This window comes from Sciurus carolinensis, chromosome 14 (assembly GCF_902686445.1).
Source record: "Sciurus carolinensis chromosome 14, mSciCar1.2, whole genome shotgun sequence".
NCBI classification, from domain to species: Eukaryota; Metazoa; Chordata; class Mammalia; order Rodentia; family Sciuridae; genus Sciurus; species Sciurus carolinensis.
Genome location: NC_062226.1, coordinates 65,293,510 through 65,347,991, shown reverse-complemented (window position 1 = coordinate 65,347,991; position 54,482 = coordinate 65,293,510). Strand labels below are relative to the sequence as shown.

The following is a 54,482-nucleotide window of genomic DNA, read 5'->3' as shown; positions in this document are numbered from 1 at the left end:
TAAATGAAGAGGGGTCATATTATACTATGGGCTCCAGAGCACTTTAAAAAAAGAAATAAGAAAACATTTTTAAAAATTCAGAGACCCAAAGGAGGATTTTTGGATCTGGGAACTCCTCACTCTGTTGAAGAGGCTCTATCAACCCAATCATTCTAAAAAGAACCCATCTGTACCAAGGACAAGTTCCTGTCCTAAACATGTTCCTGTTTTGGCCAAATTCCCTAGTTCTGAAGTTGAAAGTAAGCATAGGCTCTTTCTTCTATAAAATACTTTGTCATAATTTGAGACACCCAGACCCAGTATGGAGGATGGAAGGGTCCCAGAGAACAGAGGATAGAACAGAGGATGGCAGCTCTTATCATTGTTGGCAGGATTCCCAGGGCAAGCAAGCAAGGACAGGGAATTTCCCCCAAGACCAGTGTTGTGGTTTGGACCTGAAATGTCCCACAAAGGCTCTTGTTGTTGAAGGTTTGGCCTCCCATGAAACAATATTTGAAGGTGGGGCTTTGGGAAAATGATTCAATCATGAAGTCACTAACTTCGTCAATGGATTGATTCACTGATGAGTTCTAGCTAAATGGGTTATTAAGAGGTAGGGCCCAGTTGAAAGAAGTAGATCACTAGGGGAATGACTTTGAAGGGTTCATCTAGTCCCAGACCCCTTTACTCTTTCTCTCTCCCTGCTTTTCTGATTCCATGAGTTAAACAGATCTGCTCCACCACACCCTCTCCGCCATGATGATCTACCTCACATAGCAATGGAGCCAACTGACCATGGACTGAAATTTCTGAACCATGAGCCAAAATAAAGCTTTCCACTTTTAAGTTGTTTGTCTCAAGTATTCTTCCACTACAGCAGAAAACTAACACAATCTGAAAGTTCTCAAGTAGTTCTGGGTTGGAACCCCCAATCAGGGAAGGGGAGTAGTCCCACCTGGAGATACTAGCAGATTTGTTGATAACAGCATGAACTAGATGGAATGTCCTGCTCCCCAGAATGCCCATCAGACGATGAGAGGGCCCCTTTTAATGGAACTCATTGAGTGGTTTCATGGCTATATTGAGAAAAACCTGGCATGCAACTCAAATACATAATACATCAAGTTTCTCAAATTTTTCACTTAAAACCTACCATCTCTTTTATGTATATATATCATTCATACTCATTTTTAAAAACCTCTTTTATAATACAGGCCTTATAAGGTCTCATTGTATAGCAGCTTTTGCTTATGCCCATGTTCCCATAGGAGATTATCCCAGGATCCTCTGCAATCTCATAAAACATGTTTGTAAATTATGGTCCAGGATTTGACAGATCTTCGACTGTGAAAGTCAAGAAATAAATTATAAACCGAAGTAAGATAGGTGGAAATTCTTTTTTTATTATGTTGAATTACACAGATCCTCATATAGCAATCCAAACCCCAATACATGACAAAATTTTCATGCTGTTACATTATCCAAAAACAAAATATCTGAATGGCATCCCTGGCCCTAAGATGACTCCTCAAAACTTAAATAATTCCTTGAGAAGTAAAAAGTTAAAATAAAAATAATTTAAATAATATAATTAATAGATCAGAGAGTGAGGAAAAAGGTATACTTTAGTTAAAAAAAAAAAAAAACTTTATATAAATGGACCTTTTCTGAGAATCATAGCTTAATCTTAATGTAACACAGTGTTTTTTAAAATTTTGATGTCTACTTAAAGGTAACATCAAAATAATAAATTGACGATTGTAGTTCCAGAGGTATCAAGAACATTTATAAGTACACGTAATTTAAACGTATTTTATCTGCTTTTAAAGGTGGAATGCTTGTTATATGCCTTTAATTAACTGGAACTCTGGGATGAGATAAATGAGTTTTGTTTTTGTTTTGAGAGTTCATTTTTCTACTTTTGTTTTCCTAATTTACCTAACAAACCAATTCTTGTGGTCATAATGAGAAAAGAAAACCTAGTTCTCACTGTATCTTGTAAAAACTAAAAGGATTTTAGTATATTGTCTTTGTTCATTTGAAATACTATAACAAAATACCAAATACTGGGCAGCTTCTAAACATAAGAAATTTATTTCTCACAGTTTTGGAGGCCAGGAAGTTCAAGGTCAAGGCACTAGTACATTTGGAAACTGGTAAGGGCCCTCTTCCTGGTCTGTAGATGGCACCACTTCACTTCAACCTCACATGTAGTGGAAGGGACAAATGAGCTTCCCTGGGCCTATTTTATAGGATACTAATCTCATTCACGAGATTCCACCCTCATGAACAAATTACTTTCCCAAAAGCCCCACCTCCTAATACTTCCAACTTGAGGGGTAGGATTTCAACATTTTGAGAAGACGTAAACATTTAGACCATACCAAGTATGAAAGAAGAAGATGCTAAGGTTATAATATGAAGGAAAGACAAAGATTTCCATTTTCAGGCCCCCTCTTCTCTGGATCTGTACCCATGAAAACAAATGTGCTTCTAGTACCCCTTCCTCCCATCCGCTTCCTCTTCCTGCTTCCTCAAACTACGTAAGCATTTCATGAAGGCACCCTACTAATTAATTTAAAGTCTGGTTTGGGCAGTCCTTTCTGTGGAACCTATTTACTTAAAGTAGTTCTTTGAGAATAATGCTTGAGAAAGGTTTTGTTCTTCATCTAAATTTATTAAGAATTGCTAGGGCTTAAAAAAAAGGGGGGGAGGGTTGGGAATGGAACAGTTAAACTATTAAACTATAATCCAAAGACACTGCCTCCCTTAGAAATTAATCATAGAAATTCAACCACTAAAACAAGATCTGAATTTTTCCAGATATAATTCTCTTTCCGTACATTTTAAGGGTATTTCATATGAATCCAACCTAACATTAAAAACAAAAGCAGATTTACCAAAAGGAGAAAATCAGGTTGAAAGTCTTTCTGTAGGATTTAGCAGGTTATTCCTCCAAATAGCAACTTACTCTGGCTCATATAAAATTTAAGTAGAGAGAGAGAGGAAGGAAGGGAGGGAGAGAAAGAGGGGAGAAGGGAGGGGGAGATCAGCTTTTCATGAACATATCCACTGACAAAAATAAAAAGCAGCCAAAAAGGCATCTTGACATTTTTGTCAAAATTCTGAGAAGTGCTTTTCAAATGGAAAAGCACCTGCCACCCAATTATTCTTATTTTCAATTTCATGCTCAAAACAAACAAACAAAATACAAATGTTCCAGGTGACAAGAAAATGTGAGCCCCAAACAGCAAACACTTTAATCAACAACTCTTACCTGGGAGCAAAAGACTGAATACAGGGTTTGATTTAAAGGGGATTAGACCCCGGTAAGTCAATTCAGACAATAAATATTGTTGTTCATTTCTCCAAGGATGTGTAGGTTGTCTTGATGAGAAAGCTCTTCATGATCCCTCCTCCAGCCTTCATTCATTTCCTCTGTGAAATATGAGACATCACACTCCATTACTCCACTCAACACCACAAAGGAGAAAAATATAACTTCATACTACTCTAATCTAGGCATTTAGCTCTTCTCGATCTCTGCCAATGAAAACAAATGAGATCATTTGTTCTCTGAGCCTCTTCCCCTAGACTGCCAGTGCAGAATAGGGCAGTGCACACCTGTGCGACTTTGAGCAAGTTATTTGACCTCTCTGTCAAATAATATTGTCAGGAAGACAATACTCAGAGTATCTACCTCCTGGTGTTGTGAGAGTTGGTACTAGTCATGTGTGCAGTAAATGATCAGAACAAACTGTTGAACTGTTAAACATACTCCAATTAACTGTATGCTACAGAGCAATTATTGTTGAGCACAGAGGAGGTTAAGTATGGAACTCCGGGTGTTCCAAACTTCCCATCCTCAAGAAACTCAGTCTGTTGCAGAGATTCTCAATTCCAAATGTGCAGCAGACTCTTCTAGAGATCTTATAAAAATACGGCATCACCTATATAGATTCAAATTAAATTGTTCTGGAGTGAATTAGTAAATTTTTCAAAGCACCTCAGTTGATTCCAAAGCTCATTGAAGACTGCTGACCCAGAAATTTGCTTCTGATTTGGGTGGGTGATCACTGCCTATGTGGTCTGTTGGTCTCTGATAAGACCAAGAGCTCCTAGAATAAAGGAAGCATCATTATCTATTGCCTCAGTTCCCACAAGCCACCAAATCCCTCAGAAACAGGTGACCAAGTCAGAGAGGAAGAGCCCTGAACAGTGGCACGGCTCAGCAGTGGAGGCTGGTTTGCTATCAGCTTGACTTCACAGCAGTGCTGAGGGCCCTATGAGAGGATGTTAAATGATCCCTGCCCAGTGGAGATAGGTGAGATTAGACGCCATACCAGCTACCTAATGAGCTATAACAGGATCCGAAACCAGCACTTCAATTTATTTATGTCCTTTATCTTTTCTTGATGTATTTCTTTTTTGTTATTCTTCAATTTTAGACCATGTTTAGGGATACAATTCTTCCCTGGGTCTGAGGAAATCCAGGCCTGAGTTCTTCTCCAACCATCTGGCTGGAGGTATTATAAGGAACCTCCCTCTCACTCTCCCTGAGGGCCAGTCACAGGTGGAACAAGGGATCACTGGTGGGTAGATGCTCACAGGGATGGAGAGCCCAGTGGGCCAGACCTAGTGCAGTTTGCTAAGTCTCCCCTTCCGCATAGAAGGCAGGGGGCCTGAGTGCCTAGGGACAAGGAGTTTCATAGATGGCCGTGTAAGCACTTCCTCAAAAATGGATTCTGAATGTACAGACATGAGCAGTTAATTCACACATTTGGTAAGGGCCATGGCATAGAGGTCATCATGCCCTCCCTAGCCAAGAGAACGAGGGATAACCTGAGGAATCTGGAGGGTTTGTAGGAGGTTTTTTTGTTGTCGTTGTAATATTCACCATTTTAGAGTGTGCAGGGGATGATTCATTTTATGTCAAAAGTACCAAGTCCCAGAACATCCACAATAAGGGAAAAAAAGATGTATTCCAATGCCTTCTACCCATTTCTTGCCTCCATTGTGGCCAGATAGTTTGGACTTACCATTCTGGGTTCAAGAATCTCTCTTTTTTTTTTTTTTTTTTTTATGGTTAAAAACCACTCGTTTTTTTGTTTCCCTGGGATTTTGAAAGCCATTAGAGGGAAAGCTGACTGACAATGAAAGAGCTGATATGGAGAAGGGATGGGACAGAAACTGGTGCTGCAATCAGGAGAGTAGTGTGCCATAGGTATCCTCTTCCCAGCCCTCAGGAGTGACTGTAACTATGCTGTTTTGTCTATTTGACCTTGCTTGTTTGGATCTTCCCTAGCTAGAGAAGTGCTGCTCATATAAATGCCCTGTTTGCTTAAGACTGGTCAGAGTCACCTGGGTTTCACAAGAACCTCCCTAACATGGCCCTCCAGGACCCCTGTCTCACTAGGAATGCATGGTCCAATAGTGGAGTTGGTGAAAGAATAGAATGGGGAGTTTCTAGAAAAAAATTTAGGAGCATATTAGAAACCACAGGAGGACGACTCCTGTTTTGTAGGGAATCCATTTCTAAGACAGAATTGATGGCTTTTTTCTTTTACCTCTTCTGAGTTCCCTCATATCAGTGTCCACATCAGCTTGTTCAGGCTTTAGGTAGCTTGATGCTACCCATGTTGAAATTCAATGCAATTTGGTATTTGGTAATTACATGGGCTATGTTCTGTGCAACAACCTAATAAATGCCTAGATGACTGTTTTCATGACCAGAGATTAAGTGGCCCAGAATCCTTTAATCTACCAAGCAGAACGTTCTAAAGTAGAAGCCTGCAGAATGCACACTGAGGTGTCCTCCACATTCTTTTGTGATGAAGATGAGGAGACCTGGTCAGCCCTGGGGCAAGGTTAATTGTGCCCTAAAGCAAAAATGATCCTTAAAGCAGACTTTCAGGAGCCTGACTATAGTGAAACCTAACAGGGCATCCCATACTCCTTTATTGTTTGAAAAGGTTCAGTTATTTTGATTTTGCTGGAGTGAGGAACATATAATATAACACAATAGGATCTTACTAGGAGATATCCAAGGGCAGTGTCTAAAAACCCTCGTTTGGTGTCAAAGGGCTCTTATTTATACACCTGTGGTCCCCAGAGTTCTCCTGTCAATGGTTACGAAGATGGGCTCCCACGTTCATATTGTCAGTTCCACCGTTCACTAGACATGAAACCTTGAGCAAGGTACCTAAAATCTCTCAGTGCCTCAGTGTTCCTCTATAAAATGGAACAAACAATAGTAGCCATCTCATATGGCTGTTGTGGGAAGTAAGAATCTATTTAATACATGTGAAGTGTTTGGACAAGTTCTTGGCATTTAGGAAGCATCTGATAAGGAAGAGCTAAGACTTTGGGCAGCAGGATGGCAGTACAGGAATTTCCCAGCTTCACACCCATCCACAGAAAGCAGCTTTCAATTATCTACAGGCAAAAATACCACCCTAAAAGGAAGAACTATTATTATTCTTGGCCTGAGTCAGAAAGGGAAAAATAAGAGAATAGCTGAGAAATGATGAACAGCCCACAAAGTGACCAACTACTTTGCCACATATCTGAATTGAAATATGAGATAGAGTTACCTTGGTATCTTGTTTGACATTCACTTATAAGAAAGTTTACTAAGCAGTCACCACAGTGATGCAGGAATAAAGGCAGAATGAGGGTGGCAAGGCAGGTTCTTACTGAGGACAGATAGCCAAGTATGTCTTAAAAGTTAAATGGGATTCCTGGTGTTGCATGAAATGCTAGATTTAAAGTGGCAAGCAACAGAGACACAGTCCTGGGTCTCGTGAAGGTTTAATTCTAGTAGAAGAGACTGATTGTAAATAATAATAATAAACTGTGTCACACTTAATGAAAGGAAAGTGCAGGGGGTTATAAAGGACGGAGTGTCATGGAAAGTCCTGAGACCTGAAGGACAAACAGAAGTTACCCAGGCAGAGTTGGGAATAATTCCACATGGAGAAAGCAACAGGTACAAAGGACCCTAGTTCAAGGAGCTCAAAGAAGTCCAAGGGTCCCTTAGATAAAGAGAGTGGGTAGGCAGGAGGCAAGAGAGCTGGGAGATATATGTACTATTATTCTTTACTGAGTTTTATTGGTTGAAGGAAGAACACAGCCTTTAGGTCTCCCCAAGGTCTTCTGTCCAAAACACTTTTTAGTCTTCATTGATAGCAGGAAACTTCAATTCTTTTAGCAAAAAGATGGTAAGTACTTAAGCTTCTTACTTACATGTGACAGCAGTTAAAAATATCCCTGTTCATACAGTGGGTACTTCTTTACAGAGTAGTCTAGTCCTTCAAGATCATCATTTACTTCAAAGGTGGAATCTTCCTATAACAAAACACATCCAGCAACTGTATTGCCATCATGTAATAGAGACCAGTAATACCCAATGTGTGGTTTTTGTGTGTATATCCCATACATGCCAGATATGTGGGGTTCGCTGTATGTATGTAGCTTTCCTCCCTCCTTCCTTCCTTTCCTTTCTTTCTTTCCTTTCCTCTCTCCCTCCTTCTTTTCTTTCTTCCTTTACTTCATTCTTTTCCTTCCCTCCCTTCCTTCCTTCCTTTCTCCTTCCCTCCCCCTTTCCCTCCTTCCTTCCTTCCTTCCCTTAAAAAGGTTGGGAATTAGAGTAAAACCAATGACTTCACAAAGATGAAGTAAAGTAATCCACTACTCTCATGGTTACAGTAATCAATATCCATCTGTAAGTGTCATACCATAAATTTAGTATATGTCAGTATTTAACAAGTCAAGGTGACAAATACAACATGGTTATACCCAGATATGGAGGATACTGTTAACCATTCATTTGCATTCTTTTGCATTAAGTTAAAGGTGACTTAGTTGTAAGTCTGTGGTACGCACAAGGTCCTGGATATATCTACCAATGGATCAGAAATGCTCTTAACATCCCCCATATGTCAAACAGTCAAAAATCACCTTATTAAATTTTAGAAAAACTTTCTTCTATATTGTAGCCTTATACAGACCACACACACAACTTTATTCTTCTCTGGTCTGGGTTCCCACGTGTAGGGAAGGAAATGTGCTGCAGACCAGTTAGAACGTCTTCTCTCAGTCCTTTAAAAGGACCCCATCACAGGACCTCCATTTGATGAAAGCTGTGCACTAAAGTAGCTGCCACTCATTCCTCAGATCTAAGCTCCTCCTTCTCTTCCTCCCAGACTCTTCACCACTCACATACCCCTACTGCATACTCTCAGGTCACCTGGTACTTTTCTTGGTGTCACAGTTTTACTTCTATCCCTGTAGTTACTTGATTAATGTGTGCTTCCCCCACTAGATTGCAAGTTCCAGTTCCCTTATTACCTTGTCATCAAAGATTTAGTTTTATCAGAACTCCTAACCTTATTTGCATGCTGCTGAGCTCTGTGGGATGTCAGAAGACTGCATACCCTTTCATGGATCTTCTTCCATGTGGACTGAGAACCAGGATGGAACCTGCTCAGCAGAGTAAACAGAGTGGAGTATTATACAGCTACTAAAAAGGACACTGTCTTAATAGTACATAACAACATGGGTTGATACTTAATCATAAGAAAAAACAGAAACATGCAAGATGGTATGCATCATATGATTTCAATGACTATTAAATTTATACATAAGAAAGCACTAGGGAACAGGAACAACCAAGATATTAAAAATGGTTGTATTTGAGTGTGGTGCTAGGAGCAATTAATTCTTTGCTTCTTTGGACTTCGCTGTGTTTTTCATATTTGGGATGGGGTAGGTACCAAATCCTAAATTCTATAGTCAAACTAAACTAAAAGTGTATATAGCAATTTGGTTCTCTAATGAAGAAATCCTACTTTTACATTTACATTTTCAGTTCCTCAATTTTTCACATAAAATTTAATCTCTTGTTTTCTACCACAAGGATTTTTATTTTATATCTCATTTACTTGAGGCTTCATGGACCCCAAACTTAACCACAGGCCTGATGGTGTCCTTCAGTTCTTCAAACATGGAACATTTTTGCCCTTCCCTAGGTTTTGCCAAAACTCTGCCTACAACACCACCACCTCCCAATTCCTATCCCTACTCTTATTAACTCTTAACTATAATTCTGGGTTTGGTTCTTTTGCTGACTTCCCAGAGAGTCCTGCCTGAGCTCTGAGCCCTTAGAGGAGGTCAGCTGCTCCATCCCAGGCACTTGGAGTTCCATTTCCCCACATCACACTCCTAGCACTTCCACCAGTGAACACTTGTTATTATCTGGTTCATGTCTGTCTACACTCCTAAGACTGAAATTGAAATGGGACTCTGGTTAACAGCTCATCCCAGAAAGAGCAGGTACTGGATACCACAGTAGGTATTTAAAGAACGTTGCTTGAGCAGTGAATTCATTCATTCATTCATTCATTCATTCATTCACTCACTCACTCATATTTGGGATGAGGTGGGTACCAAATTCTAAATTCTGTAGTCAAACTAAACTAAAAGTGTATGTAGCAATTTGGTAATGAAAAGGATAGATGCTCTTTCCTAAAAATGCCTAAAGAATTTTAGCAATTTAGATAAAAGCATTCTCTACTATTAATTTTGACAAACATTGGAAATGGCAGGAATACAATTGTTATAACCACTAAGCTAGTAACTCCTGCACAGTTGCCCCTCTGCATGTTCCAGGCCCATTCAGCTTCTGATTGCAAGTCTCTCTGTAACAAGCATATCCCATTGGTTTCCAGGGAGATAAGGCCAAGAGTAGGAAAGACTCTCCTCAAATCCACTATGAACCCACAAAAACAATTTGCAGCAAACAAAAGCATCCCCTAAAGCACTGCTGTGTTAAAGAAATAATCACATATATCAGTTTTAAACTTCTCCAGGAATGTTTAATGGGAAGGAATAGAAATAGTTTTGAAGCTATAAATAAAGTTAACATTTAAAAATAGCTACCGGCTAGACACTGTGTGTGTTTTTTCATAGGTCTCAAAGTACCAAAGTAATTTCCACATTTGCATACAATGTAAATGTATATGCTGCATGTTACATACAATCTATTCTACATTTGAGAATCTATTCTTTGAGAATGATGAGCCAGCAGACAGGCCCAGTGCTAGGTCTTTATTACAGCCTTGTCTGTGTAATTCACCTTCTCCTCATGTGGAAGGAAGTACGAGGATGTGTGTTGAAGGAGTGTGATACTATCCGTGTGGTAGAGATGAGAGTGGGGCTTGAGAGTGTTCCTCTAACCTTTGGGACTACTATTTTTACCCCGATAGTTAAAGGACTTTGCACTTCTTCCACTCAACCCTTGAGCTGAATCTCACTCCAAAACTTGGCTCCCAATCATCTCTATGAGGGATCTTACTGATTTCAGTATTAAGCTAGGAGAATCTCAAGACGTGTTGCTCATACACCCTTGTGATCTGGGCACAGAAACTGGTCCTGATGGTGCTGCTGTGAAAAGAACAACTGGTGAGGTGGGAACAAAGTGCTGGTAACCCCTTATGTTCCAGGAGTCTGCCTTTGTAATCACTCTAAAGTCGATGGGAAATGAGGTGTTCCTCAAGTATATGAAGGGTATATCCTCCAATCAAAACAGCTGCCTTAAAAATATTATATTTGGGGCCACTTCTCTGGAGTTAAGGTAACCACCTCTCTTGGATTACCCAGGACCCAGAGGTTTCCCAGGAAGCAGAACTTTGGGGCCTAAAATCAGGACAACCACAGGCAAACTGGATGGCCTTTCTGTGACCATGTCATTCTTTGTCATTGTGGATCACGGCCTGATTTACAAACTCATAGTCCAATTATCTGCTTGGAGTGACTTTGGACACACAGAATTTTCTGTCTCATTAGAGATAGCTAATAAAACTCTGGCCTGAAGACTCAGCTTCCTAAAGGCGACCTTGCAAAAGCTCCCCACTATCTTCCAAGCACGGCCCAGATTCCTTAGGTTGGCATCCATGGTCCCCTGCCCCTCAGATCCTTGAACACTGACATTCACTATCTGCCCCCCAAACCTGGAGGCCAACAGTGTCCTACCATCTTACCTCCCAGTCCCCACCTCCATTAACTGTATCATAACCAGTCTCCTTCCTCAGGGCCCACATGAAAATGCTCCTTCTTCCACAAAACATTCCAAAAGGGCCATTCTCCTCCTTTATACTCTAATAGCATTTGCCTGCTCTATTCACAAAGTTCTGCCTGTAGAAAACTCTTTGTACACCTTTTTTCTTTCTTTTTCATTCTGTGCTAGGTCGAAAGTTCTCAAGATCAGGAGAAATAAATAGTATGTTAAGTGTCTTCATTCCGGGCCGAGCAGATTGGTTAATGTCCTGTATTCCCTCTGAGACACTCTTTTAACCATAGAGATTCCACATTCTAACCACACACTCAATTCCAATTGCAACTGATATTGACTCAAAAATCATGAGGCAATTATGTCATCCAGAGTTGAGGATCTCTGACCTGCTCTATATAGACACTCATAAAAGTCTCATTGAATGAATTCATAAGTCATTTCACAAGCTGAAGGAGAAACAAGGCCTTCCCAGATCTCCTTTGAGAAGGAATTAATCTCCTCCTACTCTGTCTTTCCTCCGCATTTGAAATGTACTTCCATTAAGTACATACCACAATCCTTTTCATACTTAGTGGGATGGGGTTCTCTCTGCCTTCCCATCTAGTACATAAGCAACCAGGAAGCAGAGACATGTCATGGCTGGGTACATGGCAGTTAACAGTTGCCCAAAAATTGCATACTCAGTTCAGTCTCTCAGAAAAGCTTGCTGCACTGATTCTAAGGAGTTTGGAAGATATATATAAATAAACACATGGAGAAAAGCTGTGGGCTTTCCCCAATTCTGGCAGCAGAGAAGCCCTTGTTGGTTGAATGAAGATGGACCTTTGATCATCACATTCATCTTAAGGATGACAAAACTGAGGTCTAAAAGGTCGAGATTTGTGTAAGATCAAATAGCACTTATATAAAGACAAGCATCAGAGCCCAAGTCTCCCAATCACCACCAATTAAAGGTTCTTCCCACACTCCATTTCAAATCAATTCTCTACAAGTCTCTGATAACCTCCCATTTTGCCAATCTACTATATTTCATTCTGGTGGCAAGAGTATAAGTAAGAAGCCAGTGGAGGCCAAGCACAGAGTCATAAATGTGTCTCCTACTACCTATACCTATATAACAATGCTGGTTTTTAAAAATCTACATTGTATTATTTCCCAATAAAATCAATAATCAAGAATTCACCATACATTAATAAATATTATTAAAATAATTACCAGGTTTCCTTAAATGAGTTAATATTTTAATATAGTTATTCTATCATTTCTGAAAAACACTAAAAATGGATTACCACTTTTCTCAAACTTTATATAAATCCTGTTAAAATCTCAGGGCCAATTTACTATGAATTCCTTTGTGACCAATAGTATTATTTTGGTATGGGCATTTCTTTATTATTCTGTTCACTAGTAACACAGAGAAAGCAGATGGGCATATCTTTCCTACAAAATAGCTATCTTTCAAATATTATTTTCAGTTAAGGTGACCACCTGTGCTGGCTTGCCTAAGACTCAGTAGATTCCCAGAACATAAGACTTGCAGAGCTCAACCCAGGGCAGACCCAAGCAGAGTGTTTGCTTGGTCATCTTCCCATAGACTGCAGTTTGGCAAATAAAGGTTCTAGCTCTTTGCTCTCTGGTCTGTCTTCCAGACATATGCAAATGTATTTTGATTATCTGTGATAATAATGCAGACAAAGAAAGAAAGAAACTATATCTAGAAAAAGAAAATATACCTACATGCTAATATGCTTCTTTCGTAGGACTATGAGCAACATTTTTTTTTGTCCATTGTTTTCTAAACTTTCTATAACAAAGACACTTATACTGGTGAAATAAAGAGCTTTAATTTTAAAATTTACAATAGATAAAAATGTATAGATAAATAGTATCTATACCAATTAGTTGCCTATCCATTTCCTGATATACACTTTCCAGAGGCAAGAGAAAAGGCTCAATTCTGACTTTTGGGTAGATTTTAAAAGGAACAGTCATTTTTTTTTTCATATCAAGGTATCACCAGAAAGCAAACTAATGAAGTGACTGGGCTTTATTTACCACCAGACCACAGTGCTCACTTCAAGCAGAGATGAGTGCTTGCTGCTAACCTTTCTTGGAGAAGGGGCTGATCCAGAGGGCTGGGAGAGCTGGATTGCTGAGAGGTTGCAAATGGAGTTTCGTGGTGGAAATCGGCATCCCCTTGGTTCCTGGGCAAGGGCTTTCCAAACTTACTCGAATTTAAACTTGATGGTGATTCATTCCTTAAAATAATCCGTTCATCTGGCTCTTTGATAACCTGAGTGACAATAGTTGTGCGTTATTCTTTATTTTTTGTTTTGTTTGCTTAGAGCCAGGGGTGGGGTGGGACAAGGAAAAGAACTGGGAGTAAGATGATAAAATATTTGTCCCTGCAAATGAAAGAGGAACTGCAATGCAGAAGACTACAGACAAAATGCTCAGGAGTTAAGGTCAAGGAAAAATAAGCCAAAGCCTTTATGTTTGGCATATATTAATAGGCCAAAATAAATTAATGCTCTGACTTTGATTTCTGAGGTTGGGGGATTATTAGTCTGGAAAACATAATATATATTTACAAAATATTTAAATGCTATGGCATAAGAAGCAAAGTATATTCAATTTTCTTTGCATATATATATTCTCAAGTTGTACCATAGAAGTCTGAGCCTTCACTTTGACAAACCAATCAAACTTCAAGAATGAGAGATTTACCACCTCTATGTATAAAGGTATTCAATTACAAAAAAAGCAATGAAAATCACTACTGATAAAGTGGGTACTGGGCCCACTAGATACACCCTCCTAGGTAACTCATCCTACAAATGAAAAGAGGGGAGGAAACCAATAAGCCTCAAAACAAAGGGTACAGCGTAGCCTCAGCACCTCTTTGCATAAACCCTAGTTAAACTAAAGCATATCCACATGAGCAGCACTAACTAGAAATACATTTTCCACCACTGATTGCAGAAAACCCAGTAATTGACATAATATAGCTGGAAATAAATCATTTTACAAATGCTACTTCTAAAATTACCTTTACGTTTGCTGCAATGCTGTCAAGAGAAGAAGCTAGAAGAAAGAGGAACAGGTGTTTGAATGACTCATTATTACCATTAGCCCTAAAACTGCTGTTACATTTATTCCACAGCAGTATATAAATTTTAGACAATGAATGAGTTATTAACGAACTTAAATGCTCCCTTGTAAATTACACTATCACTTTTAAACCTCCCTTTAGTCACTGCAATTCTATCTTTTTCTGCCCTCTTGAGATCAACAGTGAGGTTATATTTTAATGACATCACATATGGGAAGGATAAGGGTAAAAGCAAACCTAAAGTGAAGCAGTAATTTCAACACCTCTAAGCAGTCTTAGGCAGAAAAAAACTATTTGCCTAGGTGCCCAGAACCTAAAAGAAAGTAATGTGGGTGTAAAATAAAATTCATATACTCTGCCTCTTCTGCCATTTTCTTTGTTTTTTATAGGATTATTTATGCAGGAGCTCTTGAGTATATTTGTCCAAGGTAGACACAAATGTTAAATTGAAACAATGAATACATAAAAGCTTAGAGAAATATAATGCAGCAACAATGGAAATCATTATCACAATTATGAGAAATATATAGAATACCAGAAATGCTAAGGATGATAGGAAGTGAAACAATAAATATACACAGAGAAAACTAAGATGAAGTTGAATTTTTCCAGGTTGGGAAAAAAAAGATTTTGAAATAAAATATTTATAAGATGATGCTAAGGCTTCCCTGTCTTTCCCCAGTGTGACTGGGGCTTAGGCAGTAAAAAGGACCTTTTCTGGATGGACAATGCCCCCCGACCATGCCACTGGTAGTAGGGAGGAAGACATTAAAAAATGGGTTTTTAAAGTCTGGAAGTTTCCTTCTGAGTACACAAATATGTGCATGTCCATCTTGTCCCAGGAGCTCTCCTCTGCCATCCTGAGCTGGGCAGGGCATCAGCAATGCTAAGGTCCCTTGTAGTGACAGCCACGAATCTATCCTAGGGCCTAGGAATGGCCTTGCCACTGGTTTTGGGCACTGCTTGCACAGGGGACTGGTTTTTGTTCCCTGGTTTCTCAAAGCACAGTCCATGGACCAGCAGCATCAGTATCACGTGGAGGCTTATTAGGAAAAAAAGGGTCTTGGACCCCAACTCAGCCCTACTGAATCAGAATATGAAGTTTTACAAGGTCCCCAGGTGATTTCAATGCACATTCAAATTTGAGAAGCACAGCTTTATTCTACCTTAGTCCTGGATGAGCTGACAAATGACCTAATCAAAGGCCTGGCTTGAAAGCTACAGGGGATTCCAAGAATCTGAGCCCAGAGGTCTGAACATCTTCTCTAAATGTAGGTATGTCAAAAATTGGTGTGTGACCGGTACATACTGTAACTTTTCTAGAACCTTAGTTCTCCACCGGCCAGGATGAAGAAAAGACAAAGGCTGAGAGCTATGTGATATATGAGTCTCATCCTACTCAAACCAGCATTAAGCCCAACTTATCCTCCCCAGGGAAGGACATTTGCTTCTGCTTGATTTCACTGTAATAGGGAAGACAGTGCTGTTTTTTACAGGCTATGTGGATGATTTTCAATTCACAGAACTTAAATTAAATGTCAGAGGTGATGAAGCACTTTCTGCTTCAAACCCTATACTCTGACCTTGGTCTGTTGCTATCAAACAGTCACCAAAATCTAAGAACACTGGCCTGAGTTGCCATAAAAGACTCTGCAACCTCCTAAGATTACAAACCTATAAGCCTATTACAGGGAACTTTATTGCCAGAAATGGGACAAGGCCAGTCCTACCAAGAGGCAAGGGAAAAGGGGCCACCACCATCCCTTCCTAACCAAATAATTTTGATTAAGTTCAGGAATAGTTGAATTTGCTGCCTTGACCTTCACTATTGAATGATTCACACATCACAGTCATAGGGTAAAGGATACCCAGGGAGGCCTTTACCCAGTAATTCTCAGTGTGTAGTCCAGAAACCTCCCCAGGGGTTCCAGAGACCTTTTAATCAATTTGCAAGGTCAAATTGTTTGCATAATAATACTAAGCCATGATTTGCTCTTTTCACTCTCATTTTCTCACAATCCTAACAAAGGCTACCATAACATGTCATAATATCACTGTTCTGATGGCAAATGGAATTTGTTAGTGTTTTATATTTCTTAAATGTCTTAGTTTTAATTTCTAACATGCTAAATATTGATAGACATTATCCACCTAAACAAAAGCTCTTTGGGATCATCAATAATATTCAAAAATGGAAAAGTTTCCTGAAATCTAAAGTTTTGAGACCCCTGCCTAACCTAACTGCTTCAGATAGAGTTGGCTCTCCTCCTCACTGATGTGGAATCTTGTAAATGCTATATCTCCTGATCACTATCAGTCTGCTCTTTCCCACTCAGAGAAATAGCAAACAAAATAGTCTTCTTGTTAGCTGTCAATGGTGCCTTTGCAAGGAGTTCACACCAGGACAGGCTGTTCTCTGCTTTTCCAGCCCTGCTAGGGAAAAACTGCAATACTTGGTGGGCAACAATACTCAGGACCGTCCCCTTCAATTGCAGGGGAACTGTCCAATTGATGGCTTGGAGCCTCAGATGCCTCAGCCCCATGGGAACATCCTCTGGGAACATCCCAGATGGAGAGTCCTTGACAATCAGGCCCACAGTATCCAGTGTAACTTGGGATTCCTCAAAATGAAAGAAGATAAGTAGAATATACTGGTTCTCATAAGAATATGTACATGTGTAACAAGAAACTTGAATACCTCTTCTCATTGTAAATGGAAAGTTTGAAAACTTAGATTTTCTTTTAGACTTTTGTGAATAATGCTCCGAAGTATTTTCACCAAAGGGCTTTGTGCTGTCCACCTGAAAATAAAAGAAAAAATAAGACTAGAATCTAGAGTAGTTTTTATCCCTCATCCTTACTACCTATAGTGCCTTTCTCCGCCTCAATCACTGATTATGTAGACCAGAGAAGAGAAGGTTGGAAAAAAAAAATCAGCCTCCAAATATGTTACATTATAACCAATAGGAGAAACTCTCCCTATCTTCACCACAGCTTCATTGAGTTTAGAATATGAAGATACTAACTAAATGTTAGCATAAGGAACTAATGTTGGACACAAATAACATTCTAGTAACTGGTAAGGATAGAGCACAGAGAAGGAAGCAAGCAAAGCTTTATTTCATGATATTTTAAAAGAAGATCAGTATGAACACTGATGACCCAGCAGGCAGGGGACTCCCTGAGAGCAAGGGATTTTCAGACTTCCACATTCCCTTCCAGTCTGAGTGTCTATATTCTTGAAAAAAGTGATAAATATGTTATTTTACTAGAGGTGACTGACCATATTTTCCTATCAAAAAACTGAGCAACATGATTTGAAAATACATCAAAATACTTGAAATACACAGTCTTCCAGAATATCTATAATACAAAGTTATTGGATTTTTAAAATTTTCTGTTATTTTCTTATTTCATAAGTCAGGTTATAATGCTACTTTTAATGTTACTTCAAGGAATATATCTACTTGATTCTACTGTCATGTACATCTAATTAGAACAAATTTAAAAAAATTAAAGAAAGTTAATAGAAAGAAATATATCCATTTGAATTTACCATCTTTTCAACACCAGATCCTCTAAAGTTAATGTTTCTATTTAAGTAAATATCACATCATCAGGAAATCCAGTTAAATAAAATAATTAGCATGTAAAATCACTTAGAAAAGAATGTGGCACATAGCAAAAGTGGTATAAGAATGTTATATACTAGAAATATCAAGCAAGTTTTTATTCTCTAAGAAACCTAACCATATTTATGGTTGTTTAGTCCATAATGGCATGGACTAAGGTTATAATTTACAAAAATTTATTGGGAATAGAATGAATCATACTGTCCAATAAACTTAAATCAACAATATTTTTATGGAGCCATGTTTAAAAGTTGATTGCTATATTTTTGCCAGAGAGCTTTACTTAAGCCACCAAAAAGAAAACAATTTTTCTGTATTTCTCTATCTTTGAATAGAGAGTATTTGTAAGTAGTTTATCTATTTGGTAGTTTCTAGCAATAAGTTCTTACTACTTAAAAACCAATGACTTTTCCATCATCTCAACAGAACCTTGACTTTCAGACTTACCATGCCACACTGTCTGTCAAATACAGAATCATCACAACTGGCGACTTTAATATCAACATACTATCAGTAGTTAATATTCTGGAGAATAAGTCACTAACTAGAACATGGAATGGTGTTTATGAAGAGTATAAAATAATATAGAAAATGCTTTCAAAACAATGCTCATGGTGGCTCACACCTGTAATCCCAGTAGCTCTGGAGGCTGAGACAGGAGGATCACAAGTTCAAAGTCAGCCTAAGCAACTTAGTGAGGCTCTCGGCAATTGAGCAAGACTCTGTCTTGAAATAAAAAATTAAAAAGGGGAACTGGGGATGTGGCTCAATGGTTAAGTGTTCCTGGGTTCAATCGCTGACACACACACACACACAAAAATGCTAACTGAAATATATATACAAATGAAGGTGTATATACACTAGATACACTAAAATTATAATTTTGATAAAGCCTATGAATACAAAAAAGGTGGAGAAAATGAACCAAATTAAATGAAATAATGACCTTACTATGTTAGTGAGCCTATGGTTTATTTATTTTCTTGAACTTTGTTATATTTTCCATTGCTTTTATGGTACAGCAGTGAAAAAAAAATATAAAGAAACTAAGAGAATTAAAGCAATTAAATTTACTTACTACTTCCTGCAGGATAAATCTAAAATGACTCTAATGGCTGTGAGTATGGCATATCCTTGCTTCTTCCTGAAAACATACTTTCCCTGCTCTTCAAAGTGTGACCAATCTCATTGAGAAAACCAAAGCAGTTTTCTTTTAAACTGATGAAACTTCAGTTTTGAATTGATATAGAGTACACACCATCCTGTGTTATACATCTTCAACTCCCAGCAGTTCAAGGACTCTTCCGAATAATAGCAAGCTATCATACAGCAATATGCTCTAGGAATAATTTTTAAAAATTAAAAATAGGGATGTTAACATTTGTCAAGCAAGTTCTCTGTATGAGATACCTTTAGAGAAGCTTTCTGGAAATGATTCTAGGAAAGAACATAATTTATTCACAGTTGTTACTTGATTTGAATTCCCTCTTTATTTAATATTACCCATTTGTTTTCAAGGTCCAACTTTCTTTTATTCACATTATCATTTACATCCTGACCATTCCAAAGTATTCCAAAAAATAATTTTAGGCTCACATGTCTAACCACGAATGGAGGCTTCCCTTCTCCAGAGAGTTTGAAGTTGTTTCCAAGGTTTGACTGAGCTGGTTTTTCTAGGAAGAAACGTCTAGTGGAATATGGAGAAGGCGTCCTGGGCTGCAGGCCTCTAGGCAGTCTGTCAGGACTGTTCTCCTTTGGCTTTATCTTTATATCATTTAAGGGGAACACTGGTCCACGTGATGTGGATAAAGGCATTCGTGTCTTATATTTTTCTTCCTGCAGTCAAAAAATATTTTTTTTCAAATAAAGGAAAATTCAATCCAAATATAACAGTATTTAACTGAACTTTGAACACGACTAGTGAAAAATGTAAAAAATTATATGTACATGGTATGATCCCAATCTTTTAAAATAAAAAATATGTGTATGTGTATTGAATATAATTTTTTTAAAAGTCAAGCTTATCTCAGAATGATAAGATTAACAGGTGATTTTTATTTTTATCTTGTCCTTTTTTTCTTACCTTATTTTCTAAAATAAATGTGATACTTTTGTTATTCATTTTAAAAGTTCATGTTTAGAAGACACACCTATATCAGGAAGTTAAACAAGTTAAAATGCTAGAATGGAAGAGAAAGACAGAAAAATTTCCATGAACACATCACAAATAAACTGGAGAGAATGGAGGACTAATAAAGAGAAATTAAAAAGCAATTAATATGCTTGGTAAGGTGGAGCACCTGTAATCCCAGTTACCAGGGAGGCTGAAGCAGAAGAATGGCAAGTTTAGGTCAAACTGGGCAATTTAGTGAAACCCTATCTCAAAATAAAATAAATAGGGCTGGGGATATAAATCAATGCCCCTGGGTTCAAACCCAAGTATAGGAGGGAAAAAAGTACCTAATGCCTTCCTTAAAATTAATTATTGCTCTCCCATTCTGTGAGAATTGATAGATATTTACATAGATTAGTTGTCCTTCTAATAGTGCCCCTTAATCTGCATTCATAATTTCAAGGTATTTTCCAGGACCACCATAAGATTAGAGATAAGCATTTTGTTTTCCCTATTAATTTTATTCTACCTTGTTCTAAAGTATTTGAAGGAGCTTTACAATTTATCTTCATTTCTTCTCCATCTGGTCCTAGAAAGAATTTTTAATGGCTATGAAACTGTGTGCATTAAGGTAAAAGAAAAAGTGAAAAAAATGAGGGTGAAGAGAAATTAAGAGTGAAGAAGAAAGTAGTGTGGAGGTGGTGAGCACAGATGTCCTGAGACCTTCATGCCTACCAAAGATGGACCATGGAAGCAACTCCGAAGTTCAGCCTCAGCAGAAGAAGGAAACAGAACTGTTCCCAAGATCAATAAAAATAACAGAACAATAAATGATCTACTTATGTCAAACTTGTGATTTTAATGTCTGAATTACCCAGTTCTACACCATACCAAATATGTGCCAAACATATCCACTCTAATGTGATAGGCTGAGTGAATGGTTTGAATATAGAAACCTAGCAAAAAACTTTACAGGTTTCTATTTGTTCAGTTGCATCTAAACTTGTAAAGTAACTCCAGAATAAATATCTTAAGTTTGTGGGAAAAGTGCTGTCCTTTCTACTGCTGTCTTTTGATTATACTTACATGAAATCTGTTTCTATGCAGAAACATACATTCTCGGATGGCTGTCCTTGTAGAAAACTCTAATTTGGGAGCAATGCCCTAAAAATAACAGCATAAAAGCAGTAATTAAATTATTGGAAACAGTTCTTTCCCCACCTCATCCTAACTTGAAATCATGCAAGAACCTACTTGCTCTTCTGTGGTTGGCATAATCCACATATATTATCCAAAACACATACATAATAAGAATAGCTAAACACTTATGTAATATGTATTATGTACTAGATTCAGGTCTAAGTATGCTGAAAGTATTAACTCATCTAATCCTAACATAACCCCATGAAGTAGGTCCCAATGGAATCTCCATTAGTAGATGAGTAAACTAAGATACAGTTTGAATAACTTTTCTGTCTAGTAATGACAGAGCTGGTAACTGAACTCAGGAATTCTGGCTCCAGTGTCTGCACTATTAATTACTCCGTTTATCATGAGACAGTGAAATTGAATGAGATTATCTAGAAGGAGGGATGAATAGAGATTCTCTTCTCCTATCTACCTGCTTTGAAAAATTTATTTTATATCTTATATCAAATATTTATGTTCATCAGAATTATTTCCAAACTCAATATGAATTTGGTTTCCTTAACTGATGCTGCTATTTTTCCTCAGTACTATACTGTCTAGAAGACTATTAAGGTACCAAGTGAAATTAAAAATGCAAAAAAATATCCCATTTTAGTAAAGGAAAGAAATTTAATTTGGGGGAGGGGAGCAGGGATACCAGGGATTGAACTCAGGGACACTCAACTACTGAGCCACATTCCCAGCCTTATTTTGTATTTTATTTAGGGACAAGATCTCACTGAGTTTCTTAGCACCTTGCTTTTGCTGAGGCTGGCTTTGAACTCGTGATCCTCCTGCCTCAGCTTCCTGAGTCACTGGGATTACACAGGCATATGAGACTGTGCGTGCCCTATAAGAAATCTAATTATTAACAAATTGATAAATTGAGAAAATAAAGTGAATAATTTGTTGACTGTATGTGTAATTAATTCTCACTTCCTATAATGTTAATAGAAAGAAATAGAAGAGTTGGCTGAAATAAATGAAAGAGAACTAGCATAATGCACTAAGAGTGCCAACAATGAAACAAAGAACCCCTGATCCACCACCCACCAGCTCTGCGGCCCTCAGTACATTTCTGAAACCCCTACACCAGCTTCCCATCCACAAAATGGGAAAAAGAATAGCAGTTGCCTCACAAAGTGAAGGAGGTTTGAACAAAACAATCCATGAAATGAGCTCAGCACAGTACCTGCTATCTAGTGAGCACACAATGAACAAGAGCTATTGTTAATATTTTGGCAACCTTTTTTTTTTATTATTGTATACAAATGGGATACATGTTGTTTCTCTATTTGTACATAGAGTCAAGGCATACCATTTGTGTAATCATACGTTTACATAGGGCAATGATGTTTGATTATTTTTTTTCCTTCCCCCCACCCCTCCCACCCCTCTTTCCCCTCTATACAGTCCTTCTTTCCTTCATTCTTACCGCTCTCCTTATCCCTAACCCTAAACCTAACCCTAAACCTAATGTTAACCCCTCCCACCCACCATTATATGTCCTCATCCGCTTATCAGCGAGATCATTCGTCCTTTAGTTTTTTGAGATTGGCTTATCTCACTTAGCATGATATTCTCCAATTTCATCCATTTGCCTGTAAATGCCATAATTTTATCATTCTTCATTGTGGAGTAATATTCCATTGTATATATATGCCACAGTTTCTTTATCCATTCATCAACTGAAGGGCATCTAGGTTGGTTCCACAATCTGGCTATGGTGAATTGAGCAGCAATGAACATTGATGTGGCTGTATCTCTGTAGTATGCTGATTTTAAGTCCTTTGGGTATAGGCCAAGGAGTGGGATAGCTGGGTCAAATGGTGTTTCCATTCCAAGCTTTCTGAGGAATCTCCACACTGCTTTCCAGAGTGGCGGCACTAATTTGCAACCCCACCAGCAATGTATGAGTGTTCCTTTTTCACCACATCCTCGCCAACACCTATTGTTGCTTGTGTTCTTGATAATCGCCATTCTAATTGGGGTGAGATGAAATCTTAGGGTAGTTTTGATTTGCATTTCCCTTATTACTAGGGATGTTGAACATTTTTTCATATATCTGTTGATTGCTTGTACATCTTCTTCTGTGAAGTGTCTGTTCATTTCCTTAGCCCATTTGTTGATTGGATTATTTGTATTCTTCGTGTAGAGTTTTTTGAGTTCTTTATAGATTCTGGAAATTAGCGCTCTATCTGAAGTATGGTTGGCAAAGATATTCTCCCACTCTGTAGGCTCTCTCTTCACATTACTGATAGTTTCCTTTGCTGAGAGAAAGCTTTTTAGTTTGAATCTATCCCAGTTGTTGATTCTTGCTTTTATTTCTTGTGCTATGGGAGTCCTGTTAAGGAAGTCTGATCCTAAGCCAACAAGTTGAAGATTTGGACCTACTTTTTCTTCTATAAGATGCAGGGTCTCTGGTCTGATTCCGAGGTCCTTGATCCATTTTGAGTTGAGTTTTGTGTAGGGTGAGAGATAGGGGTTTAATTTCATTCTATTGCATATGGTTTTCCAGTTTTCCCAGCACCATTTGTTGAAGAGGCTATCTTTTCTCCATTGCATATTTTTGGAACCTTTGTATAGTATGAGAAAATTGTATTTATTTGGGTTTGTGTCTGTGTCCTCTATTCTGTACCATTGATCTACCTGTCTATTTTGGTACCAATACCATGCCATTTTTGTTACTATTGCTTTGTAGTAGAGTTGAAGATCTGGTATTGCAATACCCCCTGCTTCGCTCTTGCTACTGAGGATTGCTTTAGCTATTCTAGGTTTTTTATTCTTCCAGATGAATTTCATAATTGCTTGCTCTATTTCTGTAAGGTACATCATTGGGATTTTAATTGGAATTGCATTGAATCTGTATAGCACTTTTGGTAGTATGGCCATTTTGAAAATATTAATTCTTCCTATCCAAGAACATGGAAGATCTTTCCATCTTCTAAGGTTTTCTTTAATTTCTTTCTTTAGTGTTCTGTAGTTCTCATTGTAGAGGTCTTTCACCTCTTTTGTGAGATTGATTCCCAAGTATTTTATTTTTTTCAATGCTATTGTGAATGGGGTAGTTTTCCTAATTTCTCTTTCTGAAGATTCATCACTCATGTATAGAAATGCCTTAGATTTATATGCATTGATCTTATATCCCGCTACTTTACTGAATTCACTTATTAGTTCTAAAAGTTTTCTGGTGGAATTTCCTGGTTCCTCTAAGTATACAATCATATCATCAGCAAATAGGGATAGTTTGAGTTCTTCTTTGCCTATTCGTATCCCTTTAATTTCTTTGGTCTGTCTAATTGCTCTGGCTAGAGTTTCAAGGACGATATTGAATAGAAGTGGTGAAAGAGGGCATCCCTGCCTTGTTCCAGTTTTTAGAGGGAATGCTTTCAGTTTTTCACCATTTAGAATAATATTAGCCATGGGCTTAGCATAGATGGCCTTTACAATGTTAAGGAATGTTCCCACTATCCCTATTTTTTCTAGTGTTTTGAGCATGAAGGGGTGCTGTATTTTATCAAATGCTTTTTCTGCATCTATTGAAATAATCATGTGATTCTTAACTTTAAGTCTGTTGATATGGTGAATGGCATTTATTGATTTCCGAATGTTGAACCAACCTTGCATCCCTGGGATAAAACTCACTTGATCGTGGTGCACTATCTTTTTAATATATATTTGTATGCGATTTGCTAAAATTTTGTTGAGAATTTTTGCGTCGATGTTCATTAAGGATATTGGTTTGAAATTTTCTTTCCTCGATGTGTCTCTGTCTGGTTTAGGTATCAGGGTGATATTGGCTTCATAGAACGAGTTTGGGAGGGTTCCCTCCTCTTCTATTTCATGGAATAGTTTGAGGAGTATTGGAATGAGCTCTTCTTTAAAGGTTTTGTAGAACTCGGCTGAGAACCCATCTGGTCCTGGACTTTTCTTTGTTGGTAGGCTTTTGATGACCTCTTCTATTTCATTGCTTGAAACTGGTTTATTTAAGTTGTGTATGTCCTCCTTGTTCAGTTTAGGTAATTCATATGTCTCTAGAAATTTGTTGATGTCTTCGAGGTTTTCTGTTTTGTTGGAGGCAACCATTTTCATTTTGTTTCATAGAATATTTGCGAAAACAGAGCCCCTCTTTTTACAAACTGTTTAAAATATAGTTTGATTAATGTAACGGTAAGAATTAATACTTTATACCTTTGATGTGTGAAGCTATTTCCCTACATTTTTAAAGCTCCTTCTCTGATGATTACAAACACTTATAAATAAATAATTATAAACACAGCATCCTATGGTTCCTTTTTTCTGTTTATGTCCATAAAGTTAAACAGATAATGTGAGAAAACAAAAGAAAGTGTGTTTCTCCATGTCTTGATGTTTAGTTGGGTCCCAGCCCAGCATTTAAAGATGACTTTTACAGTGGCTCAGGAGACTGAGGCAGGAAGATTACAAGTTCAAAGACAGTATCAACAACTTAGGGAGGCCCTAAGCAACTTAAGCAACTTAGTGAGGCCCTGTCTCTAAATAAAATATAAAAAAGGGCTGGGGATATGGCTCAGCGGTTAAGTGCCCCTGGGTTCAATCCTAGGTAACAAAAAAAAAAAAAAAAAAAAAAGACTTTTATTCAACAGAGAATTTGGGCAATATAAGAGAGTTTCCCCAGACTGATTCTCATCAAGTTTTATTTCATTTCAGCTTCTGAAAAGTGATATCCCAGTAACTCATCATAATAAAGGCAAGCATATCCTAAGTCCATGAGTATAACTGATACATGAAGACAGTGTTGGAAAAAAAATTGGTTTCAGTTATATTTGTCAAAGTCTCAAAAATAATGGAGGGCTTAAAGATACAGACATTAGAATGCTGACCAGGATAACTTTTGATGAATGTTTGCTGTTTGGAGTATTCGAATTAGAAACTCCATCATCACAAGCATTATGGAAACAAAGGTCCTACAGGTCATATATTCTGCACAGTACTCTCAATGAAGGGGAGATAGTAATGTTTAACTGAATAATAATAACAGCAACTAATGAGACAGTAACAGAAAAGATGAGTATTACACAGGCTTTTCAAAATTCACAGTTTTGACCTTTAAAATGGAGGTCATCAAGTGACATTAAAAGTCAAGAAAATTGTCAGGGTTGCTCTGAAAGTAGAAAGCATCAAAAATAACATCAAATAAATGCTTTGAATTTGCCTCTGAATAGATTATTAACTAAATATCTGCTGTGTCTTTTAAGATCCTTCAGTAAGCCAGGCATGGTAGCACATGCCTGTAATTCTAGAGGCTCCAGATGATGCGGCAGGAGGATCCCAAGTTTAAAGTCAACCTGAGCAACTTAGCAAGGCCCTAAGCTACTAAGTAAAAGTCTGTCTCAAAATAAAAAATAAAAATGGCTGGGGATATAAGTACCTCGGACTCAATCCTCAGTAGGAAGGAAGGAAGGAAGGAAGGAAGGAAGGAAGGAAGGAAGGAAGGAAGGAGGGAAGGAAGGAAGATAGATGCTTCAGTAATAGCAATTAGTGGGCCTCTGTTAACTTTCCCTCTGTTAAATGAAGGCCATTTAAGATCTCAAGTTAGCCTAACTTAAGAAATGTTAGGAGAAAAATATGCATAAAAAGTTGAAGGCACAAAATAAATGAGAGATAACATTACTCTATTGCTTCTCTACTTATCATAATTGCTATGACTAAGCAAATCTGTTAATCTACAATAAGTTGAGAAATCAAGTTTCTTATAATTCTGTGATAATGTAATTATGCCAATGATTAAGCCTGATTGGATAATAAGACTTCCACCTCTTAGATCAATGGTGGAAATCAGCATAATTTGGTATCTTGAGCAGGGCATCTAAACAAGGCCACTAAAGAGCACTGGGGTACTAAGCAGGATAAAGTTATCTGTCCAAGATCAACACTTTAGAGAATAAAATGTTCATCTCCCAAGAAATTCTCTCCCAATAGAAGCCCAGATAGGCAAGAGGACTTACTGGAAAACCTATGGCTGTCTTCATAAGTAACTCCCTGTGTATTCCAGGGTGTGAAGGTGTCAGCTTGGGCTCAGGGAAAAGAAAATCTCGTGTGTTTTCTTCATAGTAGGCCAACTCTTCCCACACTAGAAAAGAAGGAGAAGAGGCACAAATATGTGGATCTATACCCCTTAAGTTTAACAAAATAAAATTCAGACAGATAATGGCAGAGATGCACATAAATGAAAATAGACATTTTGGTACCAGCACTTGTTTTTCAAGGGGAAAATAATTTCTACTACTTTTTATCTCATGAATAATTTTCTTAAAATACTTTTTAGATGTTGGTAGGCCTTTATTTTATTCATGTATTTATATGTGGTGCTGAGAATCAAACCCAGTGCTAGGTAAGTGCTCTACCACGGAGCACAACCCCAGCCCCTCTCATGGATAATTTTTATCAATCTTCTCAAGTCATAACAAATTAGAGAAACTAAAGGGTTGCTACACAAAACAGAACAAAGAAGAGAATCTATCTTTCCAACCATCCTTTCATTCTTCCCCTCACCAAATGTTTACCAAGGACAAACCTTGGCCAGGCCCCAGGAATAGACAAGAACAAGGCAGACACACCCCTGTGCACACAAAGGTTACTGTTTAAGTTGGGGTTCACTGTCTACCTTACAGGGGTACCACTGGCCCAGAGAACAGTTGGACCTGTGGCTCTCATCAGGGGTGGTATCAACCCCAGAGACATTCTGGACATTTGTGAGGCATTTTATGGGCAGGAGCCAAAGGTGGTAAGGTGTCCTGCAGTGCTCACAATGCTCCTGCCTCTTGGACAACATTCCCTACCTGTATGATTTTCTATAGTCCTATAAGACATTCTTTCAGGCTAAAACCTGCCTGATGACTCTCTGAGTCAAGACCTTAAATCTACGTTACATCTAAGTACTAAGCATTTTTTGCATGATTTTAAAAATAAACTGAATTTTTGAAGGATGAGGGTATTGCATAAATCAAGGAACAATTTTACTTTGTATTGTTTGAATCTTCACCAAGACCTGTTTGGCATTTTGAAAACCAAGTCACATTTAAATATCTCACTATGCTCAACTTTATATGTTGATATGCATATCATTTTATTATAAACTTCTGTCCTTTTATTTCTCCCTTATATTATAGTAGAGAATATTACATTGATTTTTGTAGTGATTTGTATAAGGTGATTATATTAACTATGAACATTATTTTGGTGTGATAAAAAGGATGTTACAAAATCCTCATCACCAAAAGAAGAGCTAATAAGGTCTAATAGGATAGACAACTATTGAGCTTAGGCTACCATCTGACCATTCCTTCAGCTGAGTAAGTGCTACCCACGCACTTACTGAGAATGACCTCTGTACAGAGTACTACCACCAAAAACAAAACAAAACAAAAACAAACAAACAAACAAACAAAAAACCCAGTAGCCAAGAAGTTAGGATAGTAGTTTTCTTTTTGGTGACTACCACTTTACTTGTGAAAAAAATTCTAATGAGGTGGTTTTTTTTTCTATACCAACTACAGAAAATAATTTACCTTTCATCAAATAATAGGACAGATTAATTTCTTCTTCCTATTTATTCCATCTAATACTAACGTTTGGGTGCCAATGAGGAAAGTTTCAAAGTACAAAAAGAAAGTATCCCATGTTTTTGTCACAATATCATTTCTTTCTACTCACCCTCCCCAGACATGATCCAGCCACAACAAATGGAGGATGAATCTTCCCTCCTCTTCATTGTACTCCCCACAGCTTATGCTAGTCCTTTCTTCTCATTCTCATTCACTGAGATCCTATTTATGTTTAAAGCTTTATCCTAAATGTATTAGTTTCTCCATCTTAACCAGGTCCAAAACAGAAGTCCACCCCCAAAATATCAGCTCTCCCCTAACCTTCCCAGTACAGAATCGGCAGCAGTTGTTCAAGCCCCAAATCTAAGATCCATCTGTGATTCCACTCTTTCTTTCACCCCTTCTTATCAATCCATTAGCAAGTCCTGTTCGCTCTATCTCCAGAGTAAACCTAAAATCTGCTTCCTTTGCTTCATCATTACAGTTACCACCCTAACTCCAGCCCTGACCCCTTAACTTCTCTCCTGGGTCACTGCCATGGCCTCCTAGGTGATCCCCTGGTTTCCAGCGCCCTCCCTCCCACACTCAAACCCATTCTCCACAGTCTATGTTATTTTAAATACATCAGACTGTGCCTTTCATCTGCTTAAAACTTCCAACAGTTTTCCCATAATATTAAAATAAAACCTAAGCAACTTACCCCAACCTTCAAAACTCTACAGAATCAGGCCTCTAGTCACCTTCTACTTCATTTATTACTTCTCACCCTTGGTTGTTCCCTGTCATCCCTGCTGCCATCCTTGTTGTTCCTCAAACACACTAAGTTTGCCTCTATCACAAAGTTTTGTCCTACTATTCACCCTGTAGTGTTCCTTCCTCTAACCTTTGAATGGCTGGCTTCCACCTATCAAATGATGGACTTGACTTAAATATCATCTCATCAGAAAGTTAGCAACTCAGCCCAAAGGAGTGCTCCATATTATATCACTCCATTTTCTTTTCTTTTTTTTTTTAATTTTATTTTTGTAGTTGTAGATGGACAGCATGTCTTTATTTTATTTGTGTATTTTTATGTGGTACTAAGGATCGAACCCAGTGCCTCACACATGCTAGGCAAGTGCTCTGCCAAAGAGCTACAGCTCCAGCCCCTCTATTTTATTTTTGATATCACATTTATCACTGGTTTTGTTGTTGATGCATTTATTCATGATCTGCTTCCTCTGTGAAAGCACTGACTTTGTCTTTTTGGTTCATTATTCTTTTGATAGAACTGTCCTTAGAAAGGCATGAACTCAGGGCATTTCAACAATTACAGACCTGACTAAGACAATCATATCTGAAAAGGGGCCACAATGTCAACATCTTTTACAGACCCCTTGAATTATCATTAAAGACAAACATTTTAAAACTGAATTCCAAAGATGTTCAGAGAAGAATGGTAAAGTACAACATCCTAGATGCTGTCTCCAGACCTACAGAACAAAATAATTCTAACACAGTGAGTACTTGATAAATGTAATCCTCATGTTCATTCAAGAAAATGAATGACTTTTTTTGTGTATGTGGTTCTACGGACTTGACCCAGGTGTGCTCTACCACTGAGCTACATCCCCAGTCCTATTTACTTTAATTTAATTTAATTTTATTTAAGACAGGGTCTTGCTGAGTTGCCCAGTCTGAATCTGAACTTTCAATTCTACCTAAACCTCCCAAGTAGGTGGAATTACTGGCATGCACTACCACGCTTGGATAAAATGTGATAAATTAATTAAGTACTTGCTTGTGCTAGCCACTCAATAAGCATTAGGTACTCTCCCTGAGACTCAGTTTCCACAACTGTAAAAAAACAGAGAGACACTACACATGCTTTAAAATATTTTTCAACTTTTACTCTGCATTCATTTTGTTTCATTCATTATTCAAGAAATATTCATTGAGAATCTACTATGTGCCAAGAGTACTAGAGACTGGATGTATACTAGTGAACATGATAAATACAATTCCTGCCCTTCTGAAGTCTGCAGTCCACAAGTGCTAATATGTTAAATATTACTAACACATTAAAAAATAATATATTTTAAATTAATGCATTAAAATATTAAAAAATAAATATATAGTTAAAAGTTATAAGGGCCCTGAGTGAAAAGAAGTAGATTCCATCAAATCAATTACTGGGAGTAAATAGATAGAGAGGAGGTGGGGAGACAGATGGGAAGAGTCTCCTGCTTTGTTCACTAGTCTTAACCCAGCCTCCTTTTTCATCGGTGCTCATTTTTTTTTTTTTGTTTTTTGTTTTTTTTTTGCAGTGCTGGGAATCGAACCCAGGGCCTTGTGCTTGCGAGGTGAGCACTCTACCAACTGAGCTATCTCCCCAGCCCGGTGCTCATTTTATAGTGTCCTCTGTGACGGGTATGACCTCTCCACTCTTGTTGGCTCAAAACAGACTCTTCCTCCAACTGAACACTGAAGTGCAACCTGAAAATGGGAAGTGGTGTACCAATTTTGTCACCTATCACTAGCAACACAAAAACAACTTTCTACTGAAGGTTGTGGCCCACTGAATAACAACCCAGGTTCTAGGGTCAATAAAAGCTGGCTTCAAATCTCTGCTTCACCACTTATTACCTATGTGACCTTAGGCAAACTATGTGAATTCTTCAGCTTCTGCTTTCTCTTTAGGTAAATGTAAAAATCATCCTAGTACCTGATCCTTAGGGCTGCTGTGAGGACAAATGACAAAACAGGTGTAACATATGAAGCAGTGACTGACATTACCTGTCATTGTCATGACTGCTCCCTGGCACCTGCTTAATGGCTGTCCCAGCACTACTCTGGTCTCTGTGAACATCATTATGTTCCTGATGGGAACAAACACCTAGATGTGTGGTATGAAATAGGCTTTTCTTTTGTACTCTTAACTTTCAAATGTGTTCAGCCAGTTCTTGTCACTACATCCAAAAAAACAACACTACATTATTATTTATATATGTAGCAAGAATTTAGATTAAAAATAAGAGGTCGAAGAAGTGAAAGTGAGCTCATCTACTATATTCAGAATAGTAAGATTAAAAATAGACTGAAACAAGGTTAGAAAAATAAATAGAATGCTCCAAAGATTCTTAATACAGTTTCTCTGGTTTGGTCATTTTCCAGACACCCCAAACTGCCACCAAGTGTAAAAATGTCAGCATATTAAGGGGATGTTACAATCAGAGTTGAGGTTATAAATAATGAACTCATTCACAGGCTGAGCAAGTCTCAGGACAAATGAAGTGTCTGAAAGAACTCAGTGTTCTCCAAAGACTAAGTGGCATAGACAGTGACATCATCAATGCCAATGATGACAGACATCTAACCAAAAAAAGGAAATGAATGCATCTTTAAGAAAAATAATAATTTTAATAACATTGGTTTAAGAAATCTCTAACATTTATAGAGCATATCAGAATTGACAATATGATTCTAGACAGAGAATTATCATTTCTCTCTTTACAGTCAGGGAAACAGAAGCTCTGAGAATTTAAGACATTTGTCATGATGCATGGCAAAGTAAGAATTCAAAAACCAGATCAACTAAGGCAAGAGTTCTTTCTGTGCTGACACCTAGTGAATACAACTGGTGAAATATAAAATCAAACTCCCATTAAGTGAATGGGTGCCCATTAAAGTAGGATTTTATAGTTGTACTGAATTTACATGGATTACCCAAAGAGAAGGTATTTGCTTAGGAGATTAATAAAAAGCACTAAGCTCATTGTCAAACAGGATTACACTGCCCCCCTGTGTCCAGTTTTTTTCCCATCTTTGTAAACTGAAGAGCTGAAGAGATCTTTTTTATAAGCAAAATCACTGGACTTCGTCACTCCTTAGCATAAAACTATATACAAATCTTAGTATCACTACTTGTATTCATAGCTTAATGGTCAAATGTCTTTTGATGGATAAGTGTGTTTGAAAGTGAAGCTAAAAGTATCGAACAATAAAGTACTATCTACAGCAAAATGAAAAGATAACAAATCAGCCAAAGAAAAATTGGTCTATATGTGTTCTATGTGACTTCACAGTGCAGCCCACACAAGACTTTATACAAGAAGTTAGTATGAAGGACCAGCAGATCATGAGGGCTCACTGCCATCAACTGGTGCCTGGAATCACCAGTATCATACCAGGAAGTCTAGCACAGGGTAGACAGGTGTAAAGTATACTCTCAATAACATATGCTGAACAATTAATCAGTTAATCTGCATGGCACCTAAGCTGAGTGAAATTAATTGTTATTTTGAGTAATTCAAACTTAATTCCACAAAAATTACAATCTTAAATTGGAGGACTGTAAACAAAAAGAAAACAAGCATAAGTTTCCCATATTGCATGATTAACTTGTAAGTTAGAACCAGCATGGATGCATTCAGCTTGAATATTCTCCAATCATCATTACTTACAAAAAACTATTCTTGCAACCTTCTCCAAGATGGATTTTGGTCACATAAAAAATATGCAGGAGTCCAACATGAATTAAATTTTAAGAAGCAAGTTGTAAAATATGTATATTTAATATACACACACATCTATAAAAATATCATATATACAGTGTGTAGAAGTGTATGCATGTGTTAAGGTTGGTTAAATATACTAAATACAAGATATATACTAAATGCATTTTAAAAGATTTAAAAAGGTACATAACAAAAAATGATACATAACAAACTGTCAATGAAGTATCTGTTAGAAGTTGTTGATGAATGGATTTTTTTTTTTACTTTTTGTTCTATATACCTCTATGTTAGCTACATTTTATACGATGAGGTATTAAGGTAATTTTAAATTCATACAAAATTTAATAAGATCAAAATAAGCATACTCTACTTTATTAGTATATTAAAATACAACTTGCCAGTTAGCAGTGATATATGTTTGAACATAAAATTAGGTCAAGTAAGAAAAAAAACTTGTGGAAAAAAACTCAGTGGCCTGATTTTAGCCTGTCACTTTTTAGCTGAAAAACCTTCAGTAAGAATTTCTGAACAGCAGGTAGTTCTGTTCTGTCTGTCTTAAAAAGTAATGATATATCCAAGAGTGTCTATCCCTAGATTCACACAGAGTAGGGTTCTTGTGTGTTTCCAGAGGCTGACCAAGAAGTAGAAGAAAGAACTATAGATGCCTGGGTCTACACCACTTCACAGGGCCCTTGACCTGCTCTGGTGATATCCAATTATAGCCAGGAATACGATCCTCATTTGAAATCCTCCACTACTCCCACTCTTTAGCTGAGGCATCTGCCAGGTTCACCTTCCTTCTCTCATGCTCTCTTCAGAAAAAGGAAGTTTACAAATAAAATACCAAAACAACACAACAAAAAAGGGTAAATATATATGTATTGACTATAAGTAACTAATGACATTGGTTAAAATGTTAGGGATTTATAACCAGACACCACAATTAATCAAGGACATTGATAGTCACTTTATACAGAAGGAAAGGCAGAAAGCAATTCATAATATGGGAAAATGGAAATTTTTAAGAAGCCAATTTTAAATGTAGGATTTTCACAAATCATCTTTTAAAAATGGAGCCATAAAACATGATAAAATATATCTTAAAGAAATTATTGTAGGAATGATAGTAGAATGAATCAGACATTATTACCCTATGTGCATTATATGATTACATGGCCTGTATAACTCTACATCACGTACAACCAGACGAATGAAAAGTTATACTCCATTTATGTATGACGTGTCAAAATGCATTCCACTGTCATAAATAACTAATTAGAACGAATTTTAAAAAGTACTCTAAAAAAAGAAATTATCACGTTTTATAAACACAGTAAATTAAAATAATATTCAGCTGGATATGCAGAATGGGTGTGCTCTGCACTGGTAGATGTAGATGTAGCAGTGAAACCTTACAGGTGATCACTTAACCCCAGGTTCACAAGGCACAGTTTAATTTAGTAATTCTATTCTTCATAAATAAACTAAGGCAAAATAATTTTTATAAATATGTGAAAGACAAAATCTAAATGCTCAACAACTTGAGGATAACACTGTGGAAAAATAGATAGCTACTGAAAAATGATAAACTATGGGTAACTAGGTGAACTAGGTAGAATAAGAAAAACAAAACCCAAAATATTACAGATATTCTTTTATAGCCCTTAAAAACACATAAGTAAATTAATTTAGTTCTTCGTGGCTATCAAAATCAATTGATCATTAGAAATGACACTATGGAATCTTATTCCGCCTTAGAGACAAATGATATCCTGCCTTTGCAGGAAAATGAATGGAACTGGATGACATCATGCTAAGAGAAATAAGTCAGACACAGGAAAAAAAAGTATTGCAGGTTTTCTTTCTTAGGTGGAAACTAAAAGAAAAGTGAACCTGGCAGTGGCCACAGTAGTATATGCCTGATATTCCAGCCACTTGGGAGCTGAGGCAGGAGGTTCACAAATTCAAGACCAGTCTCAGCAACTTAGAAAGGCCCTAAGGAACTTGGTGAGACCCTGTCTCAAAATAAAAAATAAAAAGGGCTGGGGATATAACTCAGTGGTTAAGCACCCCTAGGTTCAATCTCTAGTACCAAAAAAAAAAAAAAAGAAAGAAACAGGGACATAAAATGATGAAAAACTAGTAACAAGAAAATGTATATGACACATATAAAAAGTCCCTAACAATGTGCACTAACCACAGAGAAATACCAAGAAACATGACTAAAGGTTCTTTCAGGATGATGTGACTTTTGGATGCTTTCTGCAGTAAAAAACAATTAAGTTATTTTCATTTTGAGAAAGGAAAAAAAAGCAGAAATGTGTAAATAGCAAAGATCAAAGATCAGAATTTTCTGAGTTTTAGATGTCTCTCTCTCTCTCTCTCTCTCTCTCTCTCTCTCACACACACACACACACACACACACACACACACACCACAGAGCTATAAAGACAACCCTAAAATCACAGTCATGCTGAAAGACTATTTATGAGACTAGCTCTCTTCCAGCTCAGGTCTCAAGACAATGCAAAGCAAAAGGATCACAGAATAGGTTTTTCCTAGAGTCCCATGATTCTAGCACAGGGGTCACAAACTTTTTCTATAAAGGGACAGATAGTAAATACTTTAGGCTTTGCAGGCCATCTGGTCACAACTACTTAACTGTCACTGTACTGTAAAAGAGCTACAAGCAATACACACATAAATGTGGCTATGTTTCAGTAAAACTTTCTTTTAGATGATAAATCTGAATTTCATATAATTTTCACATTACTAAATATTCTTCTCTTGAAATTTTTTGTTCAACCATTTAAAAATGTGAAAAAACACACTCAGTTTGGCAGTTTCACAAAAGTTTATAAGAATTACTGTATAACATAGAAAATTCACACTCACCCAAGAGAACCAAAAGAAATACACAATGATTTGTATGTGAATGTTCACAACAACACTATTCATAATATCCAAAAAGGGGAAACAACTTCAGTGTTTATCAACTGACAAATGGATAAACAAAACGTGGTATGTATAAACAAAAGAGTTTTATTTGGGCATAAAAAGGAATTAAGATCTGATACATGTTACAACGTGCCTAAACCTTGAAAATATTATGATAAATAAAAGAGTCAGACCCAAAAAGCTATATAGAGTAGCTTTCCATTTATATGAGATTCTAGAATAGGCAAATCAAGTAGATCAGCAATAGTCAGGGGTTGTAGGGAGGAGGGAAAGAGGAATAACTACTAAGTATGGGGTTTCTCTCTGGAGGGACAAAAAAATATTCTGGAATTAGAGTGTGGACAAAATTCAATAGATTGGCAGGGGGAAAAGTGTATATTATGTACTTTTTTCCCAAATTTTTATTGGTGCATTATAGTTGTTCATATTGGTGGGATTTGTTATTACAATTTTCATACATGCACACAATACAACAATATCATTTGGCTAATATCACTCCCTAGTTTTTCCCCTCTCCCTCTCTGCATCTCACCCCTTGGTCCCTTTTCTCTACTGATCTCCTTTTGATTTTTAGGAGATCCACACCACCTTTGTTTTCCTTCTTCCTTTCTATTTTCTATATGTGATAGAAAACATACAACCGACCATTATCTTCTGAGTTTGACTTAAAGTTCACTTAACAAGATGGTCTCTAGTTCCATCCATTTTCCTGCAAATGCCATAATTTCATTTTTCTTAATGGTTAAACAAAACTTATTGTGTATATATACAACATTTTCTTTACCCATTCATCCCCTGATAGACACCTTGGCTGGTTCCACATATACTTTTTAATTCTTGTCACAACCCCAAGATATAACAGCTATCCTCTAATTTTATGAACGAGGCAACTAAATCTCAAAGAGAAGAACACAGTAAAGTCACATATATAAACATAAAAAGTTATGTGTTATATAAAAGCTCAGTGTGTAAATGCCAGTTCCCATTTTGTCATGTCAAAATCCTTTTAAAATTAAATTAAGTTGGTTTAGAAGTACATTGCTGGCACATTACCTGGAGGCACTAGCTGTATTAATTCAAACCTCGTTAGGAAGCCTAAAAAGGAAAAAAGTGGGATTTTAATACTTCAAAAAGCGGCCACAGTTTTTTGTTAAATGCTAATTTTAAACTACCATAACACCCCATTTACATTATCAATAACAACAATGCAGCCAGTCCTCCATAATCATAGGTTCTGTTTCCACAGGTTCCACATCCACATATTCAACCAACTGCAGTTAGAAAATATTTCTAAAAATGCATCAGTACTAAACATATACAGACTTTTTCTTATCACTATTCCCCAAACAATACAGAATAACAACTATTTACACAGCACTTGCAGTCTATTAGATATTATAAGTAATATGGATATGATTTGACTATATGGGAGGGGTGGGCATAGGTTGTATAAGTCAATACGACATCATTCTATATAAGGAAATTGAATATTTGTGGATTCTGATATGTTTGGAGGTCCTGGAACTAATTTCCCATGGATATCAAGGAACAACTATAATTTTTTTATTAAAATTTTGACCTTTTTATTATTTATTTATATGTGGTGCTAAGAATCTAACCCAGTGCCTCACACATGCTAGGCCAAGTGCTCTACCACTGAGCCACAACCCCAGCCCCAGGAACAACTATAATTAAAAATAAGTTCCACACCAACAATGTCTCAGGTGTCAATAAATTAAGGAAGTGAAATGAGGGAAACTGAGTTATAAAAATAGCATTTCATCTCCAGAAAAGTACAGATAAAACATGTAATATTTTGTCTGTTAAAAGTGTACACAGGCCCGGGCTGTAGCTCAGTGGTAGAGTGCTTGCCTAGCACTTGAAAGGCACTGGGTTCAATCCTCAGTACCACAAAAAAATAAACAAATAAATTTTTAAAAAGATATTGTGTCCATCTACAACTAAAAACTAAATAAATTTTAAAAAATGAAAAAATTATATTCATAGAACATTAAAATAACCATGTACTTTTCATCTTAAAAATTCAAAATGTTACCCATTAACATACAAGTTTATCTTACCTAAGTGTATCAAATGATTATATAAATTAAAAGATAAAATATAACTTTATTATTGAGTTCAAAATACATTTAGAAATAATGAGTCAGTCTATAATATCTATAAGGACAAGAATAAAATTCAAATCTTAAAAGTGAATTAAAACAAATGATATAACAATACAAAATCAATAAAGATAATAATTCCCACAAAATAATACTAGGAGTGAAAACATTTTAAAATAGACAATAGAAGTAAATTTTCACTTTTATATGAAAATATGTGAATGCAAAAGGCAAAACTTAAATTCCAAGAAACTTAAAACCAGGAAAGACTGAAATTTTAGACTTTTAAAATGGGAGGGGAACCATATATTTGTCAACCATCACTGCAACAGTAACGTTAAGTACTTAATTTGTTTCAGGTTCAAAATTCCTTATATTCAATTAATTCTCATCACAACCCAAAGAGTTCAATAACATCTATCCTCTAATTTTATGAACGAGACAACTAAATCTCAAAGAGAAAAGCACAGCAAGGTCACATGGCTATCAGTGACATAGCTCTATTGGAACCCAAGCAGTCTGTTCCCAGGGCTGGTGCTCTTACCCACAGATATTTCACTGAAAAATCCCATTCTTCCAAAGAACAAGTTGATTAGGATACTTTATAAAATACCTACAGTTTTTAATTGCCTGCTAGCAATGAAACACCTCTATTTAGATCTTACAGACACTCTAAACTCAACCTGTCCAATGTTAAACTACCCCTACCAACTCCTCTTCCTAAGTTTCCAGTTGTAGTGAATAGCGTGAATAGAAACCAGGGTTTTCTCTAGATGCTGTGAGATTTGAGCATGCCCACATCCCATTGACTCCTTCAAAGTTTCACTTATTGTTTCTGATGAATACACCTTTTTGTACCTTTGATTCCTGTAGATTTTCTATTTGTTATATATCTGGTTTTCTGAACCACTGTTTTACTGTTCTACCATTCTGTTTCAGAACATCTGTTCAGTGGTCTCTAGCTTGCACTATCTGTGGACACAGACTCATTATATGCCAAATTTCAAACTCCTTAATCCACCCTGTATGTTGGCAGGATGCCTAGCCTGTTCCTAATCCTATCTTCTTTCCAGCACTACCTTAGGTCACCCAGCATTTACTTCTGGTTCTTTCTCTATGAGATTCTGCTATTACCTGTGACCTTGATCCTAATTCTTTCAACTGAATAATTTGAACTGAAAAATTCATAAAGATTAAGAATGTGTAGCAAAAGTGAGGTGCTAAGCAACTCAGTGAGACCCTGTCTCTAAATAAAATATAAAATAGGGCTGGGAATGTGGCTCAGTGGTCCAGTAAACCTGAGTTCAATCCCCAGTACCCCAAAAAAGATTAAGAATGTGTTGGTTATCTACTAATTAACCTTTCATATTAATATACTGGGGGAATAAAAGAGCAAACTAAACCTAAAGCAAACAGAAGAAAGAAAATAATGAAGATTAAGAAGAAAATAATAAAATAAAGAACAGAAAAACAATGAAGTCAATGAATCCAAAAGCTGGTTCTTTAGAAAATTCAACAAAGTCAACTGAGAAATCTTTAGTTAAATTCATCAAGAAAAAGGATAAGATTCAAATTACTAAAATCGGAAATGAGAGGACATTACTACTGATCTTATAGAAATAAAAAGAATTGTAAGGGAATACTATGAACAACTTTATGACAACAAATTAAACAACTTAAATTCTTAAAAGATATAATCTACCAAAACTGACTCAAGAAAAAAATAGAAAAACTGAAGAGACCTACAATAAGCGGAAAGATTAAATTTGTAATTAAAAACACAACAACAACCTAAAGACAAGTTCAGGCCCAGATAACTTCACTGGTGAATTCTATCACAAGTTTAAAGAAGAATTAATACTATTAAATTAAAGAGGAAAAACATTTTCCAACTCATTCTGTGAGGCTAGTATTACCAGACCAAGATATCACCAGAAAACAAAACTATTGACCAATATCTCTTTATAACTATAGATCCCAAAATCCTCAACACAATACTAGAACACAAAATAAAGTAATATATAGAAAGGACTGTGTGCCATTAACCATGTGAAATTTACTCCTGGAATGCAAAGTTGGCTTAATGTCTGAAAATAAATTAATATATGAACAAAATAAAGTATTAAAAAGCACATGATCAAAAACAGCATGTGATAAAGTTTAACATTCTTTTGTCACTAAAAAAAAAAAAAAAAATTATCCACACGCAGAAGAACTCTAGGGACTCCCTCAGTGTTATCAGTTGAATTGCAGGTACAGCTTCAACAACACAACCACAGTGTGAAAATTTAAGAGTTTTTTCTTGTTTGTTGTTTTGGTACCAGGGATTGAATCCAGAGGTGCTTAATCACTGAGCCACATCCCCAGTCCATTTTTAACTGTTTTGAAATTTTGAGACAGGGTCTAAATTGCTTAAGGCCTCCCTAAGTTGTTGAGGCTGGCTTTCAACCTGCAATTCTGCCTCAGTCTCCCGAGCTGCTGGGATTACAGGTGTACACCATCACATTTGGCAAAAGTCAAAGTTTTTAGAATTTACAGACCCTGGGGGAAAGATGGCATGCCCAAAGGCCGCAGGAGCGCGCGCACACACACACACACACACACACACAGAGGTCAGGGAGAGCAGGAAGAGGAAGATCAGGAAAGGAATACCCTTATTGACCTCAGGGCATTATCCAAACAGATTTGCCTCAGGAGTTGTAATTTTTAGGTTTGAAGTAAGCAGTCACTATTTCCAGAAGGTCATGCTGTGACAGAAGCAGTTACTTGAAGTTCACAGGTAAATGTCTAAATGTCCTGTTAAAAGGAAGTAACGAAATGGGGAGCAGAGTCTGCTTGGCAGGAGAGATGCCCGTAAGTTCTTCTTTCTGGACACTGCTAGAGCCATGTGGATATGTTGTAGAAATGGAAAACTATACCAAGAATGATGGAGCCCTGATGCTGCCAGGAGAAAATAAGCTTATGTTTAAAAAGTGGATGCTAATTCAAAATCAAAATTATTAGTACTCGTAAAAAAAAATCTATAAACTAGGACTAGAAGGAAGCTTCCTCAACCTATTATAGGGAATCTATGAAAATCTATGTAACATCATGTTAGTGATGAAAACCCAATGCTTTCTCCCAAACATTGGGAACAAGAAATGGAGGCTCTTTTATTGCTTTTATTCAATAGGGGACTATAATCTCTAGTCAGGGAATTAAACAAGAAAATGAAATAAAATGCAGACTGATTGTAAAGGAAGAAGTAGAACTATTTCCATTTGTAGACAACCTAATTTTGTGTGTAGAGAATCATAATAAATAAATAAAAAACAAAAACTACTAGAATCATTAAATGAGTCTGGCATGTTTGCAGAATATAATATCAGTGACTAAGTCAGCTGCATTTCTATACACTGAAATAAACAATCTGAAAATGGAAAAATGTTTAAATTTCATTTACCATAGCATCAAAAAGAATAAAATACTTAACATTTAACAAAGGAAATGCAAGAATTGTACACTTAAAATTATAAAACATTGAAAATAAGCTTAAAATGACCTAAACAAATGGAAACGCATCCCATGTTCATGATTGGAAGACTTAATATTGTTAAGATGGCAATATTCCCCAAATTGATCTACAGATTCAATGAAATCCCTATTAATATCCCAGTTAGATTTTTCACAGAAAGTGACAAACTGATTCTAAAATCATATGAAAACTGAAGTGACACCAATTAGGGGAAAAAAAAGTCTTAGGACTGGGGATATAGCTCAGTTGGTAGAGTGCTTGCACAAGGCCCTGAGTTCAATCCCCAGCACAGTAAAAAAAAAAAAAAGTCTTGAAAAAAGAACTAAACTGGAAGCTGGAAGACCCACATTTCCTGATTTCAAAACTTCCCACAAAGTTAGAATAATTGAGGTTGCACGTTGGCACACCAACAACAGGCATATGGATCAGTGGAACAGAATTGGGAAACTAAAAATAAACCCTCACATTAGAGTAGCTTGGTTTTCAAGAAGGGTACCAAGATACTTCAGTGAGGGAAAGAAAAGTCTTTGCAATCTTTGTTATGAAATGGTGCTAAGACAAATGAATATCCACATGCAAAATAATGAAAATAGGTCCATATCTCACACCATTCACAAAAATCAACAGAAGATAGATTACAGACCCAAATGTAAGAGTCAAAATTGTAAAACTTTTACGTTTACACATAAATCTTTGTAACCTTGAATTAAATAACAGTTTCTTAGATATGACACCAGAAGTATAAGCAATAAAAGAAAAACAAACTGGAATTCACCAAATTTAAAACTTTTGTGTTTCAAAGACTTCCAACAAGAACATGAAAGACAAAGAATAGGAGAAAATAACTGGAAATCATATATCTGACAGGGATTTACATATAGAATACATAAGGAACACTTACAACTCATTTTTTTTAAAAAAAGACAGTTCACTTAAAAAGTAGGCAAAGGATCAATAGACAATTCTCCAAAGAATACTCAACATCATTAGCCATCAAAGAAATACAAATCAAAATAATGAGATACCACTTCATACCCACAAGGACTACCACCAATCAAAATGACAGATAATAAATGCTGGCTAAGGTGTGGAAAAAATGAAATTATCAGACACTACTGATGAGATGCAAATTGATTCAGCTGCTTTGGTAAGTAGTGTGGAAGCTCCTTAAAAGTCTAACCAAATAGTTACTCTATGACCTAGTGATTTCACTTTTGGATAGATGTACAGATAATTAGATAAATGATAGATAGATAGATAGATAGATAGATAGATAGATAGATAGGAAAACATGTCCACACAAAAACTTGTACACAAATATACATAGCATCCTTATTCATCAAAGCCTAAGTGCAAACAACCCAACAGATGAGTAGAAAAACGTGGTATGGTATGGTTATACAATGGAATATTATTTGACCATAAAAAGAAATAAAGTACTGACACATGCTGTAACATGAATGAATCTTGAAAATGTTATGCTAGGCAAAAGAGGGTAATCACAAAAGACCACATATTGTATAATCCCATTTATGTGAAATATCCAGAATAAGCAAATCTACAAAGACAGAAAAATCAGTGTTTGCATTTGGCTGGGAGGGTTAGCGGGGAATAGAGAGTGATTACTAATGGGTATAGGATTTCTCACTTAATATTTATAAACAACCAAACAGAATTTTACCATCTAGCTAATCCCATCTATGTTTAGAAGAAGGTTTATAATGGGATCAAAAACATGATTCAAAATTTACTTTAAGTTCTCTTGAGTGTAAACATGGATCAAACATGGAAGTATCACAGTTTAGAAAGTAATAAGTAGCAGAATATTACACCTATGAATTACACATGATAATCTTTTTTTTTTCTTTAATGAGTACCTACTTTCTAAAAGTTCTGCTACAGCTCCAGGATCTATTGCATTTTCAAATACCTGCAGAGAAAAAAAAAATGGGGGAAAATTTTTTTAAGTTTTATTAATAGGTACTTATGGAAACTATAGATTATTTTCTTCTTAATAATTAGAATGTTATTTGGTAAAGTCCAGTCATATAATATTTTAGGACTTAACAGAACCACTTTTAACAACTGTAGTTAAAAGATCAACATAGGACTATAGAACAAATACATAAAAATTAACAGAACAATAGCACATGCAAGGAAATCTGAGTTAGCTAAATCTACCGCATGCTTAAAATGTCATCAATTTGACCTAGTTCTATTTGTTGTTAAAAGTACAACTTACATTAACCTGAGTCTTGAGTACTTAGAAAAACATTGTACTTACAACTGATACTCATTAAATGTTAACAGACTGCCTTCTCTTCCCAAGTAATTAGTTATGCTAAGAAGTAACATTAAAATAGAAATTCTGCCTATGTGTAACACACACACAAAAGCTCACTACTAGCAGTTACACTCTCAGAGAATCTAGAGGTGGGGGAGAGAGAGCCTCTTAAGTTTATCATGAAGCTCAAGAAAAACATTGTGCTCCATTTAGTTATTGCCAAATCTGCATACTTTGTCCTTGACAGTTCTGGGATAGGACTAAAATAAAAGGCATATCAAATAAAAGGCCTTTCCCATTAAATTATAGAACCCTGTAGAAAACAATTTTTTTTCAGTTGACTTTGATTTTAAACTTTAGAGTTCTTGTTTAAATGATGTTAAACATGGTTAAAAATCTGCTCTTGAATCCAAAGCCAGATCTGCTTTAAGAACAAAAATGTGAGACTGTTTCCCTGTAATTTATTTTTGTCTTACTGATTTAGATTTTTTAAGCAAATGTAATTTTTTGCCTAAATTATTTCAATAACTGCATCCTCCTTCACTATTATTATGGTTGAATTATGTCCCCCCAAATTCATATGTTGAAATCTTAACCCTAGTATCTCAGAATGTGACCTTATTTCCAAATAGGGTCATTACATAATTGTTAAGCTAGAATGAGGTCATACTGGAATAGGCTGGATCCCTAACCCAATATGATTGGTGTTCTTATAAAAAGGGGATATTTGAGCACAGGAAGTATTAAAAGAAAAACTTTACACAAAATTAATTCAAGAGTTTATTTGAGCAAAGAATGATTCATGAACCAGGCAGCACTCAATCAGAAGAGGTTCAGAGAGTTCATGTCTACAAAGTGGGCAGAGAGCTTTTAAAGGTGAACTTGTTTATGGAAATAAAACAAGGAAAATGTATTTGATTGGATGGAGTGGAAAGACCCTGGTGAGTGGTTAGTTGACAGTTTCTGATTGGGAAAGTCTCCAGTTAAGAGGATAGTTGACAGTTTCTAATTGGTAAAGTCTCTAGCTTCATTTTACAGTTCACACTGGACTTCAGTTTACTTATGGAGGCATGTAAAGCACTGGACTTGCTCCCAATTTTTTTAACAGTATGCACACATAAAGAACAAATAGCCATGAAATATTGAAGTTATGTTGACAAAAGCCAAGGAACTATCTATCAGAAGCTAGGAGAGAGGTGGAGAAAAGATCCTTCCTAGTGCCTTCATAGGCAACATAACCCTGCCAATATTCTGCTCTCAAACTGCTGGCCTCCAGTACTGTAAGACACTATGCTTCTGTTGTTTAAGTCACTCAGTTTGTAGTATTTTTGTATACCAGCCCTGGGAAATGAATACTCCCATATCTGAGGATTTTCTCAAGTGTGATCTTGAGAAAAGTGTGATCAAGTGTGATCAACACAAACAGTTCAAACACAATGGCTCATAAATTTTTATGAGGAATTTGTTCATTAAAATACTTTAAAATATTCAGCTCTGCATTATACAGAAGGTGTGAGGAAGAGAAAATGTTGTCAATACTTGCAGCAAATATTTGAAGCAACAGAAGTGAACAGATAAAAGAAAAGATGGAATTGACTAGGAGAAAACTACACTATGAACCTAAACAACTCATACAAGAGGACAATGGATTTCGTTTTATAAAAAGAAAAAATGGTTCTGTGATATATTTGATTAGTAATATCAAATTTACAGTTTTTCAACAGGGCAGTGGTGGCATCTAAAATGTGAGTCGAAGACTCGTTCCTTTTTTTTTTTTTAAACAAATCAAGGAGGTTGGACTAGATGTTCGACCCCAAGGTCATTTACAGAGTCATCATTCTGTGCTTCTACAATTTTGTATCCTTGAACTTCTTTTTTTTTTTTTTTTTTTTTTTTGCGGTACTGGGGATCGAACTCAGGGCCTTACCAGCTGAGCTATCTCCCCAGCCCTCCTTGAACTTCTTATAAAAAGATTTTTAAAGTTTTCTACAGATTAAATTGAAAATTGATAAAACTAATATGAAAATTCTTGGAAGGAAAAAATGGCTGCATTTTTACCACTTTCTACATTTAAATGTGAGAAATAGGTTCCTTTGGGTTCTGATGGTATGTTCTAGGATAATAGCCATTTCTTTCTTTCTTTCTATCCAGTTTATTATTTTTTACTTAAATTACTAGGCTGTGATTTACAAATATATTGCATACAACCCTGGCCCTTCAGTGAATCAATCTTCATCCTTTCTCCCATCCTCAGGTCAAAACAGATAGGTCACTTTCTGGGCACCATCTTTCAGACCTACCCTAGAGACTTCCCTCTGCCCAAAAGATCTCAGTGACACTGTTTAGAGAAAAAGCATTAGCTTTATTAAGTTTAACACTGATTCCATCTCCAAATACTAGACAAAAACTTTAGGGGATTGCCAGTGATTGCATAGTAATCAAATGAATATTCTTTTAAATACTGAGGTGGGAAGTGGGTGGGTACTTTTTGGGTTATTTATGTCATGATTGCATTCACTGCAATGGAATCTAGCCTTATCACTGTAGCTACATAAACCAGGTATGACTTAAATAAATCAGAGGAGCCTTCTTGTATCCTCACAGGATTTCAGATTTAACTGATTTGGTTATAGTCTTTCATTATTTTTCCCAGCTTAAGAAAGTTTTTTGCTAAGGTCTGCAATTTATTAATAATCCCTTTCATAAATGTAATGCAATTCTAACAACTGCAAGAACGTTCAGAAATGCTGCCTATGCTCCAGTTAGAAAATGTCATGGGAGTTCCAAGAATAGAAAACATTGACCAGGGTATTTAGCACTAGGTTGACAGAACTTGGTGGGACCTGCGAAGCAAAAGCAAGTCTTTCAACTGAGATTTTTCTTCAAGGCTAACTGTAGTTTTGCACTATATTTAAATGACTTTGGGTAATGTTTTTACAGAAAACTTACAAAATAACTTTACAAGAACTATTAGATTATCTTCAGACAGCAAAATACAGTGAGAAAGTCAAGTTCACCTTTTCAAATCTCAAACTTTGCTGAATCACAATAGGGAACACAGAAGGAAAGCAGGCTGTCTCCACGTACTGATTCAGGAGGTAAACCCCGAGGTACACATCTTGCTTGTCTGGTAGGAACACTCCCGGGCAAGAAATCTTAAAAAGAGAATAAAAAGAAGCAGCAGTGTTTGTTTTATTTAACAGGGTTGTATTCCTCCTAGCTTCCCAGGGACCCTGAAATGGTCCCCATCACCTTACTCTCTCACCTGTACCTCCCAGCATCAACATCCTGCCCTGTTCTCTCCCGATTTCATATTGGAAATTCCAATTCCCTCCCACGTCTCCGCCAGGTGTCACAATCGCGCTCTCGCCGGCTTCTCTCCCCGCCCCTCCAGGATGGCTGTGCGGAAGCGGAAGAGGCTGCAGGGCCGGGAGGCCACTCTCTAGTCCCGCCGGGTCCGGGGGTCCGGGCCGCCCGCCGAGATGGCGAGCCCCCGGAGGAGCGTCGAGGGACGGCCGCTGGGCGCCTCCGCCTCGAGCAACAGCAGCAGCCCTGGCAGCCCAGCCCATGGCGGCGGCGGCGGCGGCGGCAGCGGCAGCGGCAGGTTCGAGTTCCAGTCCCTGCTCAGCAGCCGCGCCGCGGGTGTGGACCCCACCTGCGCCCGGCTGCGCGCGTCCGAGAGCCCGGTGCACCGGCGCGGCTCCTTCCCTTTGACCGCCGCGGGCCCCTCGCAGGCGCCCCCTCCCACACTGCCCGAGGAGGACCGCATGGACCTGAACCCGTCCTTCCTAGGCATCGCCTTGCGCTCCCTGCTGGCCATCGACCTGTGGCTGTCCAAGAAGCTGGGGGTGTGTGCAGGGGAGAGCTCGTCTTGGGGCAGCGTGAGGCCCCTTATGAAGCTGCTGGAGATCTCAGGACACGGCATCACCTGGCTGCTGGGCACCCTCTACTGCCTGTACAGGAGCGACAGCTGGGCCGGGCGCGAGGTGCTGATGAACCTTCTCTTCGCCCTGCTGTTGGACCTGCTGGTTGTGGCCCTGATCAAAGGGCTGGTCCGCAGGCGCCGGCCGGCCCACAATCAGATGGACATGTTTGTCACTCTCTCGGTGGACAAGTACTCCTTTCCCTCGGGCCATGCCACAAGGGCTTCCCTGGTGTCCCGGTTCATCCTGAAGCACCTGGTACTGGCCATTCCACTGAGAGTGCTGGTGATATTGTGGGCCTTCATCTTGGGTCTCTCCAGGGTCATGCTGGGGAGGCACAATGTCACCGATGTGGCTTTTGGCTTTTTTCTGGGCTACATGCAGTACAGCATCGTGGACTATTGCTGGCTCTCACCCCACAATGCTCCGGTCCTCTTTATACTGTGGAATCAACAATGACACCATCTCATTGATTATGGCACCAGGAGAGCTGAAGGTTTCCACATTTGATGATGCCAGCCTAAACCAGCCACCATCCCACTTGCCCCTCTTAGACATTTCAGGCTTCCTTAGGATTTCAGGTATCCCATCATCTTGATGTGTTGCTAGGCCAGAGCACGTGCTAGCCATTACTGAAGAGAGCCATATTAAGGGAATCAAAAAAGAAAAAAAAAAAAAATCTATTGTATATTTATTCAACTGTTTATATCTCCAGGACAACTGCAAAGAAAACAAGCTGGGGTGGTTATACCGTTGCTAGTTTTAAAAGTTGACAGAAGGATTTGTGTTGTATAGTATACTGTAAGTTAACATATCACTTGTAAATTGAATTTTGAGAAACACGATCTTCATTCCATAAATATACATGCAGATAAGTCGTATACTAATCCTAGTCCTTTTTCTGTGTTAGACTTTAAACAGTATTTTAAAAGTCTAAGACACAGGTTTTTCTATTGTATTCCCTGAAGATTTGTTGCCATGATCAGGGAGATTTCTTCTTAATCCTGATTTTCTTGGTAAGCCTTTTTACTTTATTATCTCTTCCATCTTTGTGGACTGGGCAGTGAGAAGGATGATTACAGTACTTTAGCTTCTCTCCCTATGCCCTTTCAAAACGTCTTTAAATATTTATTTCCCCCTATTCTCTAATACTGTTTTTTACCATTTAGAGAACAGACCAAGAACTACTTAAAGAAACACTTAAAAGGTGGGCATGTCTAAGGTGCCCACAGAAAAGTAAGTATGAGACTGTGGTTTCATGTGTAATTCTGTTGACAACCAATAGCATGGCACAACAGAGGACAGAGAAGCTAAGTTGCTGGGGAAAGTGAGAGGAACTGAGAGTTTAGGGGGTAGACCAACCACATATTATGTCAGTGACCAGCACGGCAGGAGATGAAACTGCCAATCATCTCTACTGAATAAAGAATAACATTCCTCTATCCAGTAATAAAAACATGGGAAAATAATGTGATTCTTTTCAAAGTGTGTGCATAAGCTTTTTCATATGTACCATGAGGATGACCCTTATATACTATAGTTTTATAAATGGAATTCCATTTTCCTATATACAGCATACTTTACAAAACATTATTTAATTTGGAATTCATCAGGGGAGCTTGCTGCTATGTCAGACACTAGGTAAAACCCCTAAATTTCTATTTACTTTGACCTTTACATTTAAAGTTGTTTATCCATGTTGCCTCCCCAGATCATAAGACCAAAGACCACCAAATGTGTGGTAGACTTTACTCATTATTTTTTGACCCAAAAGTATATGCTTTAAATGCTGCTCTACCCGAAAAGAAAACCTACTTATGGAACTAGTAACTTCAGATAATAATGACCTATTATTTTGGCATTTATGAATAGAAAGGCTTATGGATGTGGGCATAAGAGATGCAGACAGGAACCTGAGAATGACTGTGATAGATAAGTAAGTTATGACTGGGGGTGGGGGGCATAAACTTTCTGAGAGTGAGAGGCACACTAAAAGAGGAATAGGTATTCCTAAATAAAATAATTCACATTTCAACAATCCCTGAATGTGGACTATCTCTTCATTTGCTGAATCAGCCAAATTGTGAATCTCTTAAGTGGTTTGGGGTGTGTTGTTTAACCTTAGAGAGATGCTTCATTGTAATTGCAGCAATATTCACGCCAAACATTTGAAAGCAACTGTATTTCCTCTTGCAGTATCCACAAGTCTGAATATTGGGGGCTTACCCTCTGGTTTGTAGTTATACTTCTGAAATTCCCTGTTATAATTCTGGAATTTTGAATTAGCTGCTGGGATCTGAGTTTGCTTATTTTAAAGCACAGATCAATTCACCTAATTTTCTAGAACATCCTAATTACTGTAGAGTAGACAACTGATTTCTTTGTTAATTGTACACTGAGGAATGCCTTTTAAAAATCAAAATAAAATTAACCAATAATGTGAGAGATGAAAACATAATTTTTGCCTGTATGTGAGAAATACCACTTGACTTCTCCAGAGATCCTTCACCTTCTGCAGTTTTGAAAGCTTGCAATTAATAAAGCACAGTTAATATGGTCTGGCCTTATTTTCTGTCAGCAAAATGGCACAAAATTAGGAAAATTTTATTACCTTTGTTTCACAGCTGCATGTATGATGAAACCTTAGCATTTGCCAATTGTATGGAAGCTAGCCAGATTACACAGCAGGTCCTGTTGGTCTTATAATCTAATGGTAGCTAGCAGAGAAGTCCCTAGCAGCTTGGAGACAAAGCTGCATATCAGTCTGTCACTAACTACAGAAGGATGGGAAAATGGAAGCAGAATGACTGTCCCCCTTCCCTAACACCTCATTTAGGAAGGATCTGGTGGGTAATTATAGAACATTTGTTGATTGATTTCCCTTTTTGAATTAGCAAGCCAAAGCCATCCCTAGGGGAAACAGTTAATATTTGGTTGGCTCATAAATGTGACAAATTATCAGGAAATAATGGGGCTTTTAAAAAATTATGCCATGGTTATTTAAAGGAGAAGTTTTTAAATCCTTTCACAAGTTTTTATCCTGAAAAAAGAAAATCCTACTTGGACTTAACGCAGTGCTGTTTTAAAACAACAAACATTCAGAATGAAGCTAAGAAACATGTTGGCTTTGGAAGGGGAAAAAAAAAATGGAACAGGTTGATCTGAATTAAAGGTCAGCAAGTCCAGGAATACAAATATAGAGAAATCTCAGGGACAAAGGTACGAACTGTCCCAAAAGAAATTGATGTGTGTATGTTAAGTGGGAGAGGGGTGATGAAAATTACGGGGGAGGGACCATTTAAGAGAGTCTGACTCGGGGTTAAGGAGCAGAGGTTTGCTGATCTCTTACCGCCCGGATCTGCAGCTCCACCACCGCCTCCAGAGGCATCGTTCCCTGCGCGGGCGAAAGGACTGGAATGACAAGATCCTTTGTGCTGGGTCTTGAACCAATTTTTCTTAGTTTAGCTCAACCCCTGGGGCAAATGTTCCCAGAAACTTCCCCAACCCCCCACCCCCTCGATCCCCCATCAGACCCTCCCAGCCCGGGTCCCTCCCACCGGGACTGGTCTCTCAAAACCGGCGCTGGAGCTTAAGCTTCCAGAAGGCGGAAACGTCGCGTTGCCATGGACACTCAAACGCTCAACCTTCGGCCTGGAACGCGGGCGGGGCGCGGCTTTCCCGGTGGCAACTTAACCGCAGCCACCGGCTGTGTACTTGCGCGGTACCCCGCTCAGGTGTTTAGCTTTAGTTTCTTTCCATCAACTTTCTGTATGGCCCCAATCACTTTGCTTAAATGTTTACAGTTTCCTTTCTAACGGTAGAACGAACTCATAGCTCCGATATATTTTACGTACTACACACTTTTAGTAGTTACTACCCCCCAGGCTCTGCAATTTCTGTTAGCAATTCCAATTTAATATAGTTGCCTGGCCCTGAAGGGACTCATTTGCTTTTTAAGAAGCTTACAAGAAATCAGAAACCCCTCCATAAGAGTTGAGTGGAGAAAATCTGATAGCACCTCCATCGCTGCTCACGGTGTTTTGCCAAGCGGTGCCTCTCCTCTCCCTCAAGATGTTTTGTCCAGTGGCAGACAGCTGGTTGAGTGAAATCCCACAGTACCCTCAGTTCCGTGCATGTTCCCACTCAGAGTGCGGGTTTATGTTTGACTGCAGAAACAATGACATCATCACATTAGCTTGCTTAGTTTGCTTCTATTACCAGCATCCCAAGGAGCAACTGTCCTGGTGAACAGGCAAAGCTACTTTTTTAGTAGCTCTCTCAGATTAACACTCACCCAGTGTCCTTCAAGATAAAATGTGTCTGGTCTTTCCAGCCCAGGATTTCTCTCCCTCCCTTAACTTGGCTAGATTTTCGAGAACAAAAAGGAGAATTCGGAGACATGGTGTGTTGTTTGTTACTGTCCCTACTTGCTTTAGTGACAATACAGCCACAATTACATTGTAAAATCTGTCAGAGATGACAGGCAAAGAGTTCTGAACTGGTAGAGGAAATCATGTTTTTTCCATTCATTGTATTTGATAAACAAAAATGAAGGAAGGGAGGAAGGAGTGGTCACTTCTAGCCAATCCGAAAAATCTGGATGGTCCAATGCTATCTCCGAAAACAACAAAGATACTTAAGTTGTGTAATCATATATCATGAATATTTTGCATTGGAAATTTATGCAATTAGAAATGATAACAGAAAAACGTCCCTAGAGAACTGGGTCTTCATTTTGGTCACTGATGTTTCTTTTCCTGGAAAGGAAAAACGCAGTGTGACCATGAGTATTGTTTACTCTTCCGATTCCTAGAGTTAAGGTTCCCCGGCACTATACCAAAAGACACACAGGTGGACGCCTGGCTCCCTATATCCAGAGATCTGATTTGTTACCTTACAACATCTCACTAGTATAAGACCTGTGATGAAGTCCAACACCAATACTAACATATCAAGGAGATTGACAATAAAAACAGATTTATGAATAAGTAACTAGAGGTATAAGGCAGGGGAAAATCAATCTTTATTGAGGATCTACAAAGAGCTAGTCACATGGTATATAATTCATTTCATTCCCACAAAAACTCTGAGGGAGATGTTACTATCCCTATTTTACATATGCAGAATCAAAAGCCAAATAGCCTTTTACCCAAGGCTACACAATAAAGAGAACAGTTATATTTAATTGAGGTATGCCCTACCACATCACTGCCCCTAAAACATAAACATCCTACTGATCCCTACAGACACACTGTCCACCCCATCATATGCTATTTCTAATCTGTAACTCTTGATATAATTGGACTCACCTTGCTTGGTTTCATGGCCCAACCCTGTTCTGAGTTCTTCCAGCTCTTTGACCACTCTTCTTGTCTCCGTGTATCCTATTCTACGTGGCCAAGCAGTTTTCCTAGGTCCTTTGTTTTCCTCACTCTGTATCCTTTATCTAGGGGTGTCAGCCAATGTAGGTATTAAAGTATGTACACAGATCTACAGATCCCATACAGCTTTCGTTCTTCTGCTCTCTCTGAATCTTACTATTAAAAGATATTTATCTATATCCCCTTTGGACCAATTCCCACAACAGTAGTTTCACATTTATTTCTGTGATTGCTGATTACTGTTTATTTCCATAATCTATTAACTCTACATGGCTAAGTGTTTGAATTCTGAGTAATTTGCATTGTAGATGCTCAATAAATATCTTGGAATAGATGTTAAGTGTACAGACAATCTACAGTCTGTAAGGGTCAACTGCACGGTGTGTTCTCACCACATCAGGGCAAGCTAAATATATCAAACAAGAAGGGATCAGGTACAGTTGCTTTTGTTAGTTTACTGTGGGGATATTCAGTGAATCAATAGAGAATATATTTAATTATATTAGTATAAATTAAACATATTTATTTATACTTACTTTTCCCCACCAAGGTCATCTTCAACTCCCAGATGCCATGGATATGTGAAAGTTGCTACATACACAATGACTCTGGTCTATCTTACAAAGTAAGTAAATCAGTGTGAGTCTACTACCTCTACCAGAGGTCAAACAAAGCCATACAACGATTGGACAGTCCACTACAAAAGAATGACTTCATTAACAGTGTAGTTACATCTTGGTGGCAGCAAACAGATCTTAATGAACCAACCACTTCTATTCCTAGAGTGTTTCTGCAGTGTACCTTGAATGGCAGTGACATCAGCATTGCAGAAATGATCAGTACATCCTGCTCACATCCTGGACCCAGATGAGAAGATTAAACCTTGCTCCAAGTTAGAATTTGCCTAAGTACAAATTTGAAAAGAACAAGAATGTGACAATCTGATAATTATGACTGAGATTTTCCTTTTAACTAAAAGCTAATTATAAGACACAAAATTATAAACATTTCTTTTCAAATAATAGTATTCATATGAAGGGAAGAAACTATTTTTTAAGGCACTAATGGGCAGGGTACGGAGAAACACATTGTTGAAGTGTGAATACATGTATTTGTTTTCTC

The 54,482-nt window shown here is 37.4% G+C and overlaps 2 protein-coding genes across 4 annotated transcripts; one reads left to right on the top strand and one right to left on the bottom strand.

The window, feature by feature from the left end:
- Nucleotides 1–1,362: 1,362 nt before the first annotated feature.
- Nucleotides 1,363–52,080, bottom strand: Spata6l (spermatogenesis associated 6 like). 3 transcript variants are annotated; one of them, XM_047525201.1, is made up of 14 exons: nucleotides 51,998–52,080; nucleotides 51,329–51,373; nucleotides 47,074–47,211; nucleotides 43,654–43,702; nucleotides 37,189–37,230; nucleotides 27,083–27,207; nucleotides 20,994–21,071; nucleotides 19,391–19,630; nucleotides 16,861–16,963; nucleotides 14,100–14,134; nucleotides 13,156–13,343; nucleotides 8,367–8,460; nucleotides 7,225–7,326; nucleotides 1,363–3,417 (listed from the first exon to the last, which is right to left on the bottom strand). In XM_047525201.1, exons 1-13 carry the CDS (start codon nucleotides 52,001–52,003, stop codon nucleotides 7,237–7,239), a joined length of 1,233 nt encoding a protein of 410 aa, XP_047381157.1. In that variant the 5' UTR covers nucleotides 52,004–52,080; the 3' UTR covers nucleotides 1,363–3,417; nucleotides 7,225–7,236. The 3 variants fall into 3 exon arrangements, with proteins under 3 accessions (XP_047381157.1, XP_047381158.1, XP_047381159.1); XM_047525202.1 differs by having other exon boundaries at nucleotides 51,946–52,055; XM_047525203.1 differs by lacking the exon at nucleotides 19,391–19,630 and having other exon boundaries at nucleotides 51,998–52,079.
- Plpp6 (phospholipid phosphatase 6) lies at nucleotides 47,446–48,719 on the top strand. Its single transcript, XM_047525204.1, has one exon. It carries the CDS (start codon nucleotides 47,539–47,541, stop codon nucleotides 48,436–48,438), a length of 900 nt encoding a protein of 299 aa, XP_047381160.1. The 5' UTR covers nucleotides 47,446–47,538; the 3' UTR covers nucleotides 48,439–48,719.
- Nucleotides 52,081–54,482: the final 2,402 nt, after the last annotated feature.

What these genes read in the sequence shown, in the direction of transcription:
- Plpp6 (XM_047525204.1), top strand. Translation starts at nt 47,539, where the DNA reads ATGGCGAGCCCCCGGAGGAGCGTCGAGGGACGGCCGCTGGGCGCCTCC.
- Spata6l (XM_047525201.1), bottom strand. An exon ending in TGGAGCTGCAGATCCGGGCG is followed by an intron (nt 47,212 to 51,328) that starts GTAAGAGATCAG and finishes TCTCTTTTTAAG; the next exon opens with ATTTCTTGCCCGGGAGTGTT. An exon ending in TGCATAGAAACAGATTTCAT is followed by an intron (nt 19,631 to 20,993) that starts GTAAGTATAATC and finishes TTTTGACTGCAG; the next exon opens with GAAGAAAAATATAAGACACG.